The sequence below is a fragment of the Rhinichthys klamathensis genome, unplaced genomic scaffold (assembly GCF_029890125.1).
Source record: "Rhinichthys klamathensis goyatoka isolate OS25496 unplaced genomic scaffold, OSU_Roscu_1.1 h1tg000274l_1, whole genome shotgun sequence".
In the NCBI taxonomy this organism is placed as follows: Eukaryota; Metazoa; Chordata; class Actinopteri; order Cypriniformes; family Leuciscidae; genus Rhinichthys; species Rhinichthys klamathensis.
Window position 1 is genome coordinate 1,095,001 of NW_026606793.1, and position 67,500 is coordinate 1,162,500.

At 40.8% G+C, this 67,500-nt stretch overlaps 1 protein-coding gene across 1 annotated transcript; it reads left to right on the top strand.

Annotated features, from left to right (window-relative positions):
* Nucleotides 1-12,878: 12,878 nt before the first annotated feature.
* LOC130102549 (gastrula zinc finger protein XlCGF57.1-like) lies at nt 12,879-31,054 on the top strand. The gene is made up of 2 exons (XM_056268500.1): nt 12,879-12,947; nt 29,457-31,054. Exons 1-2 carry the CDS (start codon nt 12,914-12,916, stop codon nt 31,052-31,054), a joined length of 1,632 nt encoding a protein of 543 aa, XP_056124475.1. The 5' UTR covers nt 12,879-12,913.
* Nucleotides 31,055-67,500: the final 36,446 nt, after the last annotated feature.

Genomic DNA, 67,500 nt, shown 5'->3' on the forward strand with positions numbered 1-67,500 from the left:
GTCTGTCTGTCTGTATCTGACTGTCTGTCTGTCTGTCTGTATCTAACTGTCTGTCTGTCTGTATCTGTCTGTCTGTCTGTCTGTATCTGACTGTCTGTCTGTCTGTATCTGACTGTCTGTCTGTCTGTATCTGTCTGTCTGTCTGTCTGTATCTGACTGTCTGTCTGTCTGTATCTGACTGTCTGTCTGTCTGTATCTAACTGTCTGTCTGTTTGTCTGTATCTGACTGTCTGTCTGTTTGTATCTGTCTGTCTGTCTGTCTGTATCTAACTGTCTGTCTGTCTGTATCTGACTGTCTGTCTGTCTGTCTGTATCTGTAACAAGGTTCGTCTTTATGGAGGAAGAAGGAGACAGGGTCGGCGAGACTGGGACTCGTAAGTTTTTATTTTCCAACAAAATAATAAATGGTGCGCACACAGCGCATTCACCGTAGTCGTACTACAGCAACACAATACTTCCAATAATAACTCTTTCCACGCTGGTTCAGCTTCAAAGTCCTCCACAGCTTCAGATAAACTCTTTCCACGCTGCTTTCAGCTGTCCCAGTTTCCACACTGCTCACGCACGAGTCGCCAGTCCTCCTCTCTCCCCTCATTCTCTCACTTTGTGGTTTTTATCCGTCTCCCCACGCCAATCACTGCAATCAGACACAGGTGTTTATCATTTGCACTTGACCCACTTACTCACCGCCGCGCCCTCTGACTTGTCTCTCACTACAGACGGCGCTAAAACCACGCCCCCCTCATCACAGTATCTAACTGTCTGTCTGTCTGTATCTGACTGTCTGTCTGTTTGTATCTGTCTGTCTGTCTGTCTGTTTGTCTGTATCTGACTGTCTGTCTGTCTGTCTGTATCTGACTGTCTGTCTGTCTGTCTGTATCTAACTGTCTGTCTGTATCTGACTGTCTGTCTGTTTGTATCTGTCTGTCTGTCTGTCTGTATCTAACTGTCTGTCTGTATCTGACTGTCTGTCTGTTTGTATCTGTCTGTCTGTCTGTATCTAACTGTCTGTCTGTATCTGACTGTCTGTCTGTTTGTATCTGTCTGTCTGTCTGTCTGTTTGTCTGTATCTGTCTGTCTGTCTGTCTGTCTGTCTGTATCTGACTGTCTGTCTGTCTGTATCTGACTGTCTGTCTGTCTGTCTGTATCTAACTGTCTGTCTGTCTGTATCTGACTGTCTGTCTGTCTGTATCTGACTGTCTGTCTGTCTGTATCTGACTGTCTGTCTGTCTGTATCTAACTGTCTGTCTGTCTGTATCTGACTGTCTGTCTGTCTGTATCTGTCTGTCTGTCTGTATCTGACTGTCTTTCTGTCACAAACCTCATGTTCTTTTTAATGTTCTAAATAGGATAATCAACCCCCCTGAGCATACTGGCATCATTCCCAGTGCCCTTTTGTGTGACAGATTTTGTAAATTCTTCATGGATAAAGTGGCCAGTATCCGGGCCTTAACCCTTTGTGTTGCGCCAGATCCCAGTATTTTACCTTTATGTTCAGTTGTTTTTGAAGATTTTATGCCAATATCTCTCTCTGAGCTGTCAAAGATGGTCCAAAGTTTAAGACCCTCGGTCTGTTCATCAGACAGCCTTCCAGCCAAACTTTTTAAAGATGTAATTGACACTGTTGGGCCTTGTATTTTAAATTTGATAAACTTGTCACTTTCAGCTGGGCGTGTTCCGGGTGCTTTTAAAAAGGCCATCGTGCAGCCCCTCCTGAAAAAGCATAATTTGGACTCCTCTGTTTTCAGTGGTGGAATGTAACGAAGTACAAATACTTCGTTACTTTACTTAAGTAAATTTTTCACGTATCTGTACTTTACTTAAGTAGAATCAATAGTGCATACTTTTTACTTTTACTTCGTTACATTTTGCAGCAATTATTATACTTTCTACTCCACTACATTTCTACTACATTTCTGTTACATTTTCGTTAAATTTTCTGATCAGTTTTCCCCTGCCAAAACGTCATCCTGACCGTCCGTTCGTCGCACGTTTGTCTCACCAGTGAAGTTTGGTTGCCATAGATATATCAACCCGGTCACACTAAATGCGTCTCTAGAGCACGCAGTGTGTTTATCGTGCAATTTATACGCGAAAATTAGTTTTTACATGCATAGGAAACGTATTGGTAGGTTTAGTAGTGATGTGGGGTGCGTGTGTATTATACGTTTGGTTAGGATTAGTATGGCAAGCCAAGAGGTTCAGAATTACGCCATAAATGAATCGCGTTTACAGCCAAACGCCGTCATATACGGCGTTTTAACATGTGTGTGTATATATATATATATATATATATATATATATAGTAAGGGTATATAGTAAGCTTGATGTGTTGCCTAATTGCAAGCTTGTTGAGAAATGGTGACAAAAACTTAAAATATAACTGCTTTTCCATCATATTGAACATCATTATATGAGTATTAGGTTGAATGAGTTAGAATTAACTGTTTTATTAATCATTAGAATATAGACATTAAGAGAATAAATTGTTATGCAAGTACTTTTACTTTTAATACTTAAAGTACATTTAAAATCAGGTACTTTTTACTTTTTACTTAAGTAGGGTTGTCATTGTGGTACTTCTACTTTTACTAAAGTAAATAGGTCTCTGGTTATTTGTACTTTTACTTAAGTACTGAGATTCAGTACTTCCTCCACCACTGTCTGTTTTGTCCAACTACAGGCCAGTGTCTAAGCTTCCATTTTTGTGTAAAGTTTTAGAAAAAGTGGTATATGCCCAACTTCAATTGCATCTAAATTCCAACAACATCTTTGAAAAATTTCAGTCTGGTTTTAGATCCTGTCACAGTACAGAAACTGCTCTCTTAAAAGTTTTTAACGATCTTCTTTTAATTTCTGATTCTAGTAGCTCTGCGATGCTAGTGCTTTTAGATTTAACGGCAGCATTTGATACGGTCAACCATAATATTTTATTATCCAGACTAGAGTCCTGTGCAGGCATTAAAGGCACTGCTCTGAAGTGGTTTCAATCATATCTGACAGATAGGTCCTTTTCTGTAAACCTTGGTCCTTTTTATTCAGACAAAGCCCCAATTGACAGCGGGGTGCCTCTAGGCTCAATTTTAGGCCCAGTCTTGTTCTCTCTGTATATGCTGCCCCTGGGATCAATCTTCCAAAAACACAATATTTCCTTTCATTGTTTCGCAGATGACATCCAAATATATCTACCTTTGAATATCAAAACAAACTCTGTTGAAGCTCTGAAAAAATGTTTACAAGAAGTTAAAGACTGGATGTCATTGAATTTTTTAAACCTAAATGACAAAAAAACTGAACTTGTAATTTTTGGGGAGCCCGATGTCTCTGGTTTTAACAGTACTCTTGAACAAATGCTGCCAAATTGCTGCCCGTCAGTAAAAAGTCTTGGTGTTTTTATTGACAGTTCTTTTAAACTCGATAAACAAATCAGCTCAGTGGTTAAAACAAGCTTCTTTCAGCTTAGACTTCTAGGGAAGGTCAAGCCCTACCTGCCCCACAACCAACTGGAAAAAGTTGTGCATGCCCTGATAACAAATCGCCTGGACTATTGTAACTCATTGTACTATGGCCTTGATCAGTCTTCAGTTCGCCGATTACAACTAGTTCAAAATGCGGCTGCACGCCTGATGACAGGGATAAGGCGCAGAGACCACATCACCCCGGTACTGTCATCTCTCCACTGGCTGCCTGTTATTTTTAGAATCAATTTTAAGATCTTATTGTTTGTTTTTAAATCTCTAAATGGGTTGGCTCCATCATATTTATCCGACATGTTGACTCTGCACACGCCAGTCAGAGCACTTAGGTCCACTGACCAGCTGCTTTTAAACTGTCCAAGGTCCAGACTGAAAACCAGAGGGGACAGAGCATTTTGTGTTGCAGGTCCTAAGCTCTGGAACGCTCTTCCTTTCAATATTAGAGCAGCTACCTCTATGGAGAGTTTTAAATCACTTTTAAAAACTCATCTTTTTGCACTTGCTTTTTAATACAAGCTGAGTTGTGTAATCTTTTTTCGTGTCGCTTTTATTATGTTGTATTGTATGGTTATTTTATGTTGTTTTCTCTGTATCTGTACAGCACTTTGGGGCAGCAGTGTCTGTTTGTAAACGTGCTATATAAATAAACTTGACCTTGACCTTGACCTTGTATCTATCTGTCTGTCTGTCTGTCTGTCTGTCTGTCTGTCTGTATCTGTCTGTCTGTCTGTCTGTCTGTCTGTCTGTCTGTCTGTCTGTCTGTCTGTCTGTATCTGACTGTCTGTCTGTCTGTATCTGACTGTCTGTCTGTCTGTCTGTCTGTATCTGACTGTCTGTCTGTCTGTCTGTATCTGACTGTCAGTCTGTCTGTATCTGTCTGTCTGTCTGTATCTGACTGTCTGTCTGTCTGTATCTGTCTGTCTGTCTCTGTCTGTCTGTCTGTATCTGACTGTGTGTTATAATGCCAGGGGGTCTACAAAAAAGATCTGCCCCTTTTGTCAGGGTATTTTATTTTGCGCTCAAAAGATCTGCTCACATTGTAAAAAGGAGCAGCCTCTGAAGCAGCGCCTCAAGAAGAAGCTTCAGAGGTTTGATGAGAAGCGAGAGGAATGGGTGGTTGGTCATAAGAAAAACCACAACACTGCATCCATCAAGGATGAAGCCAATATCATGGTACGTACAATTTCATACATGACAGTAAACTGTCCAGATCATCTAGGAAGTACATTCAGTGGTACCATTTGTTATTAAGTGAGCATTGCCAGCGCAAGGTCAGAAAAGCGTTTTTTTTTTTTTTTTTTGCCAATATAGATAAAGTTGAATCTTTTTTTTCCAATGATACTTTGTCCTCCCTGTGTCATCAGAATACATTTAAAAGTATAATTTAACTATCAACTTTGAAGGCACACGTAATTGTGATTTGTATTTTTTATTTTAGTGGTGGTAATACAACCATAAAGTTATCACATCTTCACCGTAATACATCACATACCTAAATGCAAAATTTGAACAAACAGCAAATATAATAACACATAACACATGAACTGCATTCATACTGTACTACTCAAAGCACTTTAAAATGTGAATGCGTCAACTGTAAATATGTGCAGCATTCACCCATTTGGTCACATAATCACTAAGGTTCTGCCTTTATTTTCAATAAATCTTTAGATTGTCATTGTCCAGTTGCACAATGGTTACATAATCTTATCAATGTAGGTGCAAAACCCGAGTTACTAATGTTACAAAAATAAATATTTATATAACGTTATATAAAGGGTACCCTCATGGTGTCAGATTCATCTCTTTACTGTTTTTCTATATAGAGTTGTTTTTTGCTTCTAATGTATGAGCCTTTCCTGTTTGCACATAAAGCTAAACTCACCATTAGGTTAAAAATCCTGAATGGCAGGAACCTGGATGCTGTCATTAACCCCTTAGCTGTCACCCCCCCTTTTGAGAATGGGGGTTAAAATGCACTATTCAAACTTAAATGGTTGTAATTCAAGAATGCTTTGGAATATATACCCAAGTTTGGTCTTGTTTTAAAGAAAACACTCAGCAGATTATTGCTGAAGTGAAAACACTTCAAAAAATGAAAGTATGAAAAAGTTATGTAAGTTTAAATATACAGTAAATCAAATATACTGTACTATATATTTTTTATTTTATATAAAATATATATTTTACAAAATATTTTTTACTATAAAATTACTATAAAATCAAAGCCATAAATCTAACCAAGTTATGTTCCAAATTTGAAGTTGATATCACAAAAATTGAAGTTCCCATGAGATTTTGTTTAGGCGTAGTACCAAAAATAGCCACCGGGTGCCATTGAATTCCATTGAATTTAGTTGTAAACATTCTGCCTTAACAAATTAATAAATTTCTGTCCAAATATCAATTCTGTCACAAAATATGGAACCTTGAGACACAGACCTTTCTGACAATGTGTTTTGTCAAGATTAGAAAAGGTTTTGATCATAAATTATGAAATATGATGATGCCCCAAAGGGGAGGAGCCTGATAAAATAATTTAGAGTACCGTTTCTATGGTAACGCAACGTTCAATTATAAAACGGTTTTCACAGGAGGAATTCTGAGTTCATAAGCTTTCAAATGATACCTAATTTATGATAACTACTAAAATATGTGATATAATAAAAAAGGCGATAAAAAATATAATATTATATTTTAGAGGATAATATATATATTATATTTTTTAGAGGATAATATTATATTACAATTTTTTATTGAAAAATACTAGATTATATGTTTTATTGTGAACTTTTAGCATAAAAACATAAGTTTCAATGATTAAATATGGGTGCATCGACTTTTTGTGACAAAGGTCAGACCTCCTGTTATGATGCAGATTTTTTGAGGTGCACTCTTGTCATAAATTCATCAATTACTCTTCCTACATAATTTGTAACACAAAACAGGGGTAGAATATCTATTTAGAAGTCTTAGACCTTTCCAACGATATATAATTTGTCATAATTAGATTAGGATTTAATGGAAATATAGTGAAGTAAAGTCAGGCGTCCCGGTAGCGGGACGGTGACAGTTTTAACTTAGAATCTTGCAGTCATAAACAGTGGATCATCTGAGACTGAGACATTTTTCGTTTCTACATTCTGTTTATGTAATATATTTGTGAGCCTACTTACTAGACACATGTGCTGGAAAAAATAACCTGTGTTGGTTATTCAAATATAGTGAATCATTATTTGATTGATAATATCCAAATTCCAAATAATAATCATTTATGTTAAATAAAATGTTTGGTTGTGCAGCATTACACAGTCTCAGGTGTTTATTTTTTGAGAGTGCATTTTTGAGATTATACAGTTATAGCTCTTTATTGACAGTAGCCTATACAGGATGGTGTATCGGGGTCAGGATACAATATAATGAGATTAAGTAGATTCACTTCTGTATTGTGATATTCTGTATTGCCAGCAGTCTGAAATGACAAAGGAAATCGCCATTAAAGCAATGTTACTTATCTTACAACAACATAATTCCCGGGGGATGGGGGTTGGGGGGGGGGGGGGGGGGTGCGGGGTGTCCCCACCAAAGCTGAGACCAAACCTACGCCCATGGTCAAAGATAAAAAGTAGAAATAAAGTGGCAACACTTGAGATTGATTCCCCTCACAGATCTTAAACTCATGCTCCTCATGCTCGCTGCTGCTGCTGCACTAAATGTTCATGTATTATTAATCAAACTGTATAAAGTGTGTGTGATGGTTGTGTAAATGTGAGAAATACCGTAAAACCGCAGTAAAAACTGCTCTCCTCGCCTCAGAAGACTCGACGCTGGCTCTGAAATGAACGCAAGCACGGGTCTCGCGCTGCCGCTCGGAGTAAGAATGGGCGTGTCGAAGTTTCTCATTGGTTAAAGGAGTTTCATTCAAGGCACCTGCATTGGCCAATCAGAATCAGTTCAATGAGAAAATACGTTAGCGATGTCACGTGTCAGGAAAAATGACGAGCTGTAGAAATAACACACGCTGTCCACAACACTTAATAATAAAATAATAATAAAATGTGACCCTGGATCACGCATTGACTCTGATTTTGGTGGCTCTGTTAAGGCAGCGTGACATTACAGGCTATTGTAGGACATCAAATATGACAATTGAATTGAAATCCTGCTTGTAATACAAGAAGTCACATTTCTTGAAGAGACTAAAATGTTGATGCAGGAATGATGAAGGAAAAACAGTTTCGCCAATAGCACACACACACACACACACACACACATATATATATATATATATATATATATATATATATATATATATATATATATATATATATTGTTGTGTTTTTATACCGCTGTAATCCCTAACAACCTCCCTCATATCATTCACATGCAATCCAAATCACATTTCCTCATATGCTTACCTGATGGTTCTTGATGTGGGGAGGTGGAATAGGATCCTCGGCGGTGTCCGTACCAGCTCAGTTTTGGGTTCGTGTCATAGGGCTCTTTGCTCAGTATAAAATATCTCAATTCACATAAAGATATTTTTAGGAAAAAATCACTCTGAGTCTGATTTTAAGAGGTTTTCGAATCACCAAACTAATGGTTTCGTTTTACTCAAAAAAAATTCAGAATGATACAAAGACAATAAATTCAAAAAACAGAAAAGTAAAAGAAAAGCGTATATAGTCTTCACCTCGAAAAGTTGCGGCCCCTAAAAACAGGAAACATAATCTTTTATGTCTAAATTGGGGCCGTCTCTAAGCATTAGGGGAGGCAGTCCTAGTTCAGCAATAATTCCTTACAAGGTGTGCAAAAAGCAGGAAACACTTGCACTTGTTGTTGAGCAAAAGAAAAGAAGACAGAAAAGTCGTTATTCTTCTAAGACTCTACACACATGGGTTAAGTGCTATTCTACTGGTTATTCCTACAGGTGTGAAAACCACATCCTGCCTCTGGCCTCACAATGGCCTCTTAAGAAGCGTTACTTTATCTATGCAGAAAGGTCACAGTTGTAACACCTGCTTAGCTTCTGCAATGATAGCGTAAAAGAAAGACAATGCAAACTAAAATAACACTTCAGACAGCAGGGCAAAGTTGCATCTCTAGAGATGCGACTTTATCCTGCATATCTAACATCTCACATTTGGGACATTTAAGTTGACTCATTAACACAAACTTTTTTACAACATGCATCAGTTGTTTATTCAGTTGTTCCATTTTCCGAATTGTTGTTATCATCTTCCTGCTCTACCAGATCAAGTCGTGCTGTAGGGTCAATGGTCGACTTCTTCTTCTTTGTGTCCTTTTCTTGGCTTTGTTCAGGGTTTTAGCGTGGTTCCTCTGGAGCTGGGCAACTAAGAGATCGTCCATAAACATTTCATATTTATCAGTCCTTTTTGTTATATATAACTCCTCCAGGGGAGGCAATGTAAGACATTTATTAGAGAATTTCACATCTTCAGTTATAGGCTGTACTTCAATATATATATATATATATATATATATATATATTGTCTTTAATGCACAATTTTTGTTTATTTGAGAACACTGGGCAGAATATGTCATTTGTAATATCATTGTCTAATTTCATAGACATCAAAATATTACTAAATGTCTCTTGCAGATGGGCCTTGCTGATTGTATATTAAATTAATTAAATGATTTTTACGAGTTTTTCCTCTGTTTCTTTCTTTTTCTTTGTTGTCACTTCCTGTTAATCTGTAAACCAATCCATTTGTTAAGTGTTTTTGTAAAGAATGTGTTTCCGGGTAAAAAGCCTTTACTAGTTTCACTTCAGAATACTATCTCAACAGCCGTTTATGAGCACTAATTATTCATATTACACATTTAATTTTGTATAAACTCAAAACAAATATGACTTTAATAATGGTGAGGCTGAAATGGAGAAACAACCAGTGTCTTTATACGTTTTTATTCTTGCAAGAAGGTTGTTCTGCCACACAGAGAGTGGTTTGCAGTCAGAGAAGAAAGAAAGGAAGTCACACTAAGGGTCACAAATATGTTTCACAAGAAAACCAGACAACTAGTTTCATTTCCTTTATGTTAGACGAAAAACGGCTAACGCAACTTAGGCATTTAAGGTAGGCTAATTAACATTCAGTGACTTGCTAACGTAGCATTCTATCATGATAGTGCGACTTCTATGAGTCTATCCGTGCTGCACACCCCTAATTAATGCTCCTAACCTTGAAAGATTGCAGAAGCTAGGTTTAACTGTAACAATATCCTGGGTAACCAGGATCACCAGTTAATACTATTTTCCACAGTATAATCTGCATTTGAAAGCCTGTCACTACTAGTTATTTGGTTGGCTAGTTATTTTTGCCTACTAACACTCTGCTTTATGAAAAAGCTTCGTATGTCCCTTTTCTTCTTCTTGGGTGACATAGCTGATCTATAAAGTACAAAAAGGGGCAAAAAAAACGGAATATTAAAATGTTTTACTCTGGCCTTTGTATATTGCAGGCAGAGACACAGCGCTGGTAACTTACCGTCGGCGTCGTCACGCGCGCACACACACACACCACCCGCTCGCCGCCAGTGAATGCAAGCTCAAAAAGTAGTCCCGGCCCGCGCGTGTAGCCTGCCTGTCAGATACCCCGCCGCCAATCAAATTACGGCGTATCTTGTACTGTCGTCGTCCTGGCCGTTGGAATCGATCCAAATAGCAGTGCAAAGATCCAAATGCAGCGCAAATATCAAAATAGCAGTTCAAAGGAGCTTGCTAAATATTGGTGGGGACAAATTTGTCATCTCAAAATATTGATTGGGACTAGTACCTAGCGTCCCCCCCTAAACCTACGCCCTTGTCTTTGACACATCACATTTGTGATGTGACAACTGAAAACTCATCTCTTCCGGGAGCACTTAACATAAAAAAAAAAAAAAAAAATCCTTTCCTCTAAATCCTCGCTTGCCTGGCTTATGCTACTCCGAGCTATGTCTGAACTTGTATTTTGAGCACTTCTTGCGTTGCTTTTGCCTCTTCACGATGACTCGTTTGGTTTAGTCCTCAGTTGTAAGTCGCTTTGGATAAAAGCGTCTGCTAAATGACTAAATGTAAATGTAAATTTGTTAGTTAAGTTACATTATTAAAATGTATTGAAACAGATTTACATTCAGCCTATAATAAGCTACGTGAAACAATTTAAATCTATATTAAAATAGATAAATGTAGAATTGCGTTATATGCTCTGTATTTTTAAAAGTTTTTAATTATAAACATATTTAAAGATCTAATTACTTTATTGTAATGAATATGGTTATTAGAAAATAGAACTATATTTAGATTTATATGGACATATTATTGTGTCGTTTCTTGAGTGTCATTAATGATTCTGTATTATTGATATTTTATGTCATATTGTGAGAAATAACAGTATTATCTTTCAATAGGGGAGTTTTAAAGGATTTTATCATGTATCCTGACTCAAATAGTGTGTTTCTAATTGCAAACTCTCAGAATAAAGTGAGATGATCTGCTGACGATCCTGAATGGCTTGTTGAATGAGTGTTGATAGTCTGAGGCTCATCAATCAATATTAACAGATCTGCTGAAAACAGAACTAACCATCGATATATCGGTCGACCACTACTTACAATTGCTATATATATGTCAGAGGTTGCACGCCTCTGGAGCAACTAGGGGTTAAGTGTCTTGCTCAGGGACACATGGTGTCTCACAGTGGATTTGAACCAAAAGGCATGTGTCTTATCCACTGCGCCATCACCACTGAGAGAAGAATAGAGTGAACTTTTAAGTTACTTACACAATGTGTATCTGATAAGAATAAAACGTTTTGTCTAATTATAATGGAAAGGATTATTATTGCCGCTTCCATAGACATCATCAGTGTGTATTTTACAAACTCTAAATGTATTGTTTTTTTAGTACTTATGTGAATTTAAATGTCTGAAACCTAAAATAAACATTCTGTGGTTGAAAACACTGAAAAGTTGTGATATATGACAGACTGGCCGCTGGCTCAAAACCACAAACATAGCTGTAAACTAAGGTACGCCCATCAACGTACAAATGAAGGGAGGCGTCACCACGCGACTGTCGTGTCGCAAAAGTGGATCTCTACCGTAAGCACTAGCTAACGCGCGAAAGCACATTTGAATTTAGCAGTTGATGATCATGTGATACACCGACCGTTCCACTCACATCCGTGTGATCACACGCTCGTACGAAATTCAGTGATTCCTCTGCGTACCACTAGAGAGAGCCTGAATACCACTAGTAGTATGCGTACTACCACGCTTTGGGAATCAGTGCTCTAACCTGTTAACATTGAAAAACGGACTATGTGTGAAACAGGCGTTATTCGCCATTTGTGCGGATCTCATAGTTTGATTCATAGATTGAAGTGCTCAAATGGATCACACACAAGTCTTTACCCAGCAAACACATTTACATTGTGGCAACGTCTGTGGCACGTTGCATTTCTGCTATGGCAACGTCGCTGTCTACGTGCTCGCAACATTGTAACAACGTATAATTGTAAGCGTTGCGACAGGGCTGTAGCGCGACATTCAGAAACTGAGAGACGCCGTTCTGACACTTACATTTTTTAATATGCTAGATATAGATATCCCCCATTTAGCATGTTATGTTTAGTGGTTAATTTTTAATTAGTCATATGTTAGATAATTATATACTTTTAAAATATTGTCTATCCTTATTTATGTGCCTAACAGTAAATTAATTATAATCAACACCTGCACGTGTACACTTTGAAGAGTAAAAATGACATAGAATAAGGTTAGCTAATTCAACTTTATTAAGCATATGGTGATCAAATTGCACTTCCAAAAGTCATACATTTGTGAGGAAAAAAAAACATATTATATACAGGGAGTGACTAACGTTAACTAGCATGAGCAGACATGAGAAAATCTAGCAAAGAAACGAATGAGACGCCAAATCAAAGGGAAAATAAACACGTTTGCGAGCGGCTACACTTTTTTTTTTCTTTGTGCATTTCCAAAAAAAGTAAAAAACATTAACGTGCAACAAATACGCGCTTTTTATTTAAAAGTTCTTCCCTCCATTAAGTGCCATAAGCTTTTTTTAATATCAAAGAAAACTGCAACGGTATTCTCTCATTATAAGTGCTTTTTTTTTGCATCATTGTCAAATAAAATCATAGCATCCATTTTAGATCCATTGTACATCTGACATTTTGTCATTTTATAATGTTAAGCTCTACTTCTGTAGTTATTTTGGTGAAAGTAACTCAAAAGTACTATAGGAGTAATGTAACGCATTACAATTCTGAGACAGTAATATTGTAAGGTAAAGAATTACTTTTAAATAACAGTAACAAGTCATCTATAATGTATTACAGTTTGGAAGTAACTTGCACAACACTGAAGAGGACAGTGAGAACACGAGTGATCCAGAACCCTGCAGAATGAAACACACTGAAGATCCTGAAGAACAAAGAGGTTGGTGTTAAATCTTCATTCATTCATGATGCTGGAGAACATTCATGTTAGAAACTTTCAAGCACTTCATCACATTTAGATATGCAGTCAAACTATAAAATAGGTACAGGTTTTTAACAAATGGTCAGTACTTGGTCTCTCCATTCCGTTCAATATGGATCTATAAGTTTGATGACATCACTCTGCACTTCAGCTTCTCATCAGATTTTCTGTCCAATCAAATGCTCTCTAGATTCTGAAGCCCCGCCCCCTTTATTATAAACAGACGCGGAAGCTACAGCTGAACTCACAAAGTCACTTGTTCACACATTTACTATTTTCTACATGATGAATGGAATATCGTGCACTACTGTTGGGCGATATACTCCATTTTCATATCGTCCTATCATCAGCCTGTGAGATCGGCGATACACAATATTATCGTGAGGGGGGCGGGGCTTACTTATTTGATTATTAACTTGCTTATTTACTCATTAATTTGCTTGTTTTATTTCTTCGTTCTATATATGATAATCTTTTTCTATTTTGCTAGCAAAGGTGGAGTGTTTATTAAAGGAACACTTCACCCATTTGCATTAGACTTTGTATCTTTAGAAACCCAGTCACATTTTCGAATGGTCATGGTTTATTCCCTTATTTTCCCCTGAGATGGGAGAAATAAGGATTTAAGTGTTCCACTTCCTGCTTTTTATGACGCAAAAATCGTCATTTTGCATCATAAAAAGCAGGAAGACAATTTCTTTGAATAAGGGTAAGACTACAAACACTAACTCATCATTTATCCAGGGGGTGGGACCCACTCACGCTACAGACCTATTACAGATCAGTGGTTGGGACTTCACTTGCAGATACAGAAAGCAATTATGTTCTGTGGAGAAAGCTGAGTAATAGGAGAAAGCTCAGTAGGGGTTACCATCGACTTTTTCCCGGACATGTCCGGCCGTCAAGATCGTACAAAATCTCCGGGATTCAGCTTTTGCTTTCTGCAGTCGCCATTCATTGTTTACATGCACACCGTTTGTTTTAATCTAACTGAATTCATTCCGATTGGTGAATCTCAATGTAGTGTTTACATGAACGCTAAACAAGTGATCGGTTGATGTGCGCTTTAACATTGCTAAGAAAATTCCCGCTCCTCCGTGAGAGATACGAGACCGGTGCGTCTCACAGGTGTCGGTCATCAGTAATCACGCCACCGGCCTCGCGCTGTTCTCTCCCGCGGCCCTCACTCGTCCTGCTCGCCACAGTAAACATGATGAATGGCGACTGTAGAACGCAAAAGCCGAATCCCGGTCATTTTGGGCGATCACGAAATCCCGGGCAGACTCATCACGGAGACTCACTAGCAGCCTACTACTGCGCTTGTTCCCGGTAGGCGTGGGCTCCTGGGGCAGCGAAGCAAGTGCATTCTTGGAGTTGTTGTCTTTCATCCACATAAGCCAAAAATACATTTTCTGGCTTTTCTCAGTCTAGAAAGCTCCAAATTCAAAAATAATTTCACATTTCTTCTACATAAATGAGCCATTTTAAATACACATTCATCTTTCCAGATGTGAAGTATCCCTTTAATAAGCTACATCAGGTTATTTCCCGGTATAGTGAGGTAAAAATCATTTTTACCAATCATTAATAATCATTTTTTAATCTGACTGAGAGTTTGCCGGGGCTTCAGCCCCGAATGTTTTTTGAAAAGTTGACTGACAAATATGAAACCGGACAATAGTCTATGTAAACCCCCGAAATCATAAGTTGCGCGCACTCTTCAATATCACGCGCAAATGCGACACGCCCTGTATCACGCAAAATAAACTACGAGTGTTCTGTTGTCAATTAAGTATTGAAATAACCAAAAGGGAGATTAAAGCTGCGTCAACTCTGTCTGGGCTTTTGTATTCTTTTGTAGGCTAAATAAATGTTACACATTTTGGCGTAGTCCTACTCATTTTTCATTATTAATGTGGCAATCCGATCGGCTTCTGGGTTTCTAATAAATAATTTAGGATAATCAAGAATTTTGTGATAGTCGACTACGCCACCCTGACTCAATCAGGGAATATACCCAGTAGTTACACTAGGCCACACAGGTTTGTGTGTGCCAGGGAGGTCAGAGATGCAAGTGCAATCAGGTTACAAATAATCTTTTATTGCCATACAAAATTGTAAAGACACACAATATTTCCTCTTTTTAAAAACCAGGGCACTCGGCACATGTACACATGATAACACTTGGAAAAGACAGATCTCAGGGTGCAGCACTAATGGCTCATACAACACAGTCCCCTACCCACAAGGGTAGAAGGATCTTCAAGGAAACTGTTTTTCTTACCCACAAGGCAACCCAAAGAAAAGAAAAAAAAGATAAACATAACCCACCCAGGCTGGGGCTACAGACGGAAGGACCACTTATAGGCTTTTCCAAAAGCACGATCCTACTCACACACACACTCACACGTCACCGTGCACTTAAGTCACACACCGGCACTTCAAAAGTGTCACCCCACAGCAGCACCACCATGCAGAGAAGGTCCTTCCGCCAAAGCACCTCAGTCCCTGGGGAGAAACAAACAAACAGCTGGGTTTAATACATCCCTAAAATAACCAACATTAACAAAGCCAAACATACAAATATACATGATCAAGGTCGCAAAAGACCAACTGATCTTCGAAAAAGAAAACCACACGTAATTAAACAAAAGGAAAAATAAACAATAACAATAACGACACACGCACGCACACACACTTAAATGAAGCTAAACTAATCACAAACACACACGGTAAGCCTAGGAAGAATAACAGAAGTTAAAGCTGTTGCAGCACACACACATACACACCCACGCACACTAGTGCGCGTCCAACTATCACTCAGATTATGATTTTCTCGGTCACTCTAAAAAGGAAAACAGAAAGTAGACAGTAGAATCCCGGCAACGGGCACATCGACCCACGCCGAGTCACAGCAATAGGGAAAGCAGCACGAACACTGCAGTTTATCGAGAGGGGCTCAGATTCCAACGAAGCCCAATCGCTGCCGGTACGGAGAGAGAGATCATGACGGAAACCCGTCCGGAGGACGAAAGTGTCATGATTCTGCCATCATGTCCTTGATTTTTCCTAGTCTTGTGGCAGGATCATGACAGACCCATGTTTTGTGTTACAAGCGCATGGTCTGTTGTTACGTTACCCCGCCCCCTTGTTATCCTCGTCTTGTCATTATTGTCTTGTCAGTTTCACCTGTCCTAGTCATTAGTGTTCCTTACTTAATCCCCTTGTGTTTGCTGTCCTGTGTCGGTTCATTGCTACATCTTACCTGTGAGTACCTTGTGGAAATTCTTGTTATTGTGAGCATTTGTTAGAATTATTGTTTGTTTATTGTGCAGTCATAGTTTAGTCTTGTCAGCCTAAGTGTCCTTGTCCTGTCCGTGTTTCGCCCCCTCGTGTGTTTTGTTTTCCTGTTTTTGTACCAATAAACCTTGTGTTCATTGAACACTGTCAGGTTTTTCCTGCCTGATGTCCTCCTAAACCGCTACCTCATTGCGGGTTTCAACTCTCCTCCACCCCTGGCTGAACGGGAGAGCCTGGTTTGCCATTCGTTCGCTGATGTGGTGGATTGTTTATCGAGGAGAGAGTCCCGGGGGTCCATCTTGTCATCACCACCAGTCAAGCTGCCAGTGATACCGGAGGGTCGTGTCCTAGGTGTTGTTTCCCAGGGGAATCAGGCTGGTCCCACTTCCACTCCTGAGACGTCATCCGGACCCGAAGGTCTACTCGGCAAGCGAGGGAGACGGACCTCTTGGGAGTCAGCATCAGAGTCCTCCGTGACGGAATCAGCCCTCCTAGAGACTGATCTTCTAACCCCAGACACAGATCCCGCCATGGTTCCCCAACCACTCACCAGTCCGCCAACGGCATCTGCACTGCGACCTAGGAGGAAGAGGAGGAGGAAGAGAGCCTCCCATCCTTCGTTTCTGCTTGGTCCTGAGCCCGCTGCTGCTAGCGCTGTCCCCGAGCCCGCTGCTGCAAGCGCTGTCCCAGAGCCTTCTACGGATGGCGCTGTCCCTGAGCCCGCTGCAACTGAAAGCGCTGTCTCAGAGCCCGCTGCAACCGAAGGTACTGTTCCTGAATCGGCTGCTGAGGGCGCGGCTCCAGAGTCTGCAGCAGTAAGGGCCCCAGCTTACAGTCGTGAGTGCTGCAGAGAGGGAAGCGGCCGATTCAGCTGCTAAGGCTGGTTTGCGCTCCGTTTCAGCTAATCAAGAGATGCCGGTCGTCATTGCTGCAAGAACCCTGTCAGAGTACTTGTCCCGTCTTGTCAAGATCCTTGAAGTCCCTGTCAACTTATCTATTTCCAAACTCTCATTGTCTGAGATTGCTGTTCCTGAGTCGGCTGCACGGATTGCTGTTCCTGAGTCGGCTGCACAGATTGCTGTTCCTGAGTCGGCTGCACGGATTGCTGTTCCTGAGTCGGCTGCACGGATTGCTGTTTCTGAGTCGGCTGCACGGATTGCTGTTTCTGAGTCGGCTGCACGGATTGCTGTTCCTGAGTCGGCTGCACGGATTGCTGTTCCTGAGTCGGCTGCACGGATTGCTGTTCCTGAGTCGGCTGCACGGATTGCTGTTCCTGAGTCGGCTGCACGGATTGCTGTTCCTGAATCGGCTGCACGGATTGCTGTTCCTGAGTTGGTTGCAGAAAACGCTAATACTGAATCAGATATGAGAAGCACTACTTCCGAGTCTGAGGTGAGGAGCTCTGGTTCTACTGAGGAGTTCTATGACCCCGTTCCAGCTCCGCAGCCTGCTGCAGCATCGCCTCTCTCCTCCCCACGGCCACATTCTACACCCCGTCATGTTTTCTGCTGTTCCCCCGGTCACCCCCGTCGCTTCTCAGCCCCGGACTGTTTCCCCAAGGACTTTTCCTCATGTGTCCCCATCCAAGTCTGCCCTAATTCCTCGTGCTCAGCCCTCGTCCCGAAAACCCAAGACCCCCAGTCCTCCTATCCACCCTGGACCACCCCCCATGAACTCTGTGTTTCCCCCACCACCCCTTCCCTGAATTGTAGGTCCAGTGGCACCGCAAACCTGCTCAATCTCTTCCATCTCAGATAGGGGTACTGTATCTTATTTTATTTTTTATTCTAAACTGTTTGTGTTCGACTGTTTGTTTATTAATTAATTGTCAGGGCTGTCTGATTGGGAGAGATTTTGAAGGGGAACGGGAGAGCTTCACTCCGAAGAGGCGAGTGAAGATTACCTATACTGCTGAGAGTATAAAGGTTCGCTGTTGTTAAAACAGCAAAAGTGAAGCGTGCTCTGTGGGGGCCCCACTGGGCAATACTTGTGTAAGACACCACCCCAGCAGAGGACGTCCCTGGATTATAGGTCCAGTGGCACCGCAAACCTGCTCAATCTCTTCCATCTCAGATAGGGGTACTGTATCTTATTTTATTTTTTATTCTAAACTGTTTTAATTATTCTTATTTCTTTTGATTATTTTAATTTCTTTATTCTTAACTGTTTTAATTATTGTTATTTCTTTTGTTTTTTCTATGTAAAGCACTTTGAATTACCATTGTGTATGAAATGTGCTATATAAATAAACTTCTTTCTTTAGTCTTTATTGTCCTATAAGGATATTCTTTTTCACACATGTCATTGTTACATTCCATGCAGGATGTACACAGCCTCATACATATAACGTATAACATGTAGCGATTGTACGCACGTATAAATATAATTAATTATTATTCATAACAGATTATGATCAATAATTAATAATTGAATTATTTTCAGAATTTACTGTAGCAAAATCAATAATATGATCAGTTTATCAGTTCATCCAATGAACGGAAAGCATAAACAATTATTAATTCTAGGAAATATAATATCTTCTTGGCCAAGAAAGACTAATTCCCAGCTAACAGCTAAATCAAGAAATAAATCAAGGGTCAAAGCATAGGTAACTTAGATCGAAGTTCAAGACAATAAATCGGTAAGCACATATCACAAGTAATGCTGCTCTTTTCAAATACAAACAATACTTTATTGATTATAAGCCTATGGCTAACACACAAAACAAATATCTAACACAAACACACGCACACGCATTCATACAAGTTGAAGAAAGACAGAGAGTGAGGAAGAATGAGTTTTAGGAGTTAGATGGTGAGATTCCCAAGATTCTATGCACTTATAAGACACAACCTGAACGAAGCATAAATAATTAATTTCACCCTTTTATCGTTTCTTAGGCGGGTGATTCAATTTTATATTAAACACCAGTTAAGAGTCTGGAGGCGTTACTTGCTTGTCCTTTGCGTTGCTTTGGGGATTCTCCTTTTTGTCGTAAAGGGGGTTTCCCGGTCCGTTGGTTGGCTGGCTGTCTCGTGCCTGGATAGATGTCTTGGGGCGGCCAATCACGTGGTGTGTTGGCGCGGATGAATGAAAGTCTTTGAAGTTGAAAGCTGGTTTTGCAGTTGAAACGTTAAAACGAAACTTTGCAGCAACACTTAACTTAGAACCGAGACTTTTAACGGAAAAGAAACAAACTAAGAAAAGAAAGGAAAGTGTGACGAGATGGCTTCAATTAAATCTGTTTTAACCCATATCTTGATTTGGGTCATTTGTCTCTGCGTCTACATGGTTACTATAACCATCGTCGGCTCCACCCGGCGTCGGGCATCACAAGAGCTTAGAGAGCGAGTCCAGAGAGCTTTTCCCGAGAGCGTTCAGAGCGCATCACAAGAGCGCAAGAGCGCATCACAAGAGAGAGGATCACAAGAGAGAAGACCAGAGAGCGATTCTGTGTTCGGGTCTAAGATTTTAAACTCAAAATGTTTGTCCCGCCTCCAGGAGGAATTTGGAATTCGGACAATAAGATACTATATGATTATTTGAGAAGGGGGTCTTTTCTACCCCCCCCCCCCCTTCCTCTCAACGGGAATCATGTGTCATCTGTGGTCTCATTGTTCTGCAGGCCTTAGCAGAGAGAACAAGAGGCGACAGTTTAGACATTATTACAATTATAAGAACATAAACATTTTTACACAGATTTCAATCAAGCCATCTTTTGAATTAAAAACATACGAGCATAATGATAGGAAACACGACACTTTCATTCCAGTATCTCTAATATTCAAAACAATTACATGACTTGTATGGCATTTAAGCATATGAGAGACACACACATATATTGTAGAAACAACATATAATCAAAGTCCATCGAGAATTGTCCTGGGATGAGTTTTATTGGTATTGGAGAATTGGAGGAAAGTCCTTATGTGTGTGTGTGTATCCTTATGGTCAGCATTTGTCGCATCCGTGGTGTTTACCACGTGAGGGTTCAGTTCGCAATAATTGTCTTCAAGACAAAGGGTATTTTGTATGCAAGTCCACTTTTTCAGCCTTAAGGAGTTATAATAATTGATGAGGGGAAAACTAGCTCGGGATCCTGAATGGTTCAGTCTGTTTAGTCGCAGGGGTCAGGTGACTCCTTGTTAGGGCCTCTTGTTTCAATATTTCTGAACAGATCTGTTCTTGCCAAATTATAAAACATTGACAACATTCTTCCTTTAGTTAAGCAACAAAAGGTCTTCTTGGCTCATAGCCTCAGGGATAATTTGGAATATGCAGCCCCTTGTGTTTGATTATGTACGAACGCTTCCCTCGTGTTTGGTCCATTCTCAATGTTGCTACATATCCCCCCTTCGGTCGATGATGGGTTGAGGAGAAGACATCATTGAACGCTGGAGAAACGGGTAGAGGAAGCAAACACACACAGCAAACAACAAGACAACACCTCCATGACTGGTCACTTTACTGGTGCAGGGCATTAGATTATCTAGGCCTAAACAGGTTCACTCTCTCAATTTAGTCAATCACGTTGAATAAAGTTTAATTCAATTTTAGGACCGTTATTTTAGTTTGTTTTGGTACGGTGATTGATCAACTTTGTGACTAAACTTGATTTGTTTGTTTTATTCTCTTCTAAATTGTTCTAGGTTTAGACCAATTTACCTTTCAATTTGTGATACGAATGATGCAGGGAGTTCTCTGGCTCACATTCGTTTTAAGGTGACTTACAAATATAGGAGTGGTGTGTCAATCCTATTATTGTGACCTTGACCCTTATGGGGTGGACAGGCATTTTACCTAATAAAAGAAGGAAAGGAAGGAAGAAGTAAAACAAAACAAAGCAGTTGAGTGTTCCTGATATGGTTTATAACTACGGTTGCGCAGCTAAGGTGTCAGGTATCATGATGTAGTGAGAGGTGTTCTCAGGTGTACTTGTTGGATGGGTAGTTACCATGTTTCCTATGGTAAGTGTAGCTAAGTTGTTAAGCTAGATTCTGAAGTTAGTTTCTACCTGTGGGGGAAAACATATTTGTTGAATGTTTTGCACGGTAGAGGTGGTTAACTTCTGTATGTAAGTGGGTATGTTAGGGGTGTCGTGTAGTGCATGTATGTATGTATGTATGGTCAGATCTGTCTCAGTCTGTTTTGCTCCCCCCCTTTTGCTTGATGGCTTAGCTTTGATGAGCTTGTTGCATCTTTGCCTTGGAAAAGGGCTCTTCTGTGGGCTGCTGGGGGTCAATCCAGTAAGGCAGGAAGTTCTCTGGCAGACATTGGGAGGTAGTTTGGCACGGATGTGTGAAGATGTAGTGCGAAACTTGGTCTCCGTTGTTGCATTCCTCCGATGATGCCTTCTGGTTGTGACAGACTTTCTGACCTTCTGTGCATACTGTTGTTGCTGTAGCACACACGTGGTTCTTGAGTTTGGAGCTCGTTTGGTGGTTTCTTTATGAGTGATGGGTAGCCAGGATGGTGTTTTCTGGTACCTCTGGGTGTTTGTCAGTGGTTGACTGTGAGAGGCCACTTTGTTCTGTGTTGTTGTAGAACACGTGGTCGTCAAGTTCGTTATGAAGGTGTATCAGATGAAACGGTGGTCTTCCGTTCCATCGCCATCCTGTTCGTCATCCATGTTTACCTCATTTCCGATGAACACTTTCAGTTGCCTCATTAGTTGCTCCGTGTCTTCTGAGGGTAAACTGTCTGGTTCTTGGGCATACTCAGTGCTGTGTTTAACTGAGTGGTGCCAAGGTGGGTTTCGTTGTTGAGTACCCACATGGAGTGCTTTTGGATGCCTTGGTTGATGGCCTTTGGATGTCCAGTTAGGTTTCCAGTGGTTTCCTTCTTGTGGGTTACTTGAGAAGCGTGGCTGGTCCCATGGCATTTCCATGCGGTTAGTGTGGTAGGTGTCATCGGCATGGGAGTCACGTTCTCTGTGCTCCTTACGAAGGACTGTGGTATTGTCATGCCACTGGGTGTCCTCCAGTGCAAGGCTTGTGTCTTGGCTGATGGAGTTTGAAACTGTGGATGTTTTCAAACCTTTCTTTGAGGTCATCTTTTGTTTGATGTAGGCCTTGTGTGTCAGGTCACGTAGCTGTTGAATTGTCATTGTGCCTGGGCAGGCCATGATGCCAAGATGATGACTCAATCCGGGGTGCAGGTTTCTCAGGAAGAGGGTTTTGAAGTTCACATCCTCTTCAAGTTCAGGTTTGTTATGTGCACCTAAGTAAGCTTGTCGAAAGCGGTGGTAGTAGGCTTGGGGAGTCTCTTGTCGACCTTGTTTGGTTTCCATAGCGATTAACACACCGTGTTCCGACTCTGGGCCTGTGAATTCTTTAATCAGTGTCTCACATAGCAGCTGGTAGTTTGACTTGACATGAGCAGGTTTTCGGTCTAGGAAGCTTCGTACCTCTGGACTGGATGTGGATCTGAGGAGGTAGAATCTGTCTCTGTCAGTCATATGTGGTCTCACCTCTAGGTGGAAGTTGATATCTCTGATGTAGGTCTGGATGTCGGGACCCTCTGTGGAGTTCGGGTTGAACTGAGTGATATTCTTCACCAGCTGGTTGAGATCTTTAAAGGTCATCCCCTGTGCAGCTTTGGAGTCTGCCTGGATGAGCTCTCTTCGTTTGTTAGCAGGGAAGAGTTCTGTGGTGAAGGCCGGTGACGTTTTGGGTTGTGGCCATTCACTTCTTCCGTTGTATGGCAGTTCTTGGATGGAGGACTCTGTTCTGCTCAGCAGGGGTGATGCTGAGGGAGGTCTTTCCCTTCTTGGCTCTGGTTTCTGTTGGAAAATGTGCTGGAGTTCATCTCTGACCGCGTAGAGCTCGTCGTTGGCGTCATCTCGCTGTTGGGTCAGATGGTCCATTTCAGCGCTACACTTTTCCAGGTGGTCTTTCAGGGCATTAATTTCAGAGTTCTTATCTTTAATGTCAGCTTTGGCTTTCTCTAGCTGATGTTCAGCAGACTGGAGTTGGTTTACCAGGTGCTTTTGGACAGTCTTTAATTCTAGTTTGTCACGTTCAGTGACTGCAAGGGCTTCTTGGAGCTTGTCAACTTGTTTCTTTGTTTCTTGCTCCGCTTCATCAGGCACTTTGAGTTTGTCTTGAGCTTTCGCTTTGAGCTGGTCTGTGCAGTGTTGAGTGTGCATCAGCTCTCTCAGGAACTCAGTGGTCTGACACTTGAAGTTGTCCTGGACTTTCACTTCCAGCTTGTCTATGCGGTTCTGGGCACGTGTCAGCTCCTCTTGGAGGTGGGTGATGTGCTTGTCGCTTAGTTTCAGCTGGGCTGTGAAGGCATTGCTTAAGGAACAGGTTATTTTGGTTAGTTCCACGTGGTTGTGGTTGTGGCTTGAATCATGTGTCAGGAATCTTCTCAGAATTATGATTATTATTAAAAATAATAACAGTTCAATTGTCTTTGGTGTGAGGCAGTCTGTAATGCCTCTGAGCCAGGCGTCCACGTCATCCCTTTGGGCACTGGGGTTCGTCGTCCACGACATGTTGGCACGCTGGGTGAAGAGACTGACACAGACCTGTGTGGAATGTAAGCCTATATGTGGTTGAACAGCTAAGTGTCGTTTCAGTGACGATACACTAATAGTGAAATGTTGTAATGTCTACGTGTTGGTCTCAGTGTAGACAGGTAGGCTAGTGATGGGGAAACTTCGTCACTCAACTGAGTGAGGGAAAGAGAGAGAAAAAGGTTAAAACAAATCTCAATTTGTAAAGGGTTTTTTTTTTTTTTTCAATGGGAGAAATATTTTTTATAAATATTTTCTATCAATGAAAAGCTGGTTTCAGCTCGTGATGTGAGGACTACGTCACTCAACTGAGTAAGGGAAAAAGAGAGGAAGAGGTTAAAAACCAATTTTGAAAAAAAAACAAGAAAGAAAATTCTTAACTAGTAGGAGAGATATTATTTTTCTCGTAAATGCTTCCTATTAAAAAGAATCTGTTTCCAGAAAGTTAAACAATATTATTGTTTACGTTTACAACGAAAAATAATACAATAATAATGCTGATACCTCTTTTCTGAGTTTGACAGGATTGACACCACACACCGTCAGTTGGACCGCTTACAGCAGGGATGCTTTGAAGGCGACGGTTGCTCAACACTTGTCTCTGTTAATTGATCTTGGATGAAATGTCAATTGTAAATTGCGTACACAGATGCAGGGAGAGTATGGAGAACAGAGGGGGTTTGATTAAAAAATCAAATACCTAATGATTTCTTTGGAAAGATTGTCTTTCTCTTTCTTTTGAATCGGTTGATGGTTCTCCCAGGTATGTTCCCTACAAGTGCGAAGAATGGGATGGAGTAAAGCAGGACAGCACAGGAAAGATGTGAGAAGGGAAGGAGGGAAGGAGATTGGATCCACAAATGGCTGGAGCCTTTGTCGAACTACGAGTATGGAATTGACAGTTGCCAAACAACTAAACATTCACAAATAAACTTTTGAAAGAGAGGGTTATCTCTGATTTATTTGAAACTCGTAGTGAGATACCAATGTCTCCTATTGAGGCTCAGGTGTGTCACTTCCAAGCAAAAAGGAAGAGGTAATGAAGATGAAAGTAATAATGATAGTGGACAAAATAAGAAAGGGAAATTAAATAAAGGGGTAAATGAATAAGTAAAATAGAATGGTTAAGTTTATAACCACAACTGAAATAAATGAGAAAAGGAGGATACCACGCAATAACAATAAGAAGCAAGTATGAGTCTAACAATATTTTGTAATAGGGAAAATGTTGGTGGAATAAGTTCTTAACTTTCAAAGTTTAAGACTTATTTGCCTGTGATTAGATCTAAAAGAGAAATTTAGAAATTATGAAATTAGATTTATTAAAAATAAATCGAGAAATCATTAGAAATTACCTGTTAAGAAAAATAGAATTTAAATTTAAATTTAATAATTCCCTTAAAAAAAATCAAATTCGAACTTGACAATTAATAATCATAAACCAGCATTTTCTTTTTCAAGTAAAATGCAGGTAAAGGAATTAATAATTGCAAACGACTTCCTTTTCACGGAAAATATGGGTTAAGTAAGTTAAGATATGGGAAAGGTAAATAAGACAGAAGAAAAGACCAACAGGTGTAAAGTTGTTAAATCACTTTAACGTTGTTCAAACAGACACTGTATTTAACCAGTGATGTTAATACTACTGATGTAAATAATGTTTAAGGCTTTAGCAGGCTTCACTGTAACAACTGCTTTGGTTATCTTAGCAAGGGGTTAGCTGGCTTAGCTAGCCACCGAAGGGTTTGTTTACACTCTGACTCAAGCAAGCCTGTGAGAGGTCAGAGTTCCCCGGAAGCGTTGGTAAAGACTTCCGTGTCACGATCGTAACTATAGCGACCAAACAAACTCTAGTGGGCAACCACGTGAATTGCAACAGTTTGTTACATGAAATGATCGGCGCATTTCAACAATGTTTATAGCATATGCATGTACAGTAACAGTCGATCATATTACGGGAAATGTCGGCGCATTTCAAACTGTACAAAAATACACCACTCGTAGCTTTAGCTGGTTTTACGATGTGGGGCTTCACTCAATTTATTAGGAGTGATATTAACTTTAAGCAAGCGACAGCTTTGCGTTATAATAGATGGAACGATGACGACCTCGGCGGATCGTCTCATGTGCAAGTTTATCTGAGCACACGAACAACAGGGTTCTTCACTGTTGGTTAGTTTCAACGTCAAGCTTTACTTGAACACAATAAAAATAACTCTTATTCAACAACACTCGCGAGTGTTTACACGAGAATTCATTGAACAGACACCAACATACAAGCAAACATAGACAAACAGCTGTTTATTTCTGGGATTGCAATGGGACACGCATTGACAATCAGATAAATATAACTGCTTCTATGTTTATCACGGGTCGCAGTGGAACACGCACTGTGAATCGGATAAAAATATATAACGTTAGATGAGGAACACGCTCATCGCTCTGTGAGGAGAATATTCGTTCTTATATAGTTATTTTAATTACTGCAGTATAATGTTGTTAAGCTCTCTGGCTGATACACACACATGTATAGCTTTGACAGACGCTGGAACACGCAGACGTCAGTAAGCTATAGCCTAATCAAGGTATTTCAGAAATTGAGGAACACGCTCAATTCTCACCTTATTGTTGTGTGATATTTTATATCTTGGGTTATTTTACTGCAGTTGAAAAATAACATATATGGAGGCAGACAGACTAGATTAACAGCTCTCTCAGGGGTGCGTCTCTCAAGCAGCAGATTCATTCAAACAGGGCGCGCGCTGCGCGCTCTCCATCCGTCACACACAGACTTTCGCAGGTTCGGATCTCTCATCCGCACAATATGAAAAGATAAATTACTTGGTATATGCTTACAATTTAGGTTAAACTGCCCGCATTCTCCACCATAAATAATGTAGCGATTGTACGCACGTATAAATATAATTAATTATTATTCATAACAGATTATGATCAATAATTAATAATTGAATTATTTTCAGAATTTACTGTAGCAAAATCAATAATATGATCAGTTTATCAGTTCATCCAATGAACGGAAAGCATAAACAATTATTAATTCTAGGAAATATAATATCTTCTTGGCCAAGAAAGACTGATTCCCAGCTAACAGCTAAATCAAGAAATAAATCAAGGGTCAAAGCATAGGTAACTTAGATCGAAGTTCAAGACAATAAATCGGTAAGCACATATCACAAGTAATGCTGCTCTTTTCAAATACAAACAATACTTTATTGATTATAAGCCTATGGCTAACACACAAAACAAATATCTAACACAAACACACGCACACGCATTCATACAAGTTGAAGAAAGACAGAGAGTGAGGAAGAATGAGTTTTAGGAGTTAGATGGTGAGATTCCCAAGATTCTATGCACTTATAAGACACAACCTGAACGAAGCATCAATAATTAATTTCACCCTTTTATCGTTTCTTAGGCGGGTGATTCAATTTTATATTAAACACCAGTTAAGAGTCTGGAGGCGTTACTTGCTTGTCCTTTGCGTTGCTTTGGGGATTCTCCTTTTTGTCGTAAAGGGGGTTTCCCGGTCCGTTGGTTGGCTGGCTGTCTCGTGCCTGGATAGATGTCTTGGGGCGGCCAATCACGTGGTGTGTTGGCGCGGATGAATGAAAGTCTTTGAAGTTGAAAGCTGGTTTTGCAGTTGAAACGTTAAAACGAAACTTTGCAGCAACACTTAACTTAGAACCGAGACTTTTAACGGAAAAGAAACAAACTAAGAAAAGAAAGGAAAGTGTGACGAGATGGCTTCAATTAAATCTGTTTTAACCCATATCTTGATTTGGGTCATTTGTCTCTGCGTCTACATGGTTACTATAACCATCGTCGGCTCCACCCGGCGTCGGGCATCACAAGAGCTTAGAGAGCGAGTCCAGAGAGCTTTTCCCGAGAGCGTTCAGAGCGCATCACAAGAGCGCAAGAGCGCATCACAAGAGAGAGGATCACAAGAGAGAAGACCAGAGAGCGATTCTGTGTTCGGGTCTAAGATTTTAAACTCAAAATGTTTGTCCCGCCTCCAGGAGGAATTTGGAATTCGGACAATAAGATACTATATGATTATTTGAGAAGGGGGTCTTTTCTACCCCCCCCCCCCCCCCTTCCTCTCAACGGGAATCATGTGTCATCTGTGGTCTCATTGTTCTGCAGGCCTTAGCAGAGAGAACAAGAGGCGACAGTTTAGACATTATTACAATTATAAGAACATAAACATTTTTACCCAGATTTCAATCAAGCCATCTTTTGAATTAAAAACATACGAGCTTAATGATAGGAAACACGACACTTTCATTCCAGTATCTCTAATATTCAAAACAATTACATGACTTGTATGGCATTTAAGCATATGAGAGACACACACATATATTGTAGAAACAACATATAATCAAAGTCCATCGAGAATTGTCCTGGGATGAGTTTTATTGGTATTGGAGAATTGGAGGAAAGTCCTTATGTGTGTGTGTGTATCCTTATGGTCAGCATTTGTCGCATCCGTGGTGTTTACCACGTGAGGGTTCAGTTCGCAATAATTGTCTTCAAGACAAAGGGTATTTTGTATGCAAGTCCACTTTTTCAGCCTTAAGGAGTTATAATAATTGATGAGGGGAAAACTAGCTCGGGATCCTGAATGGTTCAGTCTGTTTAGTCGCAGGGGTCAGGTGACTCCTTGTTAGGGCCTCTTGTTTCAATATTTCTGAACAGATCTGTTCTTGCCAAATTATAAAACATTGACAACATTCTTCCTTTAGTTAAGCAACAAAAGGTCTTCTTGGCTCATAGCCTCAGGGATAATTTGGAATATGCAGCCCCTTGTGTTTGATTATGTACGAACGCTTCCCCTGGTGTTTGGTCCATTCTCAATGTTGCTACAAACATATAACATATAACACCCCCCAATGGGTATTGTCACGGGACTCTTTATTGAGAACTCGATGTGCGTCGCTGTAGTCATCCCAGTCTAGTCTATTTAAGGCAGTGTACCTTGTAGTTTATATACATTTCAAGGGGGAGGGATTTACATAGAGGTGGAGACACTCTGAAACAAAGCAAATTCCCCAGCCCTGATCTCATCAGCATAACAGTGTCATTCAAATGCATAGGTGCTAATCCAATCAGCTTGACTATTCAACGACTGGGACAGGGGCTCCTAGAGCCGTTTAAAGACAAAGAGTGAGTCTCAACAATCTGACTCATTTAACTTACATTAGAGAGAAACAGGACTAGCAGGAATGGAAACTCTGATATCAGCTGATATAATCATCATTTATAACTCAAATGCTAAATCCAGTCTACTAAACTTTCTCAGTTTATATACTATTGTATTGGAACCTAAATTAAACATTTAATACATTTGTAATACAACAGGGCTATGTTAGAAACATTTACTTTTCAAAAGCATTTTTGTTAATTTTGCAAGAAAAAGAAATGTTAGTTGTGATTAGTTCAAAAATTTCCGAACAAGACCAATGTACCTCATTCATGGAAAGATTCTTATGATTGAACTGATTCTAGTATTTTAAAGCAGTTGTCTATTACATCAGAACTCACTTTTATATCCTTTCACTTCATATTTCTCTCTTTTAATTTTGATTTACTGAAAATGAAAATAAACTTATTTTCTTTCATGTCAGACCTGATGGAGGAGAGCGAGGAGAGTGAAGAACTGAGTGAAGTGGAGGAGGAGAGTGAAGAACTGAGTGAAGTGGAGGAGGAACATCATGTCAAACCTGGAGAAAAACCTTTGAGTCGCTCAAAGACTAAAAATACAATTTCAAAGAAAAGAAGAGCCAATAAATCTACAACCTGCACTCAGTGTGGAAAGAGTTTATCAAGCAAACAAAGTCTTTATTATCACCTCAGACTTCATACTGGAGAGAGACTGTTCACATGTGATCAGTGTGGGAAGAGATTTATGAAACCTGATCAACTTAAAAGACACATGAAAATCCACACTGGAGAGAAGCCGTATGCATGTGATAAATGTGGGAAGGGTTTCACAGAATCAGCATACCTTAAATTACACATGAGGATCCACACCGGAGAGAAGCCGTACATGTGTGATCAGTGTGAAAAGAGATTCACACACAAAAGTCATCTTAATGTTCACATGAGCATCCACACCGGAGAGAAGCCGCATGAATGTGATCAATGTGGGACATGCTTCTCACAAAAAGGAAGACTTAAGGAACACATGAGGATCCACACTGGAGAGAAGCCGTACCCATGTGATCAGTGTGGGAAGAGTTTTTCATATAAACGAAGTGTTGTTGTTCACATGAGAGTTCACACTGGAGAGAAGCCGTACATGTGTGATCAGTGTGAAAAGAGATTCACACACAAAAGTCATCTTAATGTTCACATGAGGATCCACACCGGAGAGAAGCCGCATGAATGTGATCAATGTGGGACATGCTTTACAGACAAAGCAAAACTGAAGAAACACATGAGGATCCACACTGGAGAGAAGCCGTACCCATGTGATCAGTGTGGGAAGAGTTTTTCATACAAACGAAGTCTTGATGTTCACATGAGAGTTCACACTGGAGAGAAGCCGTTCACCTGCGATCAGTGCGGGAAGAGCTTCACACAAAAAACTCACCTTAAAGGACACATGAGGATCCACACTGGAGAGAAGCCATACGCATGTGATAAATGTGGGAAGAGATTCACGGATTTTGGACACTTTAAGAGTCACATGAGAATCCACACTGGAGAAAAGCCGTTTATGTGTGATCAGTGTGAAAAGAGATTCTCAAACAAACAATATCTTGATTATCACCTGAGAGTTCATACCGGAGAAAAGCCGTTCACATGTGATCAGTGCGGGAAGAGCTTCATGAAATCTGATAAACTTCAAAGACACATGAAAATCCACACTGGAGAAAAACCTTACAAGTGTTCACACTGTGACAAGAGATTCAGTCTGTTGGGAAATCTGAAAACACATGAGAGGATCCACACTGGAGAAAAACCTTACAAGTGTTCACACTGTGACAAGAGATTCAGTCAGTCAACAGATCTGAAAAGACATGAGAGGATCCACACTGGAGAGAAGCCGCCCACGTGTGATCAGTGTGGAAAGAGTTTTGCTATTAAACGCTACCTGGAAAAACACATGAAGATCCATGCAGTAGAGAAACCACTTAATGGTTTAAAAAAAAGAATGAAAAAAAACGGAAAACGCGGACGAAATTGTAGTATTGTAGTAGAAAGGAGCATTTTAGAATGACGGGACACTCATTTAGATGACACTTTACTCAACAGGACGAACAGCTCGTTCCAATCGGATTGAGCTCAATCAGATCGATTAAGGTGTTTACATGAAGGTTTTTTAGTCCGATTGAGCCGCCAATCTGATTATAAGGGTCCATGTAAGCGCAGCTACTGTCAGAACAAATAGACAGAACAACTAAGGGCTCATTTGAAGTGTGGATTGCTTTCATAGCACCATAACAGTAGATATCATGAATAATAACAGGGCTGGACTGGGACAAAAAATCGGCCCGGGCATTTTTGGCCCAGACTGGCCCACTATATAACACAACCGAACTTTGCACGCCCTTGAATATGTATACCAACCCCTATTAAAACCACTAATGCCATAAGTGAATAGGAGTGAGTAAGAGTTAACCGATGAAATAACTACTAAGTTGAACTATACTCCACAGTGATGAATCGTAAAGAAAGCTATAAGCTGGGATAACAATACCGTTTTTTTCTCCCAGGTTTTTGTGAAATCTGTGGTGAGTGCACCTCTGTCCCTCTAGGGGGGTTCGGGGGCATGCTCCCCCGTAAGAAAATTTTGTGCTTTTTAATGTTAAATTCATCAATCTGGTGCACTTTGAGAGTTAAAAATAAAGAGCTCCAACCCATATTCAGTGTGCAAATTGAACAAAGAAAAACTCAAAACTCTTTTAGTTGTGATATAGTGTCTGTCTACATTACACTACTACATAATAATAGTTATAATATTAATCCCATGGCAGTAATAGCCATATGTTGTAAAACAAATGCACTGAAAAATAAAAGCAACTTTCATAATTAGTTTTGTACTAATTTCTATACAGAGATAAGCACATGATCTTTTATTTTGACGGAAACGGCATTCAGCTTTTATTTTGAAGAATAATATGGTTTACAAACTCATTACTCATTATTGTCTCATTACAATTCGAATAAAATGCGTAATCGTCAAATATACAGATGTGTAAATAATGCGTAACTGGGTAGTGGGTTCCTACATAGCCTAATGGTGTGTTCACACCGAACGCGAATTTAATTATTTGCGCGAGTAGATTACATACAAAGTCAATGCAAAGACGCGAATAGACGCATCATTTGCGCCGGGCGTTGCGAATGACGCCAATTGGGCGACGCGTTTGCCGCGAATGTCTTCCGCGCAAGTTGAAAAATTTGAACTCGAGCGAATGTTCAAGCGTCTAACTAAACGCGATAGACGCGTACTTGACGCTCTATTCGCGTTCGGTGTGAACACACCATAGTGTTCTGAAAGTAGCCTAGTTCTGCTTACCACAGTTCTCTACACTCACTTATTTCTCTTCTTATCCTCCTCACTATCCTCATCAGCCACTTGAAGGGCCTTTGAAGTTTATTTTTTCGCGCTATTTCTCTGCACATTCCTTGCGTTTCTTCTCCATCGCTCTGACTATTTTGACAGATACACACTGACATTGCTCGCTCACTCAGAGCTCAAAGGGGGAGGAGTTTAAAGATGTGATTGGACCAGCCCAGTGTCAATCAAGAAAATAACCAATGGGCTGCTGATTTACGCGTGTCATCATGCGCCGGTCTGTGAGAAAAAGAAAAAACTACGTGGACTTTTTTGTCCAATGCATTACACCGGCACAAAGATCCCAGAGCCGCCAATTAAACAAAACTAAACGCAATGGGCCACCGATGTACGAGTTTTATGGGCCGTTCAGAAAAAAAATAATAATAATTAAGTATGAGATACATCGGCCCACAAAGCACGTCGGCCCACCGGGCAAATGCCCGGTATGCCCGATGGCCAGTCCAGCCCTGAATAATAATAATAATCACCTGATTATTATTCTGAATCAGAATTTATTAAAAAGAAACATCAAATATAAATATTAAATACAAAACATATTGAAAACTGTCAAAGAAACAGTGTCCAGTGTTCACTAGAAAGGGTAGTCTCAAAAGCAGCTCTGGAGATTGCACTTCCTGCAGAGCGTATTCGAATATCCTTTTTTGCAGTGTCTGCAGCGTCCTCTCATTCTGAAATATAAATGAATCCTATTTATGTGATACATTCCACTGAAGTCACACAATTCTAAAATGAATATACAAACCCCCAGACCTCTTACATCCCCACACTCCAGAACATTAACACCTGTCCCTGAAAAATGGGCCATGCAACCCCTTAATGTCTGAACATCCACACCTGTCCTTGAATAACCATCCATTCCTCAAACAGTGTCTGCCTTACAACAAGCAGATATTTGGGAAATATTCCTGAATTTTTGTATATATTTTTTTATATATAAGGCACTTAAATGCTAATTTCTAAAGACTTATAGGAACAGACTGTATTAATTGTGATTTATTATGTGGGCTCTCCCTAGGGGGGTCCGGGGGTATGCTCCCCCGGGAATTTTTTTTGAAAAATAAACCATTAAATGGCACTTTCTGGAGAGTTTTGTGCAAAGAAATTGAGAAAATGAGTCTTACATGATATGTGAAAAACTGCAAGGTTAAGAGCATATACTTTGCATTGTTGTAGTATCAACAGGTATTAGGACATTTAGCATTTACATTACTGTTAATCAGTCATGTACTGATTAACTAAAAATAAAAAATTCAAATAAATGGTTGATTTAATTTCCATTAACCACCTAGCTTACCCCCCAAGGATAGATTGAAAAATAAAATCAATCTATCCTTGTGGAAAGGTTCCTTGGTAGCTAGAAGTAGGTCTAGCAAGTCTTATATTTCTGTAATTCACACAGATCAAACACAAATATGCTGCCTGAATAGATTGCTAGTTTATTTTGAGTAGCCAGCTAGCAGTTCTCTTGGCAGTTTGCTGATAATCCGGTGTCTGAAGTAAAATGCTCGAAACATCTCCTGAGAAATATCACATGGCCAACCTAGTCTTGGTTATTTAATTTAGATTTAGTCTTATTTTCCTTACCTTGTCATTCAAGGCCAGGGCACTTTATGTATTACGCTTCCACATCCCGCGCAACTAGGATCTCCCAGGAACACTCATTATATATTGTTGCGTACATTTATCCGTGTCACCTAGATGCGCGTGCGCGAGCGGTGCGCGATCATGGTCGACTGACAACGAGATTAGCAGCTGAAGAGTTCGGCCGTTTTTAAAAAATTGAATTATGTATTTAAAAGTTGCCGAATGGATTCATTTGGAGACTCCGAAATCGGCAGAGATAGGCAGGCAATGCAAAACAAAATCTTACATTGGTAAATAGTGGGGGGGACAAAACTTCGATTTTGAAATGTGGGGGGGACATGTCCCCCCCACGTATAATGGCTCCTACGCCCCTGCCTCCATGTAATGTGCAAGGTGCACATGCTATTTTGACTACCATTCTCTCCCAACGTTGTAAAATTACAACAAAGACATAACAAGCTAAAAATCGAATTTGATGCATGCATTCCACAATAACCAAGTATTTACATGAACTAGACATTCTAACAATCACAAAAAAAAATATTTCTGGGGTTTTACTTACTTCAATGTTGAGATATCCAGTCCAATGGAACATGGAGATGCGCTTCCAGGAAAGTTTGCAGGTTGTATGAGTTCATGACCTTATGGCAAGACCTATATACACATTTACTATCAAATGGCATTGTGAGGCTAAACAATAGGACCCATTGGCTATGTAAATGTGGTCTTTCAAAAAAAAAAAATTTTGGCAGATCTGTTTTTGGAAGAGCTAAATGTGATGTTGTAATTTTACAACCACGGGTCTTACAGGGTTTCTTAAGAGTAAACTCTTAGCATCATTTATCTTAATGTTGGGTTTCCATCTCTTCTCTTTATTCCAGAGCATTTGATGTTTTGTATTGATTATGAAATTGGCATGATATATTTACTGAAGATTGAAAATCTCATAATTTAATGTTGTTTTTAGTAGTATTATTGTTTTTTTTTATTAATATTCATAATTAGAAGTATTATGTATCTGTTTTATTACTTTTTATATACATTCATAATCATTTGTAATCATTGCATTTTGTCAATCATTGTTTTGAAGGTGTGGGAGAAAGAGACTTTGGGAGACTTTGTGATAAGTTAGACTGCACGAGAGAATGTGTGTTGGAGTGAGACTGAAAGTATAGTGTATAGTTTCCACCGGGATTGGATAAACATTCCATTGTTAATGGAAACCACATGTTTCTCTGGTAATGTATGTATAAAGACTGAGCCCTTTTGTCCGGAAAGCAGGAAGAGATGGCAACGATGCTGAATGAAGACCTCTGTTTGTCTATAGTCTCTTCCTCCTATGTCTTATAGAATGATAAATAAATACGAGAGATCTCTTGGCAAAATCACTGGTGTCTGTTTCATGATATTAATTAACAACAAGGGGAAAGCAAAATTTGTTTTCACAAAAACAATTTGGCGTCACGAACAGGATCGCATATCCAGGCATTTGTCTCAATCATTGCAGGTAATACTTTTTCCTTTATAAAAAGTTATAAGTCTGCCTGATGATTAGAGACAGTGACTGAAACTGCTGAAAAGAACTGTGTGATTTCAGGTACCAAAACCATGATGAAACCTCTCAAGGGAGGACGTGGACTGAAGTTCGTCAGCTCATTGAGGGAATTATGTGTAGCTGATTACTGGAACAGCAATGGTTCTACTTCCTGATGCTATGCCACCTGCAGGAACAGGAGGAGACTCTACTTTGTTCCAAGAGAAGTTATAATGCTATATCACAATGCTGGACAAAGCTATCAAAGACAATAATAAGAAAGTGCGAGAATCTCAACAGCAATGGGATGAAAAACACACCACTACTGACATTCCACACATTCCTGAGTTAGGCAGTTTTGTTATGGTCAAACGTATTGTTAGGAGAGGTTTAGAACCTAGGTGGGAGGGACCATATGAGATACTATTAACAACTGATACAAGTGTTTGCCTTAAAGGGAAGGGTGTAGGAACAGATAGATGGTATCATTACATCACAAGTTAAACCTTGCTTAGTGAATGAACAAAATGATGATGGATTATGGTCTGAGATTGAGCACTGTTCACTCGTTAACTTTAAAGACTGGAAAAAAGGAGTGATGATTAATTATTTTTCTGCTTCCATTTCAGGAATCAAGTCCATTGACATTAATTAGAGATGGCTGTAAGTTATTCTCGATACGAGACATTGATAAAACCGAAATGGGAAATACGGAGTGAAATAGGAGATTTTATATTCTACACTACTTACAAAACACAACCTCACAAACAATGAGCAAGTTTATTGTTTGCTTACTGATTCTCAACCCAAGGGATAGGACCCTTTAACATCAAAGTTTGTTTTAGTTTGTTATTTTGGAGCCAGGAACTGAAGTAGTTAAGTACTTAACGAGTTCAGGCACTGGTTGAATAATTATTAGTTTTTCTTTTCTTAGATGATTGGGGTTCATTTTAAATGCTTACACATAGACGTTAAATGACACATAGTATGCGGGAACATAACATGGGTTGGGGTTCTTTGTTGTTTTGTTTTTGTTCTTGTTTCTGTTTCTATTCTTCTGTACTTTATGTTTATTTCTTGGTCTACTTGTCCTTTCCCTACTATCGCTTCATTAGGTGGCCACTGGTGGAGTGATGGTGTGGAACTGACTGTCGTAGTTTCAGAGGGAGGGACTGAAGATTGAAAATCTCATAATTTTAATGTTGTTTTTAGTAGTATTATTGTTTTTTATTAATATTCATAATCAGAAGTATTATGTATCTGTTTTATTACTTTTTATATACATTCATAATCATTTGTAATCATTGCATTTTGTGAATCATATTGTTTTGAAGATGTGGGAGACAGAGACTTTAGGAGACTTTGTGATAAGTTAGACTGCACAAGAGAATGTGTGTTGGAGTGAGACTGAAAGTATAGTGTATAGTTTCCACCGGGATTGGATAAATATTCCATTGTTAATGGAAACCACATGTTCCCTTTCAAGGGAACTCGAGCTGCGTCGAGACGCTGTGGGAACGCCCCTGCGTGATTGCGTCGTGAAGCACGTGTATAATCAGTCCAATGGAGAGACGAGACGTCATAGGCGGGTGACGTCATCGACCAGGAAACTATAAAGCACACCTGACAACAGACCGCGTTAGCTTCTGTGCCTTCAGCAAGCGCTCTGTGTGATCTTGTCTCTGTCTATTTATTGTTGTTTGTCCACAAGAGCATATATTTATATATTAGACAGGAGTATGGAGAGCAAACAGCCTTGGATCGTGTGTTCGTCCCTGCCCTCGCTTCATTACGAGTGGGGACACACACGATTCATGTGACTGTTTGGGAGTGGAGCATGCACGGTCAGCTCTAGTAAATTGGGGCTGACAGTGTTCATTCATAAATTCCCGACGTGTAACATATGCACTATCGAGAGTTTTAGCTCTGCTCTTGTTGGCTTTCTTCTCGAGGGAAGAAAGTCAATAAATATTTGGCTCGGATCTCGCGTTTGCCGAGGCAGCGCGTAGATTACGGGATGCATAAGAGTCGTGGCTCAGATCTCGCGTTTGCCGAGGCAGCGCGTTGATTATGGGTCTGCATCTCTACAATAAGAATCTAAGCTCAGATCGCGTGCTTGGCGAGGCAGCGCGTAGATTATGGGTCTGCATATCTGCATAATAAAGTGGCTCTTCTCACGTTTGCCGAGGCAACGTGTAGATAATGGTCCGCAATGTATAGGCTAATATGCGCAGGGAACTGAGCAGACGGGAAATTTCCCTTTCTCTCATTCTCTGATGATTGTTTGAAAACTCATTTTTTATTCTTTATTGTTTGAGATTGTAATATGAGGTCTATATTAATACACGATATTCAGCCTTTAAACTAGACCGTTTCTACTTGTCTGGTTGATATTTGGCTGCATTTAATTTTTGAGAAAATTAAATATGTACTCATCTAATCTTTGAGTTAAATGTCTGTATTTATATACTATTCAGCTTTTTCATCCAGACCGTTTCTACTTGTCTGGTGGATATTTGGCTGCATTTAATTTTTGAGAAAATTAAATATCTACTCATCTTATCCTTGGAGTTAGATGTCTGTATTAATAATATAGGCTACCTTTCAGCTTTTTCATCCAGACCGTTTCTACTTGTCTGGTTGATATTTGGCTGCATTTAATTTTTGAGGAAATTAAATATATGCACTCATCTAATCTTTGAGTTAAATGTCTGTATTTATATACTATTCAGCTTTTTCATCCAGACCGTATTTACTTGTCTGGTTGATATTTGGCTGTATTTAATTGAGAAAATTAAATATGTACTCATCTGATCTTTGATGAGTTATTTATTTCTGAGGAAATAAATGGTTGTTCCCAGTAGGAAATGGATAACACTTCATTATATGGTGCCCATCTCCCTTCGGTAAGAGGGGTCAGTTCGGTTATTTCCTGCCGGTCATCCGTTTCAGGACGCAGGATTGGCTTCTCAAACTATACTCGAGACCAGTCTCGAGAGGCTGGTTCCTTTTAGTAGTCTCAGCCGTAGTCATTTTGGGATAAGACATATCTGAGGATAGTCGTTATCTAGATGAAGGATTCGACTAAGAAGAAGTCCTGACGCTGAGGCAATCAGGCTTCTGAGGGTGGCCCCTTCCGGGGAGAGACGGGTTCGAGAATTCGTGTCTCCTCTGCGCCCTCTGGGGGGGGCGACTCTCTGAGGAGGGTCGCAGCACTGCCAGTTCGGTTGTTCCCTGCCGGTTCGCCGTTTCAGGGCACCGAGGTGTCAGCATCCCCAAGCGATCCTCCGAGGAGGTTCGTAGAACAGTCAGTTCGGTTTTCCCTGCCGGTTCGCCGTTACAGGGCACCGAAGTGGCTGTTCGACCACTACCAGAGGCCAGTCTTGAGAGACTGGTCCCCTTAGTAGATTTTCTGGCAGCGTGGAAGCTACTGCCAAATATATCTCGTTGGGTCCTGCTCACTACAGAAAAGGGTTACAGAATTCAGTTCGGTTCTCATTCACCCATATTTCTATGGGTCCTCCCTACGGTGGTGGACCCCGAGCAGGCTCTGGTTATGTTATCATTCCTGGGAAGCGACTCTCTGAGGAGGGTCGCAGCGCTGCAAGTTCGGTTGTTCCCTGCCGGTTCGCCGCTCCAGGGCACCGAGGTGTCAGCGTTCCCGAACGATCCTCCTCCGAGGGTCGTAGAACAGTCAGTTCAGTTGTTCCCTGTCGGTTCGCCGTTACAGGGCACCGAAGTGGCTGTTCGACCGATACCAGAGGCCAGTCTCGAGAGACTGGTCCCCTTAGTAGATTTTCTGGCAGCGTGTAAACTACTGCCAAATATATCTTGTTGGGTCCTGCTCACTAAAGAAATGGTTTCAGAATTCAGTTCGGTTCTTCCGTCTAGATTTCTAGGGGTCCTCCCTACGTGGTGGACCCCGAGCAGGCTCTGGTTATAGAGCAAGAAGTACTGACACTTCTTCAAAAAGGAGCTATAGAAAGGGTTTCTCCTCCCAGCAGAGAGTCAGGGTTTTACAGCCGTTACTTCATTGTTCCAAAGAAGGATGGATGCTTACATTCAAACAGATTGTGTCACAGATTCAGTCCGAGGACTGTTTTGTCAAGATAGATTGAAGGATGAGTCCTTCCATGTAGCCATCCGTCCTCCACACAGGAAGTCCCTGAGGTTCGCTTTCGGGGGCAAAGTTTACCAATATCGGGTTCTTCTCTTCAGCCTAGGTCACTCACTGCGAAACAGTTTCAGAGACTGGTGGGTCTCATGGCAGCTGCGTCCAACGTAATAACTTTTGGCCTCCTGTACATGAGAACCCTGCAGTAGTGGCTCAGGACCAAGGGGTTTTCTCCGGGGGGAAATCCGTTCTGCATGATCAAGGTCACGCGGCGATGCCTACGTGCCTTAGTCATGTGGAACAAACCTTGGTTCCTCGCCCAAGGCCCAGTGCTGGGGGCTTCTTGTCGACGCTTACGCTATCGACGGATGCTTTCCTCACAGGTTGGGGGGCGATCATGAGTGGTCGCTCGGCGAAAGGTCTTTGGCAGGACCATCTACTTTCTTGGCACATAAATCGGCTAGAAATTATGGCGGTTTTTCGATCTCTCAAGCACTTCCTGTTTTTCTCTCAGTCGAGCGGGTTGATCCTTCCCCCTGCCCAGAATTGTTGAAACTTTGGGCTTGGCCTCTGAGGGGGCCCAGCTCATAAGTTCAGGTCTCTCAACTGAGGTTGTTGAGACCACCCTCAACTCTAGAGCTCCCTCCACGAGGAAACTCTACACCTTGAAGTGGAAATTGTTCACTTCCTGGTGCGGAGAGCACCAGCTGGACCCAGTTATCTGCCCTGTGGTTGCAGTGCTGGAGTTCCTGCAGGAGTGTTTCTCCGCAGGTCTATCCCCCTCCACACTAAAGGTGTACATGGTGGCCTTAACTGCTTACCATGTCCCTTTAAGTGGTGTATCCTTGGGAAGACACCCTGTAGTACGTTTCCTTCGTGGCACTGTGAGGCGTCTGACCAAGATACTAGGAGTATGGCTGCCTCAAAGGCTATGACTTGGATCTAGGCTCCACTCCGGGGTCTAGGTTGCTTGCTTCTTAGTGTGCGCAATGACTTCACACAGAACAGGCATTTGCTATTATGGCGTAGTGGGTATAGTCTTCCCACAGCGTCTCGACGCAGCTCGAGTTCCCTTGAAAGGGAACGTCTCAGATTACGACTGTAACCCTGGTTCCCTGAGAGGGAACGAGACGCTGCGTCGCCCTGCCATACTATCTGCATGCCTGTGATCGAATTGCTTCGGCCTATCAGAAGCTAACGCGGTCTGTTGTCAGGTGTGCTTTATAATTTCCTGGTCGATGACGTCACCCGCCTATGACGTCTCGTCTCTCCATTGGACTGATTATTCACGTGCTTCACGACGCAATCACGCAGGGGCGTTCCCACAGCGTCTCGACGCAGCGTCTCGTTCCCTCTCAGGGAACCAGGGTTACAGTCGTAACCTGAGACGTTTCTCTGGTATTGTATGTGTTACTATGGTGATGTAGTTTTTTTTCTTGGTCAGTAGTATAAAGACTGAGACCTGTTGTCCGGAATGCAGGAAGAGATGGCAACGATGCTGAATGAATACCTCTGTTTGTCTATAGTCTTGTAAGGTATCTGGGGTAAATCATTGACTCTGTCCTGAACGCAAATAAAGCACATTCTTCCTAAAACCCAAAGTTTTTAGGATTAATGAAAATTACTGGACTTTGGTGCCAACAAGTCTGCTCCTAACACTTTTACGACCCTGCGACACTCGCCAGAGACTAACCCTACATTCTCCCACTCACGTAGTCCAAGCTTCAAAGGAATTCCAGAGAACCCCCCCCCCCCCCTGTTGGGTGCTCAATGCACGCAGATACAAACACACACACATATATGAACTTTTACTACTCTCCTCATTTAAAGACATTTACTGAGGTATATTTGATATGTTGTTATGTTTGTCGATTGCCCAGGTCCTATGAAGGGATCTATGAGTGTGTGTTAGTTTAAAACAAACTACAAGGGCAGTTAATTATGCTTTTAATATAACTTTGCAATATAACTCTCCTTAAATGTCTTTCTTCCTATGTTCAGAATCCTTGTGATCTGACAAGGTCATTTATGTAATTGAACAAGCCATAAAATGTATTTTACTATGTTTTACCATCTTTGGAATGATTCTGAACAAATTCTGACTGATCGTAAAACCTGTGAATGCGGCCATAATTTAGCTTTGACAAGACAAAGAGAATTTTGCCGCCAAGAGTTTCGTTGAATGTCATTGGCCAGTTCGCACCTTAGAGGTGTGGACTCCAGTTCCTTTAAAGAGAACTGGACTCGCTCTTCCTGTCCCTGTCTTCTCTCTCTTGCTGGTACCCTGGACGCGCTCTTCCTCCAACATGTGACGCGCGCTTGACTCCTCCTGCACTCTTACCTCCCTGGGACGCTTCATCATGTGACTCCTTGGTCCATCGGGACCTCGTGTTCATGCGATGACCCATCTTTCCTTTGTTTGTCTAGTTCAGTTTTATTTTCCTTTTTGTATTCTCCTTTGTTCATTCTCACCGGCGAGTGAAATTAACTTAGTTTGAATCATTTCTTTGGCAACACCTTCAACGGACGATTTGAACATCCCGCCACACGGGCGCGCCGGAAAGGACCTCTGACCGGGTTCGGAACACACACACACGTACACGAGAGAACATGATCAGCAAGTATTCGTTTTCCTACCGAGATCTAAATACTGCTAAGATTGCCTGCCCTAATTAGGGTACGATTTGACTCTAGTTGTCTCTGTGTCTGTGATGAAGTTTGCCAGATCTCTCCAGATCTTCTCTCTCTCTCCCTTCCTCTCTGTCTATCTCACATGATCTTTCGCGATCAGCTCTCTCTCTCTCTTCCTATATGCATTCTCCTTCTTAGATGTTTTATTGTGTTTGTAAATACATTTATTCCTTGTAACGTTTATTAACCGTATACATAATCACCTTTATTAAATACATATATTCATTGATTGATTCTGCCTGTGCTCATACTTCAAATCACTTAAATGTTTCGATCAGCTACAAGCTTTAAAATGGTATAATACTTTAAATAGTATTGTGACAAAACAGGAAAGCTATCTTTTACGGCCGTAAAGATCGTCTCTTCCTGCGAGTCTCTTAAAGGTAATTTCTCTGTGGAAATTGATGAAGATCCATGACCAGTTTGCTGGACAAACAGATTATTCGATACTAATTAATTCCATTGAGGAGTATCCTGAGAATCTATATATTCTAGACAATTTGTATATGAATATTGAATTATAATTCGTTATGATTTGATTATTGATAAATAAAATTGATCTATCTTGCCGATCTGTATGAATAATTGATTATACATCCATTGTATTCAGTCGTTCATAACAGATTGGCAACGTAACCCCCTTTGCCGGGTGATTTTTAACATGTATTGTTATCTGGGTCAAACCCGTATCAATAGTTATTAATTTGTAATTACTAAATATTGAATACATATTCCCCAATGGCCCGAATACTTTACAACTTTAAATGATCATTGTGATTTCATTGAAAGTATACTTTCAAAATACATTTAGTTGGGGGCATTAAGCACATAAATAGGTGATTTCGCGCAAATTCATCTAAAAGCGCCAAATTTGGCACGGATGTAGCACAGGTCATACCGAAATGTTTTAACTAGGGCGCCGGAGCCAGCAACCCTCGGGGCCAAGATGGCGGCCAAATCCAATATGGCCGCTGCCCGAAAAGGGTTCCGGCTATAACTTTTGAACCACATGAGTTACAAATATAAACCTGATATGTTTTTCAGCTTAATTGATCATGAGAAACACATAGGAATGTTTATATTTATGACCCAGTATATCTGGACCCCTTGATCCTCCAATTCCAATATGGCCGCTGTCCAAAAAAGCATTTTGGGCTGTAGTATGGGGCCTTACACCCCATTGTTTGCGCAAATTCATCTACAAGCACCAAATTTGGCACAGATGTAGCTGAGGGCATACTGAAATGATTTAGCCAGGGCGCCCGAGCCAATGGTCCCTGAGACCAAGATGGCGGCTAAATCCAATATGGCCGCTGCCTGAAAGGGATTCGGCTATAGCTTTTGAGCCAGAAGAGATACAAATACAAACTTGATGTCTATTTTACCTTTTTTGACCATGGGAAAGCCATAGGAATACTTACATTTATGATTGGGTATATCAAGACCCCCCAAATTCCCTAAGTCCAATATGGCCGCCACCTGAAAGGGATTCGACTATATCTTTTGAGCCAGATGAGATACAAATACAAACTTGATGTCTATTTTACCTTTTTTGACCATGGGAAACCCATAGGAATACATACATTTATGATTGGGTATATCAAGACCCCCCAAATTCCCTAAAATTCAATATGGCCGCTGTCCGAAAAAGGGTTTTGACAACTTTTGAACCAAATGAAAACTTAATGTCTATTTTTTTTTTACCATGACAAAAACATGGGAATCCTTACATTTGTGGTTGCCTATGTTTATAACCCACATTTGTATTTACAAGAAAGCATCTACCTGATCATTCATACTTTATCAATTAGAAAATTGGTGGGAATATTTGGAATGTAGGGAAGGCATATATGAGGGAGAGTCAGAATTCCAGCATAGATTTGGGCAATACTGAGCAAATATTGAGAATACTAGTTGATTGTATGGACTGTGGTGGAGCAGCTGTTTAGTGCTACTCCATGCTTGTGAGCAAGATCCATAGACATACATATACACTCTGTTACAGTTATGTCTGTCTTGTGTCTGTATTCCTGTGTTTTCCCCCGTCATTGTGATTTGGTTTAGTCCTATTCAGTTTTCCCGCTCCTCGTTTGTCCTCAGTTTAGTCACCTGTGTTTAGTTAATTAGTCAATCTTCTTCATCACCGTCACCTGTCGTACCCCATTATCATCTGTGTATTTAGTTCCTGTTCTTTATTCAGTGTTTGTCGGTCAATGTTTGAGCATACGCTCTCTGTGTGGAGCTCTTTGTTGTATTTTGCCTTCTGGAAATTAAACCTTTGATTTTGATGTAGTGATTCGTCTGCCTCCTTCATCTCCAAGCCTATACCGTGACACACTCACCTATAGACCAATTTCCAGCCGACGTCACAGTTACGTCACGGCGCTAGCTGGTGGCAGAACAAAGTGAAAACTGGAGGCGGCAAATACAAACCAGCACAGATTCGGCTACAAAATAAGGATCTTAAATTATTCTTCTTATTATTAAATGTCATCTTGTTGTGTTGTTGGGTGCAAGAATCAATGAAAAATGAATATGCTTTATCTGCAATTTTTTATTTCTAGAAAATATTCACCTCATTAAAATTGTACCGTAATGTCACTCTTTACATTGTCGTCTTCATCGCGCTGGCTCGGCAGAACTGCGGATCGTACCACACAAGTCTTGTACTTGACCATTCAGCACATAGTTATAGGCATCTAAAGATTTATATGCCCTCTGTTTCTCTATCAGGTAGGTGTAGAAGTCAGGCCACTCAACCGGAGGTAGCGTTAACGTTAATCCTGTCAGATCCTCAATCAATGAGTGTAAGGGTCGGCCGGTTCCGTCCGTTAAAATTAACTTTTGCAAATAACAATCGCGGTCCTGGACAGTGAGCGACCTTGCACATTAAGATAAAATCGGATTTTCTCCAGTCATTGTTAAAAACAAGCTAACAAAACTTGCAGACTTTACGTTAGTGAAGCGGCCAGAGGGATCGTTCTGCCACCACCTAAGCTCCACCCACAGAAAAACGTCACCATGTTTACCAACTGAAAATTGGTCTATAGGATTATTAGGAACACCTGTTCAATTTCTCATTAATGCAATTATCTAATCAACCAATCACATGGCAGTTTCTTCAATGCATTTAGGGGTGTGGTCCTGGTCAAGACAATCTCCTGAACTCCAAACTGAATTTCAGAATGGGAAAGAAAGGTGATTTAAGCCATTTTGAGCGTGGCATGGTTGTTGGTGCCAGACGGGCCGGTCTGAGTATTTCACAATCTGCTCAGTTACTGGGATTTTCACGCACAACCATTTCTAGGCTTTACAAAGAATGGTGTGAAATGGGAAAAGCATCCAGTATGCGGCAGTCCTGTGGGCGAAAATGCCTTGTTGATGCTAGAGGTCAGAAGAGAATGGGCCGACTGATTCAAGCTGATAGAAGAGCAACTTTGACTGAAATAACCACTTGTTACAACCGAGGTATGCAGCAAAGCATCTGTGAAGCCACAACACACACAACCTTGAGGCTGATGGGCTACAACAGCAGAAGACCCCACCGGGTACCACTCATCTCCACTACAAATAGGAAAAAGAGGCTACAATTTGCAAGAGCTCACCAAAATTGGACAGTTGAAGACTGGAAAAATGTTGCCTGGTCTGATGAGCCTCGATTTCTGTTGAGACATTCAGATGGTAGAGTCAGAATTTGGCGTAAACAGAATGAGAACATGGATCCATCATGCCTTGTTACCACTGTGCAGGCTGGTGGTGGTGGTGTAATGGTGTGGGGGATGTTTTCTTGGCACACTTTAGGCCCCTTAGTGCCAAACGGGCATCGTTTTAATGCCACGGCCTACCTGAGCATTGTTTCTGACCATGTCCATCCCTTTATGGCCACCATGTACCCATCCTCTGATGGCTACTTCCAGCAGGATAATGCACCATGTCACAAAGCTCGAATCATTTCAAATTGGTTTCTTGAACATGACAATGAGTTCACTGTACTAAAATGGCCCCCACAGTCACCAGATCTCAACCCAATAGAGGATCTTTGGGATGTGGTGGAACGGGAGATTCGTGCCCTGGATGTGCATCCCACAAATCTCCATCAACTGCAAGATGCTATCCTATCAATATGGGCCAACATTTCTAAAGAATGCTTTCAGCACCTTGTTGAATCAATGCCATGTAGAATTAAGGCAGTTCTGAAGGCGAAAGGGGGTCAAACACAGTATTAGTATGGTGTTCGTAATAATCCTTTAGGTGAGTGTATGATCAGTCCCATGAGCAGTCAAACAAAATCCTGCAATCCTGTGGTGGTGCAGCTGGACTCTATGAAAACCCTGAAGCCCTCACCCTCTTCATGCTGGCAGGCCCTGACTCGTCACACAACTGTTCCTTTCCCTTCAGTCCAGGCCTGATGCAGACATGGCAGAATTCTTCAGGTTCTAAAATCAAAGGGAACCACCCAGCATTTCCAACCAGGGGCGTTTACGCAATGGTACAAAGTCAGACATTCTCGAATGCATGAAGGTGAAAAAAAACCCCATGTAGCAGCAGCTAGAGATGCAACTGTAGTTGTGTTTGATGGTGCAGTAATGGTCCAAATGGTCTGGCCAACTACTGAAAAAAACATTCCATGACTATGTTAACACCAATATTGCTGGGTTTGTGAGGTCACACATGAGCTATGAATCTGTCACGCGATTTGATATTGTGTTTGATACATATCCAGAGGAGAACCTCAAAACACAAACTCACCAACGCAGAGGAACCGGATCAAAAACTAAAGTAGATGGGAGAACTCCAATTCCAAAACGTAACTGGAATAGTGACTTCCTGAAAAAATGAGGACAACAAGGATGAACTACTACTAAATCTGGTGAAGATATTGATGCTTGTTATCTTTCTGGCTGTATCTCTGAGATAAAAACATGGTTGAACAATAACTTTCTTTGCCTGAACAGTGGGAAAACTGAGGTTATGCTTATAGGTTCCCGTCATCAAATTCGCAAAGCGGCTCCACTGTCCCTGTCTGTTGATGGCTCTGTTTTAGAGACCCAAAGTAAGATGAGGAATCTTGGTGTAATTTTTGACACTGGCCTCACTTTTGATTTTTTTGTTCATAGCACGGTTAAGGCATCCTTTTTCCATCTCAGAAATATAGCCAGACTACGCCCAATGCTAAACTTGTCTGTCGCTGAAAAGTTGATTAATTCATTTGTGTTCTCACAGCTGGATTATTGTAATGCTGTTTTAGCTGGAGTTTCTAAAACCACTATTAACAAATTGCAATATGTTCAGAACTCTGCCGCCCGGATCCTGACGGGAACCAGGAAATTTGACCATATTACTCCAGTTTTGAAGTCCCTACACTGGCTCCCGGTCAGGTTCCGTGTTGATTTTAAGATCATGATGCTGACATACAAGGCTTTACACGGCTTAGCTCCGCAATATTTATCTGGCTTATTAACTGCTTATACTCCTAATCGCAGACTGCGTTCCTCACAGTGTAATTTATTAACTGTTCCACAAACACATCTAAAATCTATGGGTGACAGGGCTTTTTCTGTTTATGCTCCTAGACTTTGGAACTCTCTCCCTCCTGAACTAAGGGAAGCACAAACTCTTGGCATTTTCAAAGCTCTTCTTAAGACACATTTTTTTAAACTTGCATTTGACTGCTGATGTCCCTTCGTGATCGCTTTACAGCTATTTTTATTATTAATGTTGCTGTTTTTGTTTTTATTAATTTGATTTGTTGTCTTTCCAGGTGGATTGTGATTTTATTTACAGCGCTTTGAGAAGCTGCTTTTAAAGGCGCTCTATAAAATAAAGCTTATTATTATTATTATTATTACTTGGATATATCAGTGAAGAGATAAACAAGCATGGCATGTCAGGTAAAAGAAAGATGCTGTACTCTCCAACAGACAAGGGTATGACATGCCTGCCCTTCAGCCTTGTAATCATCCAGAAGCAGATACAAGAATAATCCTGCATCTTGCACATGCTGGGGCCAATGGCCATGAAAAGGCATCTGTCCGGACTGTCGACAGCGATGTTGTCATACTTGCCATCCGCTTCTTCAACACACTCGGCCTCACAGAGCTCTGGATCGGCTTTGCAGGTGGAAAAAACTATAGGGACATTCCCGCTCATGAAATCAGCAAGGATCTTGGTCCCCAGAAGTCACTGGCCTTACCACTCTTCCACGCTTTAACAGGCTGTGACACAACCTCAGCCTTCCTGGGCCATGGGAAAAAGTGCATGGGCAGCTTGGGAGGCAACACCAGATCTCACAGAATCCCTGCTTACCCTCACCTTGGAGCCTGAACAGATCAACAATGATGTCCATGTCCAAAGACTGGAATGTATGGTAGTCATCATTTTGTGAGGAAATAACAGCAGGATGCAGTATGCAAGTAAAAACTCAGTTTAATGGATAATACAGACTGAAACAATGAAGCAGGCACAAGTCGGGGACAACACTCAGATGGACAGTGAAGCAGGGACGAGATGGCGATCCGGTGGTAAACAGGCGATGACGTGCTCGAGTGAATCCCAGGGAAAGTGAACATCCAGATGACACGAAGAACTGACGAACATCCAGACGAGGAACAGCAGACGAGGAACAGCAGACGAGGAACAGCAGACGAGGCACGAGCACAGGAAACACACCGGGGAATAACCACAACGATCTGACAACAAGGGAGAGAATTGCTGGGTATTTAAAGGGAACTGGAATGGATGACAGCTGGTGACACTAATCAGCACAATGAGTAACCACACCCACACAATACACTCACGCAGACACATCAGCGTGAGACAGCCGATTCATAAACCGTGACACATTTACAGCAAGAACTGTGGTTCCAGCCGCGTGGATGAAGCTAGACATCACCTTTTCTTGAATGGTACCAAGTCTCTCTATATTCATACAGGTACTAAACCTGCTTCCTACCCAAGCTGCACTGATTCAGCACATCAAAAGAGCATTGCTGCAGGCCAGCTTCTACTGGAATCAGGCAACCGCTGTCCAGCAAGATATCCCAGAGTTCAATGCATGGGGATGGTATCGAGAGTCTACCACAGTCTTGAAAAGAATACAGGTTCCAGACTTACAAAAGCATAAATATAAATATGCCAATGGACTTCCTGTGTGTCAATAAACATAAAATAGACATCACATCCTCATTTGTAGCGCATTTGATTCAAAATTTGTAGCCAAAACGCTTTTTCGGGCAGCGGCCATATTGAATTTAAGCAATTTCCCCCAAATTCCCCAAATTCAATATGGCCACTGTCCGAAAAAGCGTTTTGGCTTCAGTCTTACCAGTCTTCTTGATATACCCAATCATAAATGTAAGTATTCCTATGGGTTTCCCTTGGACAAAAAAGGTAAAATAGACATCAAGTTTGTATTTGTATCTCATCTGGCTCAAAAGATAGGCGAATCCTTTTCAGGCGGCGGCCATATTGGATTTGGCCACCATCTTGGTCTCAGGGACCATTGGCTCGGGCGCCCTGGCTAAATCATTTCAGTATGCCCTCAGCTACATCTGTGCCAAATTTGGTGCTTGTAGATGAATTTGCGCATACAATGGGGTGTAAGGCCCCATACTACAGCCCAAAATGCTTTTTTGGACAGCGGCCATATTGGAATTGGAGGATCAAGGGGTCCAGATAAACTGGGTCATAAATATAAACATTCCTATGTGTTTCCCATGATCATTAAGCTGAAAAACATATCAAGTTTGTATTTGTAACTTATGTGGTTCAAAAGTTATAACCGGAACCCTTTTCAGGCAGCGGCCATATTGGATTTGATTCAGTATGATGTGAGCTACATCTGTGCCAAATTTGGCACTTTTAGATGAATTTGCGCGAAAATGTGCTTAAGGCCCCCAATTAATTATAGTATAAGTATTTTGTACAAAGTATAGCTTAGTTTAATAAGTTTTATTTGTCTAATAATGTACATCTGTTATTGAAGACAACATGATAACCTTTCCTGATCTCCTTCCCCTTCTTTTACTCCTAACGCATCACACACTCTCCTATTCTAATAAAAGGCGTAAACACCAAAATATGTTTTTAATATCACTAATAAAGCATAGTCTCTACACAGGCATATACTTAAAGTATACTAAGTATACTTGAGGTTGTTCCAATTTAGTACACTAAATACACTTAAAGTAAAGTCAAGTCACCTTCATTTATATAGCGCTTTTAACAGTATGGATTGTTTCAAAGCAGCTTTGCATAGTACAATATTAGTTGTTTCAAAATAGCACACTTCAAGTTAACTAATCATTAACACACTTGAAGTAGACTGATAATTAGTCTGGCTGCAAGTATACTTAGCATTTTTCTTCTTCACCAGGGAGTCTTGAAAGTTTGTTAAGATGGGGAGGTGGTCAAAATTTGCATGTAGGCCTTAATGGAAAACAACACAAACAACCAAGAATAAAGCTCTGATCTTGTCGTTTCACCCTCACGGAACAAAAATAAATGGGAATATACTGCAAAATATAATGCAATATATTACATAATACATTTCCATATAATATAGCCTATGCATTGACCATGTATGGCTATATTTTAGTGAATATAAAATATTTATAAATAAAGACAAAAATAGCATTACATATAATATTCACAAAGTTGTATCCTTTATTGCAGGGGTATTCAATTAAAATTCAATGATGAAAATTTCATCAAGAAAAGGTCCGCAACATCACAATGACTAACTTGCGTTATCATTCAGTGCCACAGCCTAGTTGTATGAAAACATGTAAGTAGCCTAGTCAACAGACGCTTTATTTTATTTTGTTAAATAAAATAAAAGTACAATTCAATAATTTATAAGTATTCTCGTCGCTTGATAAACTTAAGGTTGAGCCACTGTAGTCACTTGGACTATTTTAACGATGTCTTTCATAACTTTTGGGCCGGTCAGTTTCGATCCCTTAAGAAGCCTATGGAGGAGTGATCCAGCTCTCAGATTTAATCAAAAATATCTTAATTTGTGTTCCGAAGAAGAACAAACGTCTTACGGAGTTGGAACAACATGAGGGAGAGTAATTACTGACAGAATTATCATTTTTGGGTGAACTAACCCTTTAAGGAAATCTAACAGTCTCTGGGTTATAATAATTATTGTCAGGCAGGGAGCACAATGAATGAGGACCAGGCAGCTAAAACAGGTGGTGACAGGGTTAGGGTTAGAGAGGAAGAGACAGGTTTGCTAATTCTGATAGGAAGTTTAGGAACTGTTGCAAAGAATTTGAAGATACATGTGTTATGGTCTAGTGTTGTATGTCACATTGTTTATAGTATAGTATTGACTGATATAATATTTCTACACAACTAAAAACCCCCTCTTCTCTTCTGCTCCTAGATGATGTTCCTCCCAAGAAGACAACGGCCTTGGACCAGATGTTTGGCGATTTCCACACTGTGAGAACACAAGGGAGAGAGCTAAGGAGGACATTTTAAAGTACAGAGAGAGGGATACTTTAGGTCTGAGTGGTGATGTGCTGCAGTGGTGGAAAAAACAAGTGGATCTTCCACTGCTTTCAGCATTGGCAAAGAGCTCCCTCTCCATCCCAGCAACAAGTTTTCGTTTAAAAACGGAGACCTTTTGCTACGTTTGCACCTCCCGTCCACACTAAAACGGCAAAAACGGAGACCTAAGTTTAGAAACGCTGCCGACCCGTTTTTCGTTTTGAATCTCCGGAGGGCGTTTTAGTGTAGACGGGTCAAAACGGAGGACTTTAGAAACGAGGCTCACGCTCGGCTCTATGATCGGGTGTCATCAGTCATGGCGTATATCTTTGCATTGCAGCTGTTGTACAAATAAATTCTGCATTTTACAGCGCTATAACTGCCTACATGCGCCGGAGTCAAGCTATTATTCGAGCGATCTGTGACAATTCCCATGTGCAGCGGCGGCGTTGACCGTACATGGAGCGTCGGTTTGGGGTTAACCCAGAGCATGGTGGGATAATTTTATCAATGAAGTTGTGTTTACACCGGCACGCGCATGCCCAGTGTTGGTGAATGGTCACATGATCCGCGTTTTCAGTCGTTTTAATGTGGACGGAGATCAATTCTAATACGCAGCTAAAACGCTGGTGTGGACGGAGATCGTATTCGTTTTAATTATCCGTTTCTAAACGAAAACGCAGTAGTGTGGACGGGGCCTGAGTTAGCCTTTGTGCTGGCCAGTTAGGGAACATTTCTTCATTGTTTATCCCTGAGCATCATTCAATTATTTCACTGTTAAATGTGTGAGTTGTTAAAAGTAACTGGAGACAGGACAGGAAAGGAATGTCTGTTTTTATTTAATCTTTTGGTTTTGTGAAAGAGCCATGTGTAAAAATTTAGATGGCACTTAAGCTACTTTATGATTCTGCAGGCTATGTCTGAACAAAAGAAATAAAAGTTAACTATTTCTACCATATTGAATTGCATAGCATCATATTTTTCTCCATTGCATCGCATCGAATCGAAATCGGATCGCACCGTATTGTAATAGTAGTGAATTGTATTGCATCGCATCGGTAGCTGCTTATATGTATCTTTAATGTATCGTATCGTTGTCTATGCATCGAGATGCTAATCGCATCGGCCTCCCTCAGCTATGGAGATGCACATCCCTACCGTACACATTGGAACAGACAAAGGGAGGCAGTCGGGTCTCATTGTTTCCAAACGAGACGAGCCAAGGTCATACAGTGGTGTCAGTGCAGCAGTACGACAGTTTCGTCGCAACAGGAAAACAATTCACAAGCACAGAAACATTTGATCCTGTAGATGAGCCTAATGACGGTGCACACTCTCACCTCCCAGTGTCCAGAAAGTGGGAGATCGGTCTGCACAGGGTGTACCAGATCAATCCTTACATAAAACCAGTCCCACAGTCACCAGGAGTGGTCGGATGGTAAAAGTTCCTGTGAGGTTTCAGGACTACTGTATGAACTGACTATATGTTTGTAATTTGCCTTTGGCTAAGCCCCGCCCCCCTTAGTTACTGTTGCTACGTCCGACAAATAAACTTCATCTGGGCTCTGGTATCAACATGGCTTATGCTGTGACAGCTCTTCCTGCTGAAATTTGATCAAACTTTTATAAAGCAGCAAATAAAGTGTCCGATAGAAGTAGGCAAAAGGGCTGCAATATACGTTCGAAGGCTATATTCACGACATGACACAGGTGAAACACAAGGAACAACAAGGCATCCAAACAGAGGCAAAAGCAAACCGGTCACAGTCAAAATATTACCTGTTATATTCCGGTCTTTATACTCACAGACTCCAGAATATATATTGTTTAGCACCCAACGGGTGGTGGTTTATTAAGCAATACGTTGGAACACATACAGAGTGAACTAACTGTGTCACAGCATAACATTCGAGCTTCCGCGTGCAACCTAACAAACGGTCCGTGCTGCTGCCATAATAACCAAGGATCCGCATCATAACACCGTCCCACATACTAAACAATCACTATTGTTACATCCTTTCTCTTTTGAGACTGAAACTTCAGGTGCTTTCTTAATACCAGCACAACTTAAATGTCATGAATACAGTATTGTATTTTGTTTTCTCTGTAGACTATGAACATACACATTTCTGAAATATATACAAAAAAAAAATATATATATATATATATAAAAAAAATAAGCTTACTCTTAACCAATTAGCGTCGGCTCACAACAGACCTACCCTTGTAACATTCCGAACATAGTAACATTCAAAGAGCCTGTCCTTTAAGCTTAATGTGTTACAAAGTCCATGTAGCGCGGTGGTTTCTTCACTATGCGGCCAGACCTGGTAGTGACTGGCACATCATTGCTGGTGTTATCTAAGGTTGTGTCAGAGGTACAGAGTGGAGAGGCGGTCTCCGAGTGTCCAGTGTCATCAATGTCTATGTCTGGGGGTTGGCTGGGGGTCGCTCCAGGTGCCCGTCTGATGTGTCTCCGATTTCTCCTGAGAACATTGCCCGTGTCTAAGTGGACCTCGTAGGACCTTGCATCAATGGGCCTCTGTATATTACCTAGCCTCCAGACATTGTGTGGTGCCAATGGTTGTACTCGCACACGGTCACCTGGTTTCAGTTCATCTAAATCTCTAGCTGATCTGTCATAGTAGGCACACTGGCGTTGTTGGTTCTTGATCAGATCCTCCTGTGCACTTATGACTTGTGGTTGCAAAAGACTTGTCTTTGTAGGTAACAGTGTTCTAGTACGGCGGTTCAACAGTCTCTGTGCTGGACTGGACATCAGGCCTTGTGAGGGAGTATTGCGGTGGTCTAGCATAGCAAGATACGGGTCCCGACCTGCAGCTTTGGCTTTGCGCATGAGCATCTTTGCTGTCTTCACGGCTGACTCAGCTTTGCCGTTACTCTGAGGGTAACCTGGGGACGACGTATCGTGTTGGAATTCCCAAAGTCGGCTGAATCTCTGGAATTCTGCGGATACATATTGTGGGCCATTGTCGGAAATTACATTATCTGGGATACCCTGACGAGCGAAATGGGCTTTCAGTTTCTTTATCACTGTTGTCGACTTTGTATCAGACAGTTGATCTATTTCCCAAAAGTTGGAGTAATAGTCTACCGTGATTAGATAATCTCTGTTGTCAAAATTAAAGAGATCCGTTCCCACCTTTGCCCATGGTCTGTTTGGCATCTCATGTGGCTGTAATGTTTCTCTCTGTTGTCTATTGTCCACTGATCTGCAGATGTCACACTTTGCAATATATGTCTTAATTTGATCTGTCATTCCCTGCCAATAGACACACTCTCTAGCCCTCCGTAAACAGCCTTCCACATCTAGATGGGAGGAGTGTAGACGTTGAGTGATCTCTCTCTTTAGTGTGTGAGGGATAACAGCACGTTCACCCCTGAACACTACTTCATCCTGAAACGTCAGTTCTTCCTGGAATGAGAAGTACTGCCTGATTTCCCACGGTGTCTCGATTTTGTCATTTGGCCATCCTTTGCGCATGGTGTTGATAAGGATCTGTAGCGTTTTGTCCTCTTTGGTAGCAGAGCGGATGGCGTTTAGCCTGTCTGATGAGATTGGCAGGTGTTTAATCATATTGACAGTCTCTATGTCCGCTTCCACTGAGCCGTCGGCTGAATGTTCCGGTAGGTATGCTCGGCTCAAGGTGTCTGCCAGTAGCATGTCTTTACCTGGTACATACACTACCTCCAAGTCGTACTTCTGTACACGTAGCATCATTCGTTGCAGTCGTTTGGGTGCACTGAGTAGCGGTTTCCTCACTATAACCTCTAAGGGTTTATGGTCACTTTGCACCGTCACTTTACGACCATAGGTGTATTGGTGGAACTTTTCTATGCTGAATACTAGAGCTAGAAACTCTTTTTCTATTTGTGCATACCCACGTTCTGTTTGTGTTAATGCTCTGCTTGCAAATGCAATAGGCTTACCCCTCTGCATGAGTGCTGCACCTAATCCTGTATCTGAGGCATCACACTGCACAGTCAGTTCATCATCTGGGCTGTAAAACTTCAGAACTGGAGCCTGTGCAATAGTGTCTTTAAGTTTGTGGAATGCCTCCTCATGTTGCTCTGTCCAGTTCCACTCACTGTCTTTATGTGTCAGCTTTCTCAGTGGCTCACATTGGTCAGAGAGATGTGGGCAAAACTTGGCCAGGTAACACACCATGCCCAACAGTCTCTGAACTGATTTCATATCTGTTGGTCTCGGCATTTGTGTGATGGCTCGCACCTTTTCTGGGTCCACTTTTAGTCCATCAGCTGTGAGGAGATGTCCAATGTATGGGACTTCATTTTGTCGCAGCTTGAGTTTTTCTGCGTTCAGTTTGATGTTCTGTTGTCTGCACCGGTCCAGAAACAGTCGCAGTTTTCTATCATGATCCTGCTCAGCTGCTGCTTGTGACTCACCCTGTCCTGTGATCAGCACATCATCAGCGATTATGTACAGCCCAGGCAGATCATCTAATGCTTGTGTCAGTTTCCTTTGGAAAACTTCAGGTGCCGGGCTGATACCCATAGGCATCCTCAGCCACCTGTAACGGCCAAAGGGAGTGGCGAATGTCGTCAGGTAACTGGAATCCTCATGGAGCTTGACATGCCAGAAACCACTTTTGACATCACACACTGTGAATACCTTGGCTTTGGACAGGTCTGGAAGTATGTCCTCAATAGTTTGTAATGGAAAGTGGCTGCGTTTTAACGCTTTGTTTAATGGTCTGGGGTCGATGCACACTCTCAGGCTTCCATTTTGTTTCTGTACAACAACCATTCCGCTGATCCAGTCTGTGCTGCAGTCGACAGGTTTTATGATTCCTCTGCGCTGTAGATCCTGTAGTTCCTCTTTGAGTGGTTTCATCATAGAAACTGGCACACGTCTCTTGGGCAACTGTACAGGCTTTACAGTTTTATCTACCTCTATTTCGTACTCTCCTTCTAGACATCCGTCTCCAGTGAATACATCAGCGTAGTCATCTTTGATTTGTTCCATGCACCACTTTCCAGTTGTAAGTTTCTCTGTGGTGACAATGCTATCTATTGCCATTATATTCTCATAACACACCTTTATGAGCTTCATGGCCTCACTTGCTTTTTTACCAAGCAACGGTATAGCATCATCTCCATCTACCACTTGGAACTCGAGCTGGTACAGTTTCTGGTTTCTAGGATTTCTCAACTTAACTTTACATTTTCCTAGTGGTCTCAGTCTGCTCTTGTTGTACATGAGTAATACACTGTCTGTGTGTTCCAGTTTTGTTTCCGGGTTTATCAAATGGATCGGAATGATGTTGCAAGTGGCACCACAGTCAATTTGGAATTTCACCATGTCTGTCCCAAGAAGCATACCTGCAAACAGCTGGGTGTGATCTGCCCTGCTCGTGCCCACTGCATTGACATCCTCTGCCTGTGCTTCAGTCACACACAAAATTTCCTCATATTCTTCACTTGCACATTCTGTTATCTTATGTACAATAGACTTTTCTCTTTGTTCCGGGCGAGCTCTACATTTAGCTGCAAAGTGGTTGTCCTTTCCGCATTTTTTGCACTTCTTCCCATAGGCTGGGCATTTCAGCTTGTTTTTATCATGTATCTTACCACAAAACTTGCAGTCCACTGTGTCACTTGTCCGTCTCTGCTGCACTGCTCCTCGTAGTGCATGCACCTCCTCCACCATCGGTCCTGAGATGGCTTTACAGTTCTCCCGCGACAACTCTGCAGCTCTACACAGCTGTATGCACGTGTCCAGTGACATATCTTTCTCACGCAGCAGTCTCTCTCTCATGCTGGTGCTGTTTAATCCACACACAACACGGTCGCGGATAAGCGAGTCTCTCAGTTGTCCGAAGTTGCATGTTTTCGCCAGTACCCTTAGTTCCGTGACATAGCTGTCAATAGACTCACCCGCTCTCTGGTTCCTGGTGAAGAAGCGATACCGTTCCACAGTTTCGTTTACACAAGGGTTGCAATGTCCATCGAATTTGTCGATAATGTCTTTTAACCTCCATGTATCTCTGGCGGCGTCACTCATTAGTGTGTCCATTAATTCTCTGCCGCTTTCGCCAACAAGATAGCTGAAAAGTGTCACTTTTTTCTTGTCATCGTCGTCACTCACTGTTAATTCCACATAAAGCATAAACTCATCCTTCCACGTCTTCCAGGACCTTGAAAGATCGTTGGAATCCAAACACAATGTCTGCGGCGGCTTCAATCCTTCCATGTTGAACACGGGGATGATCGCGGTTAGCAACTCCGCTAACGTCACCGTTCACGTTCGGCTAACGTTACTGTCTCGTTAAACGTTAAAGTCCACTACCGCTGCCACCATGTTATATTCCGGTCTTTATACTCACAGACTCCAGAATATATATTGTTTAGCACCCAACGGGTGGTGGTTTATTAAGCAATACGTTGGAACACATACAGAGTGAACTACTAACTGTGTCACAGCATAACATTCGAGCTTCCGCGTGCAACCTAACAAACGGTCCGTGCTGCTGCCATAATAACCAAGGATCCGCATCATAACACCGTCCCACATACTAAACAATCACTATTGTTACATTACCCACCGCATATCGTACTAATGGAGACGGAGGCTGGGACTAACAATATCAAGGACCAACACTGTTCATGCAGAGCTGGTTAGGTCTCTATTCACTTCTATAATCGTTATTACAAAGCAAACGGACTACGCGAGTATAACATTGTGTTTATTAGTGTTGTGTGGTGCAGTGTTAAATACATGTGTGGTGAAATTGCATATTGACTCCACTAGAGGGCCACCGTGTGTGTTTTAAGACTGTGGTTCCCGGGAGTGAGTGATGTACATGCACGGCTGGTGAGCATGCAGCACGTACACTGATAGTGTCATACATGTCTAGTTCTTAGATACCTCTCTCTATGTATGTGTAGTTTGATAAATGCACTTCACGAGCAGGAACTCTACATGGCCTCCTTATCATCCCCATATACTGATTCATCACTGTCTCCTCTCCACCAGTAAGTAGTAGTAAGAAGTAGTAAACCCTTTATTGTCACTTTAGCCACAAGTACCAGCGAAATTGGCCATCAACCTGTCCATACAAACATATACAATATGACAAGGGACAGGAAGACAGGGAATTGAGGAAAAAAATACAGCATAACATGAGAGTTGACGAGAAAGGCGACCCCCAGACTATCTCCTGTGAGGAGTACAGTGTGTGAACCGGAAAAAACACCTCAGCAACATTAGCACACAATCAGTACACTCTACAACATGAACAAACACTTGCAACAGGGGTGGGGGGTGGAGTCTGCACTATGGCTACCTGTAAGTGTGTGTGTGTGTGTGTGTGTGTGTGTGTAATGGGCTGCTGCACATTGAGTGTTTGAGGAGATTGATTTCCCCCTTCCATGTAAAGCTTTGAGGACCCAGAAAAGTGCTGTATAAATGTAACAAATTATATTATTATTATATATTCTTTTATAATATTAGATGTTCTTTGCTAGGTACAGGAACTATAAGCTAAATTAGTATAAATATGAGTATAAATATCTTTGTATGGTCCTCAAGTGTGTTTGAATATTTCACCAGAATCAGCCCTATAGCACATTTATGCAGTTTTATTGTATTACAAATTTCATAGTGGGACACAAGTATTACCAAACCATCATTATCATATCAAGTTATCATATCCATCTTCATCCTCGCTCTCAGCCTGTGTCTCTATGACAGTGTGTTCTTCATCAACTACAGCTGTGTTTTATACCGTTATTAAGTGCTCATCATAATATGTGCAGATATAGTGTGATTTACTATTCTTATTAGTGCATTACAAAATCATGCAAATATATTTAGATAATTATAACTCTTTTCCTTACAAATATAATAGATCTGTCAGTTATTGCCTGATGCGATTCCATTACAATGTTGCCTTGAGGCAGCACAAAGTATTCTGTTAAAACATTTAAATATATAATGTGAAGTTCTTGAAAATACTTAATTACAAACGAGTGATTTTCATTGGAGAGAATATGGAGTCACCATGTGACCTGAGCACATGTGCTGAAACAAGGCACAAAATGGCCGCCTGAGGGTCATGTGATCACTGAGTCCCTCTCCTCTGCTTTGACCAATAAATGGGTGTCTTATTTTATTAAAAATGAACTAAAATAGACTATGTTGCCTATTTTAAATTGTAAAAATGTTTCACCAAAAATATTGAGTAAATCATAGTAAATGTTTCTAGATTGTACAGCCTGGAGGCAACACTGTACCATAGAGGGTTAATACATGTCATTCTGTTAACTCTCACTCATTACATGGCTTTAGTGGCTTTAAGGAGTATGAGTTTATTCATATACAAACTCAATTCCATTTTACAACTATAAAAATCTATATTAAAATCTATATTTACTATATTAAAATCTTCAAAGCTCAGTGACCTTTGACCTTCATAGTTTAGATGTGGCAGAGTCTATGAATCTGTAAAGAGTAGGACTCATTTACATGATTTACAGTACAATATCATCTCTTTCAGACTGTTTACACACACACACACACACACACACACACACACACGCCTATAATTCCCTTCATTCACTGTAAACCTGAATCAGTTGGCAAAACTCAAATCATTTGAGGTAATAATCAGTTACATTAATTTTTTTTAAGTTAAGAAATTTAACGTTTAGGTATAAGCAGAACTTGCAGATTTTTATTTTGTACTCATACATTTTATTTACTCTTAACTTGAAATATTTGAGTAAGCTACTTCATACACAACTTAAAAGTATCATGTAAAATCAACTGAATTATTTTTATTTTTATTTTTAATCATGAAAACTTGGGTAACTTTAACCAGCTAACATTAAACATTACTAAATCTGACACTTAACATTAATCTGGCACAAAAAAAAAAACATTATATAACACAACATTTTAGCATCTACTCTCCCTCATGGCAAAACATGCTGGGAAATAGAAACCCTTAAATCACTGATCTGCCATAACTCACGTGTCGCCGACACTATAGGGTGACCGTATTTTGATTACCAAAAACCAAACAGATACTCAAATGATACTCGAAGTTTACTCAAAGATGCCTTATTAATTTCAATAAATTTAAAGTAGAAAATTGTTATATTACAAGACAGAAATTCAGATAGGCTTCTCAGAGGTTACTCGGCATGTTTTATTTAATAACAGGTTTCAAAAATAATGAATGAAATAATGATAGAAATAATGTCTCTTCTTTATTAGAAAAATAAATATATAAATAATAAATAACTAAAAGAAATACCTCCAAATTGAACAAAAATAGCTCTCACAAACGTACAAAAACGAACTAACAAAGTATATTTATATCTTGTTTTCTTCCTCTTTATCCTGTTTTTCTTCCTCATCCTCCTTGTTTGCCCATTTATATTTTGCTGTAGCTGATCTTTCCCAGCAGTTTTTTTTTTTTAAACCAGGACATTTTCATCACTTTATAAAAACCGACCAGGACGGCCACGACAGGACGTGAAAACAGGACATGTCCAGGGAAAACAGGACTGTCGGTCACCCTAAGTCGCCGACACGCATATTTGACGCGTCCCCTTTAAGAAGGAGTTAACGCGAGTTTGCGCGGTTGGTAGATGCGCGTTTTCTGACGCTGAAATTAACTTTAGTTTCTCTCTCGGACACACTCGGGTCTCTCTCTCTCAGACACACTTGGGTCTCTCTCTCTCGGACACACTCGGGTCTCTCTCTCTCAGACACACTTGGGTCTCTCTCTCTCGGACACACTCGGGTCTCTCTCTCTCTCGGACACACTCGGGTCTCTCTCTCTCGGACACAATCGGGTCTCGTACACTGTTGAGCGCTCTCGGACACACTCGGGTCTCTCTCTCTCTCGGACACACTCGGGTCTCTCTCTCTCGGACACACTCGGGTCTCGTACACTGTTGAGCGCTCTCGGACACACTCGGGTCTCTCTCTCTCTCGGACACACTCGGGTCTCTCTCTCTCGGACACAATCGGGTCTCGTACACTGTTGAGCGCTCTCGGACACACTCGGGTCTCTCTCTCTCTCGGACACACTCGGGTCTCTCTCTCTCGGACACAATCGGGTCTCGTACACTGTTGAGCGCTCTCGGACACACTCGGTCTCTCTCGGGCACTGTTGAACGCTCACGGACACACTCGGCCTCTCTCAGACACACTCGGGTCTCTCTCGGGCACTGTTGAGCGCGCTCTCTGTCTCTATCGGACACACTCGGTCTCTCTCGGGCACTGTTGAGCGCTCTCGCGGGTCTTGCTTCACTTTTGTCCAGCAGCGCATCAATTAATAAACACACACACACACACACACACACACACACACACACACACACACACACACACACACACACACACACACACACACACACACACACAATCATATCTGCATAATTCATCCAGCTGTCTCTATAATATACAGAAGCAGAAAACAGGAATAAAGTGAGGATTTGCTTTATAGGCCAAACCTGAGAAAATGGCAACATCTGGTAAAGAAACAGTAAAAATGTAAATGTTGAAGCTTTGCCAACAGAATGAAAGCCTGTTAACAGAGATTGCGTCATTTTATAGTTAAATGGCCCTGGGATTAAAAGTTTCAATGGGGATATGTTTTGTTCTTAAGGTCCTGAGTGGAACTATTCTGTGTGACTATAGAGTAAAATAGATTTATTAAAGGAAATGGTGGTGAAATCGAAAATACACACTTGTGCCAAAATAAGATAAAAACTGAAAAAGTGAAAAATGTCCATAAGGTTAAGGGTTAATGTATGTATGTTGTATCGTTGTTCTTCAGTTCTAAGAAGCTTCTCAGCGGTTGTGTTTATTATAGATGACAGCAGGGAAACCCCGCACACACGCACACACACACACACACACACACACACACACACACACACACACACACACACACACACACACACACACACACACACACACACACACACACACACACACATGTGGGCGGATTAGATTTCGTAAACCTATAGATGTAAGAATGAAACTATAAACATATCAGAATCAGAAAGAGCTTTATTGCCAAGTGTGCTTAAACACACAAGGAATCTGAAGCTTCCAGTGCACATATAGGGGAGACCGGGGATGGTTGTAACAGGGGTCAGTTGTAACAATTCCAATCTGTCCAATCAGGAACTAGTTACAAATCACCTGATTCACTTCACACATGCTTAGTTTAGTTCTTATTCCACATGTGATAAAGTAGAGCCCTGTGGCAGACACAGCACATGTTAAAGTGGAAAAAACAATTTTGAGGTAAGAAAGTAACTTTTTTTACTTTTTTTGTTTTTGTTATGGGAATTTCTGCTTTGTAGTTAAACTCATCAAACTTTTATTATGTTTATTGTGTGTCTGTGTAGATATTTTCCATGCAAGTTGTTAGTGCTAATTTTTTGCCTGTTAGCTGTAAGGTGAGCTAGTTCATGGCTACATGACTCTGGGTTAGTTGTAACAACAAGACTCTGGGTTAGTTGTAATAACAATGAATTAAAATGTATTAAAATTTTATTAATTTTATTATGGCCAATACTATAGACTGACAGTAACAACCGTGCTTACACAAATAGAATGTTCAAGTTCAATTTATTATGGTCAATTACTATGACAGAGTAACAACAGAGTCACACACACACACACACACACACACATACAGACACACACACACACACATACAGACAGACACACACACACACACACACACACACACACACACATAATGTTTAAGTGTTCAATTTTATTATGGCCAATACTAACACTGGCAGTAACAAACATGCTTACAAACAATGTTTGTGTTCAAGTTCAATTTATGGTCAATTACTATGACTGAGAGTGACAAACACACTGAGACTAAGAGTGACACACACACATCAGTTATATTGAAAAGTCAGTGTTGAATAAAAACCTTTCAAAATAATTTTGTCAAAATCCTTATTTCATTATGTTACATATCACCCCGGTGGATATCATAATGTTACATCTCACCCCAGGGTATGTTACAACTAACCCAGACTATGGGGTGAATTGTAACATTTCACTCCTCGTGTTTGAAACTAAACCATGCATTTCTGTTTGTGTTGCAAAGATAATAGCTATGTCATTTAATAGCAGACACTTGTAACTAGTTTGGATCACATTTTGAACACACTGATTTCAAAGTACTACAAGATATAGACAGAAAGGTCAAAATTGTTACAACCATCCCCGGTCTCCTACTGTACAAACACAACAAGAAACAATACAAATTCTAAGAATAAAATATGAAAATACTACACAAATATAAGTTCACAGTTGGATTTAGTCAGACTAGAATAGTACGAATACATATAAATATCACCTGAATTGTTTATTAATCATGAAAACTTGGGTAGCTTTAGCCAGCTAATTCAATGCTACATTGCTAACTGGTAACACGATGCTTTGATAGCATAGCGTTTGCTGAATGAGTAATGTAACACATTAAACACACTTCTCAAACTCGTAACCATGATGGAACCCAAACCCAAAAACATAAATTCTTCTATAACATAAAAAAAAAACATTAAACACTACTAAATGTGCCACTTTGATCATGTCAAATGCAGTTACTCAGATCTACTTTTTTTTTTACTTATACATTTCTTCAGTTCATGCAGTGAATGTTATTGATTTCGCTGCTTTAAAATGTAGGCTAGCCTACTCAATATTTTTAAGTGTAAAAATGTTTCGCCAAAAAATGATAGTAAATCAAAGTAAATGTTTACATGTTTTTTTTTACGAATGTTCGTATACCATAGACGGTTAATAAATGACTTTCTGGAGTTATAACTCGCTTATGCATTTCACTCATTAAATGCTTTAGTGGCCTTAATGAAAATAAGTTGATTTGTGATTTAAATCTATTTCCCCGAATCATTTGAATAATTCAAGCACTTGCTGAATGAGTAATATAAAACCTTACACTGTTCTCAAACCAAGCTCATTCTTCAGAACCATGATGGAAACCCCCCAAAAAAACAACACAGCAGAAACTCTTCTATAATATAACAGAAACACGAAACATTACTAAATCTGACACTTCACATGAATCTGGCACAAAAAGCATTATATAACACTTCATTTTTGCATCTACTCTCCCTCATGGCAAATCATGCTGGGCTGCGTTTCCCAAAAGCATCGTTAGTTTATCGTAAAAACGATCGTACGACTGATATTAATATTATGGTCTGTTTCCCAAAAGCATCGTAACTTAAGTAGCACTTGACCTACGAGTGCTCTGGAGTAATCGTAAATCCCCAAGTGCATCGTAAGAAGACAGATTTATGAGGACACCTGCTGCAGGACAACCGGCAGATTACACTTTTATCTAGATTTAACAGATTACACTGCAACGCGAGGATAATATAAGGTTTTGATTGTACTTTATTGTACACTTTGTTGTACTCGTGTTTTGTTTAAATGAATAAATGAAATAATTAAAAAGGGAAGAAAAAATAGAAATACACATCTAAATTAAACGAATGAACAAAAAACAAAAAATCATAAAATAAGTAATCTTGGGAAATATGCTTTAAAGACCGGGCAAAATAGGGATGAATTCAAAAAGATCTGTCAATGACTTGCTGACGTGCACGAAAACCAGCCGTGTATTGGGCATTTCTTGCGGACCTCCTTCCCTGATCTTTGAACACGGTTGCAGATAGTTTGCAATGTGACAATGTCCTTCCAGATGTATGTTTTTCCTTATTTGTACGGTGTCCTTTAAATCTGTTAAAAATAAAATCTTTGTTTCCCTCTATCTCCTCTAGATAGAAAGACATTAATTTGATCTTTTTGAAAGGTATCTTCTCTTGTTTTTGTTCAGCCATTTTGTCAGCCTGTATAGGTGATTTATATCCATAGACTTGTCTTGATTTCTAATCCACAACAAATTACGATTATTAGGTGTTCAGAATACGATTCCATATAAGGTTATATTTCAGCACTTCGCGAATGGACAGCGACGCTTATGTAGCACGTAACGCGTTCTCGCGCGTTCATGTCAAGTGCATTTTTGGGAAACGCGCGTGGAATTGCGGCGAGCGTTCGTAACCTTGCACGTAGAGAGCGCTCTTAAGAGCTAAGATACATCGTTATCGGGAAACCCGGCCCAGGGGTGCGTTTCCCGAAAGCATCGTTAGCCAACTATGGTCGCAAGTTGGTCGCAAATCCCATTGAACTCTATTGGTAACGACGGAACTTGCGACCATAGTTGGCTAACGATGCTTTCGGGAAACGCACCCCAGGTTGATTTAAATATAGGCCTATTGTCGCGGAACCGGGTTGATTTAATTATATTGTCACGGACCGGTGACCGGTGGATTTAAATACATTGTCGCGGACCCGGGTTGATTTAATTATATTGTCACGGACCGGGTTGATTTAATTATATTGTCACGGACCGGTGACCGGTGGATTTAAATACATTGTCGCGGACCCGGGTTGATTTAATTATATTGTCACGGACCGGTGACCGGTGGATTTAAATACATTGTCGTGGACCCGGGTTGATTTAATTATATTGTCCCGGACCGGGTTGATTTAATTATATTGTCACGGACCGGTGACCGGTGGATTTAAATACATTGTCGCGGACCCGGGTTGATTTAATTATATTGTCACGGACCGGGTTGATTTAATTATATTGTCACGGACCGGTGACCGGTGGATTTAAATACATTGTTGCGGACCCGGGTTGATATAATTATATTGTCACGGACCGGTGACCGGTGGATTTAAATACATTGTTGCGGACCCGGGTGGATTTAATTATATTGTCACGGACTGGGTTGATTTAATTATATTGTCACTGACCGGGTTGATTTAATTATATTGTCACGGACCGGTGACCGGTGGATTTAAATACATTGTTGCGGACCCGGGTTGATTTAATTATATTGTCCCGGACCGGGTTGATTTAATTATATTGTCACGGACCGGTGACCGGTGGATTTAAATACATTGTTGCGGACCCGGGTTGATTTAATTATATTGTCACGGACCGGTGACCGGTGGATTTAAATACATTGTTGCGGACCCGGGTTGATTTAATTATATTGTCACGGACTGGGTTGGTTTAATTATATTGTCCCGGACCGGGTTGATTTAATTATATTGTCACGAACCGGTGACCGGTGGATTTAAATACATTGTTGCGGACCCGGGTTGATTTAATTATATTGTCACTGACCGGGTTGATTTAATTATATTGTCACGGACCGGTGACCGGTGGATTTAAATACATTGTTGCGGACCCGGGTTGATTTAATTATATTGTCACGGACTGGGTTGATTTAATTATATTGTCACGGACCGGTGACCGGTGGATTTAAATACATTGTTGCGGACCCGGGTTGATTCAATTATATTGTCACGGACCGGGTTGATTTAATTATATTGTCACGGACCGGTGACCGGTGGATTTAAATACATTGTCGCGGACCCGGGTTGGTTTAATTATATTGTCACGGACCGGGTTGATTTAATTATATTGTCACGGACCGGTGACCGGTGGATTTAAATACATTGTCGCGGACCCGGGTTGGTTTAATTATATTGTCACGGACCGGGTTGATTTAATTATATTGTCA

Coding starts and splice junctions, on each gene's coding strand:
- LOC130102549 (XM_056268500.1), top strand. CDS start 12,914: ATGAAACACACTGAAGATCCTGAAGAACAAAGAG. Junction 12,948..29,456: donor AGATCCTGAAGAACAAAGAG/GTTGGTGTTAAA, acceptor CTTTCATGTCAG/ACCTGATGGAGGAGAGCGAG.